The sequence below is a fragment of the Lampris incognitus genome, chromosome 4 (genome assembly GCF_029633865.1).
Source record: "Lampris incognitus isolate fLamInc1 chromosome 4, fLamInc1.hap2, whole genome shotgun sequence".
Lineage (NCBI taxonomy): Eukaryota > Metazoa > Chordata > Actinopteri > Lampriformes > Lampridae > Lampris > Lampris incognitus.
Window position 1 is genome coordinate 17,309,446 of NC_079214.1, and position 72,089 is coordinate 17,381,534.

The following is a 72,089-nucleotide window of genomic DNA, read 5'->3' on the forward strand; positions in this document are numbered from 1 at the left end:
CATTGCCTGCTGTTTTATTCATGTTCTACCTCTTAAGGTCCAGTGGAGTACCGTTCTCGCTGACCTTGTCAATACAGGCTTATTCACCTTTGCTCTGTGACTTAAATGAATGATTTATTTCGAACATGTAAATAAGCAGCATATAACAAACGGAGGAAGCCACTGCCAATAATCTGAAGTGATCAACAAATCCACACATCAAACTCAGTGAACAAATCTATGTATGCATCAGATTATTTGTTACATGTTAGAAAAGGAGTAGGAGGAAGTATACACTTATATTTTCCTACCCCTTCTTACCTACTCTTATGTTAATTCAGCTACTGTTCAATGCAAGGTGTGGACAATAGAAGAGAAAAAAACACGAGAGAAAGGAAGAAAAAAAGAACAAAACACCTCTTAATGCCATTTATTTATTTGAATATGGACAGTGCATATTAATGAACACTGGTATCGCAGATACACGTGTAAACATGCCGGATTGTAGCAATACTGCAAATTTACATCCATTGTCCCTAGGCAGGTCAAAGCAAAAAATAAAAACAGATGTGGTACACCACAACACAATACAATAACACTAAAATACACAACAATACAATACAATACAACATTATACACCCCCACAAAGCCATACACCACAATACAATACAACACAACATAATATCATGAAACACATAACACACAATGTACCAAGAATAAACAGATCTCGGTGACATAGAAAGAAAAAAAATGTAATAAGAAATGTGACTGGTATATTTCACTGGTATTACAGAATAGCTCCCTGTAAGATATGACAACTCTTGATTTAGGCTATGGTTTAGTTTTTCTATAAAAAAAAACTTAGTTTGTGGTAACATGAAATATCAGACAAAAGCATTGTGAATTATTAAACACCATTTGAAGCTAATTGTACCAAACTCAAGCTCAAACCAAGTAAAATTGATATACAAAGCGAGTTAAAGAGCTGGTGAATCTCAGTTAATACCATAAACTTTATGTAATATTGTCTCCGTGTTATTGCACCACCAGTCATAGGGAAATAAAGTAAATAAGGCCTGTCCATGCTTGCAGCACTAATTGTGGGAATACCCAGTCCAAATATTCATCACTCAGAAGCAAGCACAAATTTGCAAGTTAACAAAAAAAAAAAAAAAAAATCATTCTTTAACTACCCCAATTTCTATTTTAGCATAGAAATTAATGGTGCTACAGAGGTGGAGCAATAAACGGCTCTCAAATTGCTGTGTAAACCTTGCAAGAACACATTTGTCACACTAAACCAAACCACACAGTAATTTCCTAGATACTTTCTCTTTACAACAACCCTTCTAGGAAATGTTCAGCAGATCCATACTGGCAGACTTGCAGGACAGCTCAGGCTGCAGTCTGGCTCAGAATCTCAATAAAACTAAAGAAAAAATAAACGAAACTTGTTTTATTGGTCACTTTGTGAACATTTGCACTGCTTTGCTCCAACCATTGACAATACCTTTTATTTTTCAGGCGCAGTTCCAGAGACTTTTCTATCCCTGATTTTGTGCAGCGCCAAGAAACGGCATTCTCAGATGGTGAGCATTTTACTTCACAGTCCAAATAGGCACCCTTGGACCGATGATTAGTTTTTAAACATTGCCTTGTCTTCCTGGAAAATCTGAGGGTTTGAAAACATCTACAGTTGCTTTCTACTACCATCTGGTGGGCACGCAAAGGACATTTTTGCTGTTGCATGCAACCCTCTCTTGAGCCCCTTGTTTTCATTTGCACAGAAAAATGCTGCCCTGTATTGATGATAGGTTAAATGAATATATGTATAGTATTTGAGCAAATTATGCATTAACTGGTGAACATTGTCCAGCCACTGCAACCATAGCGCTGCAGTCAGTATACGCAATTTGAAGAGTGTCGAAGGAGAAATGTGTTCCCGTTTGGTGGAGGTGGTCGTGGGGGGGGGGGGGGGGGGTCATGGCAGTATGATTGGAGATGACAGCATGGCATTGCTGGACCAGTCAGATGCATCTGCCTGTCAAAGGCTTATGCAAAGTGTTGGTCTTTCAATTTTACTTTTAAAGTTTAGTATGCTTCATGAATCCCACCCATCCAACTGAATTCAGAGATTTTCTTTCTCTGCTCTGAAGATGTGTTGAAAGTTCGCCTCAGTCTGTCAAGTCTGATCCTACTTTTGACATCTTTCGAGTCACTTTCTTGATTCTTTCAGCCAAACTCACTTCTAAGTTGTAATACACCAACAGATAGAAATATATAAATACAATAGCTTTTTCAAGATAAATACTTTATCTGCTAAAAAATATTTCCATCTATTCATATCAGTGTCATATACTTGTATTACAAAGTTCAGAAATGTACCATAATTAAAGTTTATGCACTGCATTGATATAAAACTTTCTGCAACATGCAAATTATTATTATTATTTGGTTTAAAAGGTGGATGTGGTATGTTTGCGTCCACTAGCCACATTCAGAGGTACAAATCATACCTGAATATGGAGCAGATAGGCAGGGTAACGACAATACATTTTACTACCCTCCTTTTTACTGTGGTGTCACTGGTAGTCCATTGCTCTAATACTTATGTAACATCATCCCCTGGTGGACATCAAACAGCCTTACCGACATGCAAAGGCCACATCCCAGGTTCCTGTTGAAGAAAGTAATATATTAAAGAAGAAAGCCACTTTATTGTTGTCATTGTACAGTTCCAACAAAATTTGTTCCCTGCATTTAACTCATCCTATTGTATAGGAGCAGTGGGCAGCTGCAGCACCCGGGGACCAACTCCAGTTCTTCTTTCTATTGCCTTGGGCAGGGGCACAGACAGGAGTCTGTGTCCCTGCCCAAACATACATGTCTTTTTGATGGTGGAAGGAAACCAGAGCACCCGAAGGAAACCCACACAGACACGGGGACAACATGCAAACTCCACACAGAAAGGACCTGTGATGACCTGGGGTTCGAACCTGGGACCTTCTTGCTGTGAGGCGACAGTGTTAACCACTGGGCCACCCTGCCGCCCAAAGAAAACAAAAAAAATTTCTGGCTATTTATGAGCAGAATACAGACATCCTATCCTCCTTCTTAACCCAGTATGACTTTATGGCTGTTGAACACAAGCAATTTGCCCAAGTATATATCGACACTAATATTCTATCTATATACTGTATGCTGATATTCGCTCATTATGTTCTTGGCAATGAGGAAATATCAGTGGCAAAATCTTCTTGGAAACATATGATCCAATGATCCTAAATAATTCAACATATTGTTAAGTTAGTGACCTTTTACACCTTTAACCTTATGTCTTGTAGTTATGTAGCAGAAGGTAAATAACCCAGTAAGAGCTCCACTTACTTTTTAATCGAGTACAGAAAATTGGTCTTCATTCACTATCAGCCAAATAGCTTCAGGGATTGTCTCTTGATGGCATGATCAATCCTGAAGACTAATGGGTAACATTTTATTTGAGGGGGTCGGAAAATACCTAGTAATAAGATGGTAATTATCACGTAATTTCTTAGAAATAAGGTTGAAATTACCTTGTAATTTCCTAGTAATAAAGTGGTAGTTTTTACAGGTAATTTTACAGTTAACCCTAACCCAAATTACAAGGTAATTTCAACCTTATTTCTAAGAAATTACGTGATAATTACATCTTATACTAGGAAATTACTAGGTAATTTCCGACCCCCCTCCAACCCCCTAAAATAAAGTGTAACTGACTAATGTTTATTTTAGAGCAAGTTGTCTGCTCTTAAGGTAAACATTTACCTCTTAAAATTACATCCCATAAGGTTGGAAATAATCAACTGGCAGTGGATTTGGTTGAAAATAATATTTTAATCTTTCCAGATCTTGGGGCAGCGTGGGATACTGTAGTCCATTTGACCTTCTGAATTCTTGGGTTGACATTAAAGACACCATTAAATAGGTGCCCCTCAAGACTGTGTTCTGAGCCCCCTCCTTTTCTCCCTCTTTACCCACGACTGCCTGCCAACTCACCCTTCAAATGTAATAGTTAAGTTTGCGGATGACACCACAGTCATTGGCCATATCACCAACAATGACAAGACGACCGACAAGATTCAGCACCTCACATCATGGTACACTACCAACAATCTTGTTCTCAATGTGCAGAAAACGAAGGAGCTGATTATGGACTTCAGGAGGTCTAGAAACTGCAGCCACTCCCCCATACACATCAGTGGGGTGGAGGTAGAGTGTGTCTCCAGCTTTAAATTCCTTGGAGTCCACAAAGGGATCTCAGCATCAGCAGAGATCCCACCCACCCCAACCATGGACTGTTCTCCCCCCTGCGCTCTGGGATGCGCTACAGGAGCCTCAGAACCCACACTGCCAGGCTCAAAAACAGCTTCTTTCCCCAAGCTGTTGCCCACCTGAACCTGGCTACCCACTGAATGTGTGGATATTTTTAAATATTTTGTACTCTTGCTCTTTTTTAACTTATTTTTAGCTTTTGGTCTTCATGTGTGTATATCTTATACTATGTTTGCTGTGTTTGTCTATGTCTGTCTTTCACTGTTTGGCGAAGCCGCAGCCCTTATTTCATTTTTAACATGTGCCTGCACATTGTTTTTAATGACAATACATTGAATTGAATTGAATATAGGGCTTTCTTGTAAAATCCTTTCTAATATAGAGGGAAACTCCTTTTCATCTTCAGTAGACATTACCTGTGGAGTTAAATGAATTTGATGTCTTATTACCTTCTATGCTCCATCTTGGAAACATTTGCCATGGACATTTGTGTCTCCAGTCACTTTCACTACAACCAGAAAGTTCACATTTAAAGACTGCATTGCTGGCTAGTATTGTCATAACCTTTCAAATTCAGTGACGACAACATGTGGCAGAATCTATTTGAATTTGGTTCTATTTTTTTACATAATTTGAAAATTGTGATGCAGAATACATACCATATATTTATCAGCTTCCATAAGAACAGGAGCAGTTGGTGCTTTTCCATTCACAAGAGCTGTGTAGACCTGCTTTGTTTATTAAAGAGCCATCTATAGAATTAATTATTTTTTCATATTCAGCAATCGAGAAAAGTCATGCTTTCAATTTGTCTTTTTTGGGCCACCAATATGTCGTTACTTAAATCACAAGGCTCTCCTCTATGGGTAGCTTCCATAGAATGCAGCAAATGAGAAATTACAGCTGAGTCTGCAATAAATTAATGATAGTAACGTTATAAGGAGAATATCTAAGAGTTCTGCGGTAAGGCTAACTACCCAGCAATGGTTAATAGCATCAGAAATGTAGAGAACCGAATGAAAAGCATCACCATTTACACTGGAGAGTCATTATAAGAGAGAATATTATGCAAGGTGCCACATTTTGTGCTCATTACAAAAAAAAACAAAACAAAACAGAAGTTTAAGTTTTGGGGATATCACCTAAACAATTACCACCAACATTCTTGTGAGGGAATAATAAAGTATTTGAGTATCTCAGTAAGTATATGTTGGAGTCATTACTGCTGCCAGTTCTTTTATTGTTAGATGTATTACAGACAATAGTGAGAGGAGAAAATCTATGTGTGCTGAGAAATGTGGAACATCATTTAAAAGGATAAACATATTGTAGCAAATGTAGTAAAAATCCAATTATCCTTCCTTGGACTGGCTTGAAATAGAATCACCAAAACCATAGCCTGTATTAACTGCCATCAATGGTGATTCGTGAGGTTTGATTATCGTAGGTAAATTCCAAAGATTTACGTTGGAATAAAGTTCCAACTTTTCCTCTCTATATGACTCTCAGGAGAAGCAAATATTTAGATATATATACAATGTAACCCGAAGACTGGCCTTTAATGTCTTCACAAGAGCTCAAATGAAAGGATAGTGTAGCGGGCCGTGTATGGACTCGGGCAGATAAAGGCGAGGTGCAGCCAAAGAGAGAATCGTTGTGACTCGATAATTTCGCTTGGAATATGGAAACGTCCACATTCCATCAGCCACCTCGCTTTGGCCAGACGGAGGTCACAAAGTTGCAATGACATTAGAAAGAGGAGGCCTCGTGTGACCAAATGCTAAGGTGAATTCCTATAATGAACTTTTTTTTTTTAAAATCACATCTGAAAAAAGAAACCGTTGCCTTTGTCGGCCTAAATTCAAAAGTCGTGCCACCTTGAAACAGGTAAAGATGTAACGGTTTACTTACAGATCAAATAAAACAAACTTGTCTTCTTTTTTTTTCTTTTCTGTTTTACAAAAAATCAATTGTACACGCGCTGAATGCTGGGACTCTGTGGGAAAGGGGAGATGGTCGTACGCCATCTTTAAACCCCGTACGAAGCCACAGTTCAACACCGGGATGAACGACAGCAATTAACGTCGGCATATAAGTTCTGATTGTGGGAATCGGACCACCATTTCCCTGTGAAATCAGTAAGGAACTGTCCGATGAGATCGCGAGGGTGCGGTTGAGGAACGCCGTGAGAGCCCTGAAACGCTGTTGACATCACAGGCTAGACAACAACAATAGAGCGAAAGACAACAACCGCCGACTGCTAGCTCACTAGCGCGGTGGTATCGGATGCGAGTGCTGCCTGCTAGCTGTTTTACCATGCCAGGCAGCCGCTCCGCCGGTAAATCTGCCGGGTCGCCCCGAATTTGACTAGACGGCGTTGTTAAAACGCTAAATAGGTGTCCGGCGACAGGCAGGAGGACAACTCTTCCCGCCTTCGTCACTCCGTTTTCGTCTGTTTTACGCCGAAATCGCGCTTGTGGCTTTGGCTAACCTAGCTAAAAGCTAAGTCCCGACTTCTCCCCTTCCCCAGTGGCCCGGCCGGAGATGCACGGAAGATGTCGGTGTCGGGGCTGAAGGCCGAACTGAAGTTTTTGGAATCCATATTTGATCCGAACCACGAACGTTTCAGGATAATTGACTGGAAGCCCGACGAGCTGAGTTGCCAGTTTAACGTGACCGGGGAAAAGCTGTTGATTATTCACTGCAACATTACGGTAAGAGAAGGGTCTGAGTTTGCGATTATAGGCACTGCTTTTTTTCCCTTTTTTTCCCCCCTTAAGCTGAAGTTAACGAGCTAATTTTGCTAGCCAGTCGCATGTAGGACGGGTTTTTGCGTAGTTTCATCAGCCAGCACTTGGCACCCACGAAGCCTTGGCGGGTGGATCAGGCGAGCCAATATTAGAGCTGACAGCAACTGGAAATGTCGTCTTACTCTCAAATACCGTCCTTAAATAAACCTGCGTTATTTTACAGCGTGTCGAACTCCGTGATATACACGGGACGACGGAAACGCGTTGGCGTGATCATCCTGTGGGGGGAATATTGACTGTCACGAAATGTACTGTGCTTTCTTTAGGAATCCTATCCTTCTACGCCGCCAATTTGGTTCGTGGACTCTGACGACCCAAGCTTGGCACAAGTTTTGGAGCGCTTAGAGGATGTGAGGAAAGGCAGCACACTGGTACGTATTTAGGCCTTCATACTTTTGGATCTGATCGAAAAGGACTGAAAACAGTAGAGCCGAATCGCAGCGGTCTGCCAGTAACGTTATCCTTTTCTACGCAAATAACCGTCAAAATATTAAAGGATCCACATTTTTCACTTACGCACGGATCTTAGGATTTCACGTATGGCTGTGGAATCTAAGATTGGCAGCTCTTAACAGTCGTTAGCTCTTCGCTGAGCAAACCTGTTGATGACCCGTATCTACCTACAGCGCCTTTTGCAGAAGTTATTCAACCCCCTCGACAGTCATCACCAATTTCTGGATTATAAAAGATACTCGCATTTGTTCCTTAACAATGTTATTTTTGTGAACCCATAAGCGCTAACGGCATGTTCGTTCCCAAAGCAAAAATAAGCTGTGATTGGCTGACTTTTTTTTTGTAAATAAATTAAAAGCTAAAATAGTGCTTGCATAAGTATTCAACCCCCACATATATACTTGGTAGAGTGCCCTTTTGCTGCAATAGCAGCCATGATTCTCTTGGGGTAAGTATGTACAAGCTTTGCACATTCTTCTGGAGTAATTTTCGCCCATTCTTCTTGGCAGAATTTGTACAGGTCTTGTAGGATGGTGCCTCTGGACTGCGGTTTTCAGTCTGTGCCACAGATTTTCAATGGGATTGAGGTGCGGACTTTGACGTGGCCACTCAAAAACGTTAACCTTTTTGTTGCTGAGCCATGCCATTGTTGCTTTAGCCTTGTGCTTAGGATCATTGTCCTGCTGGGAGGTGAACCTTCTCCCAAGCTTCAGTTTTATGGCAGACTGCAACAGGTTTTGTTCCAACATTTCCCTGTATTTAGCGCCATCCATTTGAACAAGGTTCCCAGTGCCTGTAGATGAAAAGCAACCCCATAGCATTATGCTGCCCTTGCCATGCGTTAATGTGGGGAGGTTGTTTTTTAGGGCATGAGCAGTGTTAGGTTTGCACCACACAACGCTTTGTGTTTTGGCCAAAAAGCTCAACTTTCATCTCATCTAGCCACAAAACCTTTACCCACATCCTAACTGGGTCTCTCTCATGCTTGGTAGCAAACGCCAAGCGTGCTTTAATATGCATAGTTGAGCAACAGCTTCTTTCTTGCCACCCTCCCATACAGGCCAGATTTATGGAGTGCCCGTGATATGGTTGACTCATGCACACTTACTCCAGTTTCAGCCACTGACCTCTGGCACTCCTTCAAAGTGATTGCAGGATCATCTGTGGCTTTCCTCACCAGCCCACATCTTGCTTGGACACTTACTTAGCTTTGAGGGACGGTCTGTCCTACAAAGCATCTGGGTGGTGTGATACAGCTTCCACTTTCTGACAGTGGCGCAAACAGTGTTCTGTGGGACATCCAAACACTTGGATATTGTTTTGTATCCCTTTCCCACCTTCTGTATTTTAATCATTTGTCTCTTACTTCAGTATTATGCTCCTTTGTCTTTATTTTCTGATGGAGTTCACACCCAGCTAATGAACTTTACACAGAGTGCTTTTTGTACCCACAATTGAGACAGGTGCACACTAATTATGTCCAATTGTGTTAACCTGAGTTTGTTTTAGGAATAATTTGTCATTTGTGTAAACTTTGAGCTTTCAGAGCACAAGGGGTTGAATACTTATGCAAGCACTATATTTTAGTTTTTAATTTATTAATAAAAAGTCAGCGAAATGTAACTTATTTTGGCTTTGGGAACACGCTGTTAGAGCTTATGGGTTCACAAAAATAATTGAGTATCTTTTATAATCCAGAAATTAGTGAAGACTGTAAAGGGGCTTGAATACTTTTGCAAGGCATTGTATATTCATTGTTAAATGCTTATGTAGTCCTTTTGTTTACCCAGCATATGGAAGCATATTTGGGTCATGTGCCGGTCAGTTTACATTTCTTAAATGAGTTTTATGACACAAATGGATTGAAGGGAAAGAGTGGAGCTAAGTAGGCCAACTGGGGTAACCAAGTTTTAATGACTTGTCAACCAATATGCTCTACAGCAGGAAGACTACACCGTATAGCAATATAATGCTGGTTTGCTGAGTGTGGTGTCATTGAAAGAAGGCAGATAATGGTAGGCAGATAATGGTGGTAAATCATCTTTTGGCTGACCATTTAAGTATCAGAGTTTGCTTTAACACACTGATGGAAAGCAGTCTATTTTAATCGGCCTTTTTAAATCAAATATTAGTGATTTTAAGTGTTTATTTTTAATTTTGTTCCTTCACTTTGGTACGATTGTAAATGGAGGATTAGTTAAAGTGTTTGCTGCTACACTACAGTTAAATCAACTGTAGTTTAGCTGTAGTGTTGTTTTTACACTTGGTGTTCTCTTCCCAGGATTTACATATCTAGAATTTACTGCAGTTAGCATGTCCTCTGGTCATTCAAACATCAGTAGATAGATTGCATGTGGCAGTATTGTCAAGCATCTCTGACCCAGCCATACTTACTGTAAGGGAACTCGGGTGACGTGTCCAGTTGGCAGGGACAATAATCTGGGTTTTCAACAGGTCTACTGGCCTTGCCATGTGAGTATTGAGACAACTTCTGACTTCTAAATGTCTCTAAACTACAAGCAGCTTCTTTTACAAACCAACATGTCAGCTGCCCTATCCATACTGCATGGTCTGTTGAAAAGTCACAATACATTCTCATTAAACAAGTTTTGTCAATTTGTGTGCTTGAGGATTTTTTTTGGTACTTTTCCATAGTACCGTGGACTAATTTCACTAGCTCTTGGCTGTGACAAAGAGTAAACGATTGTCACTGTTGTTTGCTAGAAGAAAGGCAAACTTTGAATTTCAAGGCATAGATAAAATCAACCAACCCCTTTTGCCAGGCTTTCTGATTGTTGCACAGATGTTTCAGGTTTGGCCTATATTTTAGTTGCACCAAATTAGCAGAAGTATAGCATCCTGCTAAATGAGTACAACAGCTAGAAAAGCGCTGTAAAAAATTCAACTTGATTGATTGATTGATTGAACTAATGCCTATGTAGTTTTTTTTTTTTGTGTGCAAACAACATTAATTTTTTGTATGTATGCATGATACATTAGCATTAATGTTTTTGAATTCCAGCTGTTATGAGTCACTCAAGGGTTGACAGACACTATATTTATTTTTTTTGTACACCAGAATGCTTACACTAAAGTCATATGTGAGTAGCCCAATTAGTGTAAATATGATCAGGCACAAAAACAATTTCTGCTGTATTGTTTCACAAAATCTTGAATGTCAGAATAGGCCTGCCCTCAATCCCATATTAAGGCCATGTTCACACCATCTCCTTTTTTTTGTTTTTTGAAAAAGTGCTATGTCAACTATATTTTGTGCTGATAACTTACAAAAGCAGGTCATGTGACGTATACTTTGTGTCCAGAATGACCAGCAGCAATAGTTGGCACTATCAGCAGACAGTATGACACTCAGTCCACAGATACTCCCTCAGCATGGCTAATGTGCTCTAATAATGAGTCCATTATCAGAGTTTTTTGGTGTTCGATTGCAAATACTGCCAAGCTGTTTTTACTAGTGCTTTCTCCATGTAATTTATGATTGTTGTTGTCTTAAACTGTTAGCTGCTTAAAATAGCATGACACTGTTTTTCCTCTGTTTTGATTGGTGAGCTCTCAAAGTGGTTGTTGTCATCTCCATCTGTATTGCACCCATGTTGAGGCCACTCTATTAATATTTGTGTAAAATATGCACTGGTAAGTTTGGGGAAAAACAGAACAGTGTGAACATGGCCTCAGTGTTTAGCTCTGCACTTATGTTGTTCACTGCAGCAAAAAATGAGACCTTGACAACACTCAACAAAAGCGTGCACTTCACTTTTCATGCCTGCAACAGTGCATCTGTCACCTGTCTTGTCTTGTGTTATTCCTGTGCTACAGTTCTTGCCATCTTTTTTTATTTTTTGAGCATTTTATTTTTGTTTTTCAAATGGTATACAAACCACATAGCCGCATATTGACAATACAAAAATGCTCACTGTATGTTAGACGTCTCAAAATTAAATTAACAGACAATAAAATAAAGATGTAACAATTAAAATTTTAACCACCAACAGTAAGTAAAACAATAGAGGGAAAAAAAAAGACAGGTTAGCTTTATCTAAGGACAGCATTACCTAAGGACAGGATGTTGTGTTGCTGTAAAGCGCACTGGGGCAAATTTGTGATATTGGGCTATACAAATAAAATTGACTTGACTTGACTTCAACCACAATAGAATACTGTCTTTTGCAACACTAGTTTGGTGAAAATAGAGAGACTATTCAGATGATCATTCAATCATGTGAGATGGGAGCTTCTCCATGTAGTTGATAAAATTTTGCTATATTTTCCTCTTAGTGAATATGTTATCTTTTCCAGAGGTATGCAATTGTTCACTTCTGAGAGCTATAATCCAACTGGCAACGGGAGATCTGTCTTCCATTTCATTGCAATACATTTTTTGGCAATGGCCGGTAGGCTTTCTGTAAACTTGATGGAATGACGATGTGTAAGATTAGAAAAAGATTGAGTTGCTCAAAAAGCATATCTCGGGATCTATTGGGAAAGCAACTCCATGAATTGTGGATAAAGCATCACAAATCCCTGCCAAAAACCTTGTAGTTTATTTCACTGCCAAGTGGAATGAAGCAAAGTGCCCCCTACTAGACCACACTTAAAACAAAGGGATGAGAGATTGGGGTTAAACCCATGTAGCTTGGACGGGGTGAGAAAAAAATGATGTAAAAAATTGAGCTGAATTAACCGATATCTTGAATTTAGAGTACACATAACACCTTTGCTACATAAGTCCCTCTACAGTTCTGGATCAATCTCTGTACCTACCCCCCCCCCCAAGTCTAGATCTTTCTGGTTCAGGAATTGACAGAAAAAGTAACAGCGTCATAAACCTTAGAGATGGTTCTAACCATTGGTTGACTGTCATGAAAAAGAAGTTCAGTGGGTGACATCTTGGGTAGTTTCCACTGTCCTTGAGAGTTAAACCTTATAAAATTTCTAAACAAGTATGTAAAAAAAAAATCCAGTTCTTGCTATCTTAAATGATCTAACTAACATTTCCTATTGGCATTCTCTATTCCAGCTTTTGCAACAGTTGAAGAAGCTCATTTGTGACCTCTGCCGGCTCTACAACCTTCCCCAACACCCTGATGTGGAGATGCTGGACCAGCCCCTGCCTGCTGGCCCCATAGGACAAGACCGCAAGGCAAGGCATCCTAATGTGTTCTCATCAAATACTTAGTGTTATTGTGGTGCAGCCATAACACAGGGCAGTTTTTTACTGTTTGCCTTGGATGTCAGTCTTTAGGAAAACCAGACCCATATTTACAGGAACTGCAAGACACCTCATAGAAGAGTTGAATTATTCACACCAAGCACTTCTCTGAGCAAATAGGCTTTTCTTTGGTCAGTGAAAGGTACTCTGAGCTCAGTGCATGTGTTTTAGGCTCAACTTCTTTTGTGATTTTAGCATGGAACTACAGATGAGGTCACATCTGAGGAAGAAGAGGAAGAAGAAATGGGAGAGGTATGTATTCAGCCCTGTTGTAATACATATGAACTACTGTTCTCAGTGTCTTGGGCAGCATGGTGGCCCAGTGGTTAGCACTGTTGCCTCACAGCAAGAAGGTCCAGGGTTCGAACCCCAGGCCGTCCCAGGTCCTTTCTGTGTGGAGTTTGCATGTTCTCCCCGTGTCTGCGTGGGTTTCCCCCAGGCACTCCGGTTTCCTCCCACTATCAAAGAGATGTATGTTAGGGTTGATACTCTTGTCTGTGCCCTGACCAAGCCAATAGGAAGAAATACCTGGAGATGGTCCCCGGGTGTTGCACGGCAGCTGCCCACTGCTCCTAGCTACACAGCTAGGGTGGGTTAAATGCAGAGTGAATTTCATTGTATGTATATACAAATGACAAAGTGTATTCTTATACTAGGCACCTGCTGGGATATTTTCCTTTTATCTCAGTTGAATATATATATTAAAAAAAGCATTGTTAAACTGTTTTGATTGCATGCGGTGATACTTTGGGACTATCTCTAGTTTGATGAGGGTGTCATTCCTCCAAGAGTATTTATCTTTTATATGTGACCATAATCCCTTCCTTTTATCACTGTCAACCACCATTGATCTTGGTTGCTGTCCATCCATTTAGTCAATTTAGAATAATGCTAGATCAAAAAAACATGAACATCAAACATGAACGTTTCTGGAGTAAAAGATTGTGTTACATTTGTTGTCAAGGTTCTGTAGTTATGACGCTTTGGCTCACGACTAGCTGGTTGTATATTCAGTTCATAATGGAATTATACCTCGTCCTGCTGTTGCACTCTTTGTAATCTGCATGTAGTGGGGTTTGGATAAATTTGTAAAAATGCAAAATGTAATACAACAGGACATAGAGGACCTAGACCACTATGAAATGAAAGAGGAGGAGCCCTTAGATGGGAAGAAGTCAGAAGATGATGGAATTGAGAAGGAGAACCTGGCCATCCTGGAGAAGATCCGCAAGAACCAGAGGCAGGACCACTTGAATGTAAGTGCTCATTCGGTAAGGTGAACTTTCATACATTTTTGGGGTTGGGGAAGCATGTGGTTATATTGGTCTAAGTTAATATTTTACATATTCCTTAATGTTTTGCATTCTTGCTTGAAATGTGTATCTAGAAAATAAGCATAACCAACCCAACTATTTCATCCTAGGTTCTCGGCTTTGCAAGGTGGAATTTTGGAAAAGTTTTGAGAAGAGATATATTAAAATCAGTGATAAGAAATTTATTAGATAAGATTACCTAACAGCAAGGGAATGTGTCCTGATTCAGCCTTTCCTTCTCAGATTCTGAGTGTGTCCTCTTCAAGCAGTGTAGATTTGTGAAAAGATTTTTGTCCTAGGATGGTCCCCTGTCAGCTCGTCATTTGTTTAGTGGCCTGACTGGGCCTCTCTTGGTGTCTGAAATCTGTCAAAATTAATTGAGTCTAACAATTGAACTATCCATAGGAAACAGTTTAGGCGAATCAGAGCATTTTCTCAAACAGCGTAGAAAAATAAATGTTGAAGTGTAGTGGCATACAACCTATACTTTGTTGCTGGCCTATGCTTTTGGAGATGATAGGCTTGCATTCACTGTGAAAAGCATCTGCTGTGCTTTGTGTCTGTATTGTTTTTTTTTTTTTCAGGGAGCGGTATCTGGTTCAGTGCAAGCCTCTGACCGCCTAATGAAGGAGCTTAGAGAGATCTACAGGTCTCAGAGTTACAAGACAGGTAGGTACTCTGCTCGAAGAGTCTACTGCAGGGTTCCCCAATTAGTTTTCCCCAAGGGCCAAATCATGTCATGCATGCCAAGCCAAGGGCCAAAATGTCCAGGGTTTTTTTCCCCATTGCGCTAGCAAAAGTTGTTTTATGTGCAGATGTTGTTGTTGCTACTACTACTATTACTACTACTACTACTACTATTATTATTATTATTATAATTATTAGTGGTAGTAATAATTTAGGCCTGGGATTCTCAAAGCTTTTGTTGAGGGTCACACAAGAAAAGAAAAAAAGCACTCTTGAAACTAAATAAGTCCAAAACCAACCATTTAATTATGGACAAAAATAAATGGATGTTAATTCACCAATCAGTGAGAGAAGTGAGAGCGACGGGATGAGGCAATCCTTCTGATGTCAGGCCGGTATTCTGTTGTGGCAAGCCTGAGGCACTGGCCAAGATGTGCATTGGAGAGTCTGTTTCCTGGTTCTTGATCGAGATCATTTAAGAAAACAATGACTCAAATATGTACTTGGCGGGGAAAATTGTGAGTAGGAGCATTGCAATAGTTCATGTTTTTGACTCGAGCTTGGGGAACCACTCATGTTTTTGAATTGAGCTTGGGGAACCACATTGATCCAAAAGTCAATCATCCCAATGTCCATGTGTTGTGCTTTGAGCAAATCAGATTTTCCCATCTCAAAGACCTCTATCTGAAGAGTTGCCTCATCTATGGAAGGTACCAGCCTTTTTGGCCTCTGCAGTCCACTGGCCGTCAGCCAAAATGGAGAACAGCTGTTTTGGGAAGAGGGGGATGTCACCTGAGAGTTTAGGGGAGCTTTCAAATCATTCCTTGAAGTTTTCTGCCATGCTTGTCATGAAATCCTTCATCGCTGGATCTTGCCACATGTCCCATGTGGGAGGATCACAAAAAAATACCATATGCCATCATCATATTGTTACTTAAAAAGTGCTGATATTCTTAGGCTTTTTGGCTTCGCATTCCAGATAAAATGACACCAGGTCATTGCGCAGGTTGCATGCCCTCTCCAACACACGGCCTTTGCTCAGCCAGCAAACATCATTATGCAGCAAAAGGTTCTAGTGTTCTGCTGACATTTCCTCCAGCAATGGTCTGAAAAGGCGATGTTTCAGACTAGAACTCTAGTAAATTTACCAGTCTTGTCACAGTATCCACCACCTCTTTCATTTCCTCGCACAGTTTAGCGCACAACACTGATTTGTGAATAATGCAATGAAATTATAAGTGTGCTGAGTTAACAGCGGCAAGCTTGATTACCAATCCCTTGCAACGGACACAATTTTGCTCATATGTAAGCCATTCTTCTCAAAGAACTGTGTTAATTCATTAAAGATGATTTCCCCAGTTTTGTGCCCAAGCAGAAGAAGCAAAAAAAAAGAAAAAAGAAAAAAAAGTAGCCCTTCCTGAAAGGTCTTCCCATCACAAAAATCTTGCGAACACAGATAGCTCTTCTATATTGGTTCAGAACATATGGCTTCTGCTTTCTTCAAATCGGTGAGTAGATTGGAAAAATACTCCTCCACTAAAAGTTCTACTCTTCTTGTTGCTGTGTTAGTCGACAATGACACCTGCTTTAATAGCTCCACAACCGTTTTCTTGTTTTTCTCATCATGCCTTAAAACTTTGCCAGCCATATCAATGATATACTTTTTAATAAACACTGCATCAGTGAATGACTTTTTAGCTTTAGCAAGGTTCCATGAAACATGCAATGATGCAGGTGATGGGTAGGGTATGGTGTCAAGGAGAGAAATGTGGAAGGACAGATGGTGGTGGATTTTGCGAAAAAGATGGCAATGGCTGTGGTGAATACATATTTCAAGAAGAGGGAGAAACACGGTGAGGTACAAGAGTGGAGGAAAGTGCACACAGGTGGACTATATTTTATGTTGAAGACACGATCTGAAAGGGATTGGAGACTGCAAGGTAGTGACGGGGAGAATGTAGCTAGGCAGCATCAGATGGTGGTCTGTAGGATGACTTTGGAGACCAAGAAGAGGAAGTGAGTGAAGGCACAGCCAAGGATCAAATGGTGGAAGTTGAAGAAGGAAGACTGCTGTGTGGAGTTCAGGGAGGAGTTAAGACAGGCACTGGGTGGTAGTGAAGAGTTGCCAGATGGCTGGGCAAGGACTGCAGAAATAGTGAAGGAGACAGCTAGGAAGGTACTTTTTGCGTCATCAGGACAGAGGAAGGAAGACGAGTAGACTTGGTGGTGGAATGAGGAAATTCAGCAAAGTATACGGAGGAAGAGGTTGGCAAAGAAGAAGTGGGATAGTCGAGAGATGAGGAAAGTAGACAAGAACAAGGAGATGCAGCGAAAGCAAAGAGAGGTGGCAAAGGAAAAGGCATATGGTGAATTGTATGAGAGGTGATACACTAAGGAAGGAGAAAAGGACTTGCACTGATTGGCTAGACAGAGAGACCAAGCTGGGAAGGATGTGCAGCAGGTTGGGGTGATCAAGGATAGAGATGGAAATGTGCTGACAAGTGAGGAGAGTGTGCTAAGAAGGTGGAAGGAGTACTTTGAGGGGCTGATGAATGAAGAAAATGAGAGGGCGAGAAGGTTGGATGATGTGGGGATAGTGAATCAGGAAGTGCGGTGCATCAGCAAGGAGGAAGTGAGGGCAGCTATGAAGAGGATGAAGAGTGGAAAGTCAGTTGGTCCTGATGACATACCTGTGGAGGCATGGAGGTGTTTAGGAGAGATGGCAGTGGAGTTTTTAACTAGATTGTTTAACACAATCTTGGAAAGTGAGAGGATGCCTGAAGAGTGGAGAAGAAGCATACTGGTACCGATTTTCAAGAATAGGGGGATGTGCAGAACTGCAGCAACTACAGAGGTATAAAGTTGATTAGCCACAGCATGAAGATATGGGAAAGAATAATAGAAGCTAGGTTAAGAGGAGAGGTGACGACTAACGAGCAGCAGTATGGTTTCATGCCACGAAAGGGCAATACAGATGCGATGTTTGCTTTGAGAATGTTGATTTAGAATTAGAGAAAAGGCCAGAAGGCGTTAGATTGTGTCTTTGTGGATTTAGAGAAAGCATATGACAGGGTGCCGAGAGAGGAGGTGTGATATTGTATGAGGAAGTCGGGAGTTGCAGAGAAGTATGTAGGGGTGTTGCTGGATATGTATGAGGGAAGTGTGACAGTGGTGAGGTGTGCTGTTGGAATGACAGATGGGTTCAAAGTGGAGGTGGGATTACATCAAGGATCGGCTCTGAGCCCTTTCTTGTTTGCAATGGTGATGGACAGGTTGATGGATGAGATCAGGCAGGAGTCTCCCTGGACTATGATGTTTGCGGATGACATTGTGATCTTTAGTGAGAGTAGGGTGCAGGTTGAGGAGAGCCTGGAGGGTCGGAGGTATGCACTGGAGAGAAGAGGAATGAAAGTGTGTCGGAGCAAGACAGAATACATATGCGTAAAGGAGAGGGAGGACAGTGGAATGGTGAGGATGCAAGTAGAGGTGAAAAAGGCGTATGAGTTTAAATACTTGGGGTCAACTGTCCAAAGTAACGGGGAGTGCAGTAGAGAGGTGAAAAAGAGAGTGCAGGCAGGTTGGAGTGGGTGGAGAAGTGTGTCAGGAGTGATTTGCGACAGAAGGTTACCAGCAAGAGTTGAAGGGAAGGTTTACAAGATGGTTGCATGACCACCTACGTTATATGGTTTGGAGACAGTGGCACTGACGAAAAGACAGGAGGCGGAGCTGAAGGTGGCAAAGTTGAAGATGCTAAGATTTTCACTAGGAATGACGAAGGAGGACAGGATGAGGAACGATTATATTAGAGGGACAGCTCAGGTTGGATGGTTTAGAGATAAAGCAAGACAGGCAAGATTGAGATGGCTTGTACATGTGTGGAGAAGAGATGCTGGGTATATTGGGAGAAGGATGCTGAATACGGAGCTGCCAGGGAAGAGAAAAAGAGGAAGGCCAAAGAGGAGGTTTATGGATGTGGTGAGGGAGGACATGCAGGTGGCCGGTGTGACAGAGGAAGACGCAGAGGACAGGAAGAAATGAAAACTGATGATCCGTTGTGGCGACCCCTAATGGGAGTAGCCGAAAGTAGTAGTAATGTTTGCGGTGATCTGATTTTGTAGGGTCGTTGGCATTAAAACTGGCAGCATACATAGTGTTGAAGTGCGGCTTGATATTATCGACTTTGCAGACAGCTACAGTCTGCATGCATATCAAGCATGTCAGTTTAGCATTGGCGTGGTCCGTTAAAATAAAACAACTGATCAGTCCAGTCAGATTTGAACTGACGGTTTTCCTGGTTGACTGTGCTTTTTCATGCAGGCCATGTTCTTGGTTTGGGACAGTTATTGGTTATCTGTGACTTAGCTGGTGAGTGGCTCTCTCTAGTCAAGGACTGTAGAGAGCACGGAGTATGTTTTACATCTGTATACATGCGCTCTATGGCATAGATCAAGTGTGGGGTGAGGTCAAAATAAAATAGAGCTGGTCGGGCGTCCCTATAGACACAATTGGCTGTATCTGCGGGTGGGAGGCCAGATGTGGGTATGTGTTCTGGTCGCTGCACTAGCGCCTCTTCTGGTCAGTTGCGGTGCCTGTTTGGGGCGGGGGAGGGGGGAATGGCGTGATCCTCTCACACGCTACGTTCCCCTGGTGAAACTCCTCACTATCAGGTGAAAAGAAGCAGCTGGCAAATCCATATGTATTGTAGGAAGCATGTGGTAGTCTGCAGCCCTTCCCGGATCAGCAGTGGACCAGCGACCGGGACGGCTCAGAGTGGGGTAATTGGCCAGGTGTAATTGGGGAGAAAAATCCAAAAAGAAATAAAATAAAGTAGAGCAGCACGCACTTTATTTCACATGTTGCATGCTTTATTTCACTTATTATGACAGGTGTGTTAGTGCCAATGGGTCAGCACGGGCCAGACATTTGGCTCTTGCTGGCCGGACCTGGTGCACAGCCCACTTACAAGGGTTCAGGGGTCTACTGTAAAGCAGCCATGAGTAAAAACCGCTTTTGTAATATATGTGTTTGTCTTCACTGCACCGTCTACCAGAGTTGTAATGTTCACAATTGCCAAAAGATAAGGCTATGTCCATTTTAAAGATGATTCAGAGTATCTTACTGTGATTGACCACTTTGTTGTCTCTTGCTGAATTGATGATTATAACCCACCCATTTGGTAATTTGAGAAGGTTAAAATGACAATTTCAAAAGCTTCTGATTGCATTCTCTTTTGGCATACATGTCCCAGGAGTCATCCACCACAGCACTGGAACACAGAGCATTTGGTCCACGTAGCATCTCTGGCAGACCATCTGCTGCTGGCTGCTGTTACCACCTTTGCAACGTTTGGAATTTTTGGCGGGAATGTCGCCACAAACACACATTCATATTGCTCTGTATTACTGCAAATGCAAGAGCTTTCATCAGTGACTGACAGGCTGAATCGTCATTGTCCCCCCATTCAGTGAACGATAGTATTTAACAAATATTTATATAAGTGAGAATTTTCAATTGCCACTCTAAATTAAGCACTTCACAAATATTTGCAAGTGATCCAGATCCGCTTTTGTAATCAGAATAAGCATGTAATGAAACACCAGATTGATGTGCTGTTTCTCCAGGAGCCTCTTTTTCACCCATCTTTGAAAAAATGGTTTTAGGTTACTGGTGCAGAATTGCTTGTCTGTGCCTATATGAATTAAAATACTTGTACGAGTTATATAGAGTAGTAGGGAATATGAATATTTTTATATGGTACCTCTTCATGGCCCATCTATGAATTCTTAATGTAATTTAACAGGCCCTCACATATCTTTTTAAACATATACATCTTTCTTTCTATAGGCATCTACTCAGTGGAGCTTGTCAATGACAGCCTCTATGAATGGCACGTCAAGCTGAGGACGTAAGTAGGCGTTGCTTCAGTGATGCAAGATAGTTGCTTTGTTTCCTTTTTTTTCCTGTATGTAGTTTATATGAATAAGCTGATGGCACAATTGTGTAAATCCGACAGGGTGGACCCAGATAGCCCCTTACACAGTGATTTACAAGTCCTAAAGGAAAAAGAGGGAATGGATTACATTCTGCTAAACTTTTCATATAAAGTGAGTAAACCCTGCACCTTTCATACAAATAACAGACTATTTTGAGTCTGTCATGCCAATAGTTTTCTAAATTTTGCGATCATCTTTTCATAGGATAATTTCCCCTTTGATCCACCGTTTGTACGGGTAGTTTCGCCTGTGCTTTCTGGAGGGTGAGTTCATTTGGAATATGACACCATTGACATTTTTTGATAACACTGTTGATAAAAGTCTACAGCCGGGAACACACCAGACATTTTAAAGGCCTATCGTAACCCTGATTTGTCCGTACCAACTGATTTTTAAGGTCATGGAGAGTGCACCAGTCTTCACAAAATAGGGCTTGTTCACCATGGACAGTTGGTACAAGTTACCTTGTAGTGTGTGGAGGTTAAGGATTCAAATCGCATAACTCCCAATCATGCCTTTAACCAAATTGAGCTGTCATAATAATGTTTAACAATCTTGTACATGTATGCTTGTCTATGACTGTAATCCGCAAACCTCAGTCATTAAATGTGTGATGCGGAGTCTTTCCCCTGTCTATTAGGGCTTTAAGTGTGTTCCCGTCTGAGTCAGACTTTTCCTCCTTTGCTTTTGCTCTAGTTATGTTCTTGGAGGTGGTGCCCTGTGCATGGAGCTTCTAACAAAACAGGTATGTCTTCTTATCTGTTAATTTGAATGTCAGCTTGCTCTGTACCAACACCACAATTAGCAATACATCCATGGACAATGACATGCCTTTGGAATTTTAAACGACAGCATTTGGTTTTACATTGCAGGGTTGGAGTAGTGCCTATTCCATAGAGTCTGTTATCATGCAGATCAATGCCACTTTAGTCAAAGGAAAAGCCAGAGTGCAGTTTGGAGCCAATAAGGTAAGTGGAAAGACATTGTTCATTTCAAATCAACAAATTTCTTGTGGTAACTTAACCTGCTCAATGAATGATGATGATGACAATGATAATGGTTCTCCAACAAGAGAGAGACCTGAGTGTCTGGCCCTCAAAGCTGGCCTGCAGCACTTTATATGTGAACCAGTTAGTCCTTCAGTAAGTACTGGATATATAGTACGTCGCATTCTTCCCCAGAGAACAGTCAGAGATGCATATCTGTTCATGCTTCAGTTGCATGTCACTTTCCAAAGATTGTTCTCTCAGTGGTGTCTTGTTTGTTTTTGGCTACCCATAGAATTTGAAATACACCAAACAATCAGTTAGTTACAAAACCACCCAGGGAAGCTTGTTCTTCCAGGCTAGCCTTTTGCTGCCAAAGGAAATCTTGGTAAGTGGACTGCATTTTATATAGTGCGTTTCTAACTGAAACAGCCACTCAAAGCGCCTTACTTAATTAATTATGTAATTAATTAATTCCACAAATTCACACGCTCGCACACATACTGATGGTGGTGTCAGCCAAGCAACATAACAACCAGCTCTTAGGGAACAGTTAGGATTTGGGTGTCTTACTCAGGGACACCTCAACATTTTTGCCAATAGGAGCCGAGAAAAGAAACCAGCAACCCTCCAGTTTACAAATTCATGTAGCAGACGCTTTTTATCCAGTTACCAAACGACCTGCTCTACCTCCTGAGAGACTGCCACCCCATAGTCCCATTTTGAGGTCTTTTTTGTTTACATAAATATGATATGTATTTTAATATCTCTCAATGACATGCTCTTCATTTCTGCCTCCACCAAATTTGTTTGTTGGTTAACAATAAAGTTTGCCAGAACAAGGTTTATCATTAAACATACACATTTTTTTTTGGTCTACATTTTAAACACCACCTTGACCTGAAAACCAGAGCTATTCTATTCCGTCTAACATAATGAGTGTCCTTCACTAAAGCCACTGACATGTTTGTTGTTCATTTTGGGAACCAAAGGCAAACTACAAACACTGCTTTTCAGACTTTCCACATTATTCGTAAAGCAACAAGGAGACTTTAGGTATATTTTTATCCCTAGAAGCTGCCTGTGCAATTTTTTTTCTTTTTTTGAGTTGATGGTAATCGCCCTGAAAATTGCACCACTTAAGAAGTTTTCTCTCATAATCACAGCAGTGGTACCTCTTTGTAGAACTGGAACATGTTTCTGAAATGCTTGTTTTCCAGGCCTGTTAAGTAGATTGGTAGTTTCCCATTGCATACTTACATGTATGCAAGTTTTCATTCTAGCACAATCTTATCTAGAGAAGGGTAAATTTAAGCTAGTGACCTGCTGTTGTGTTAATTCAGCAGGCTTTGTCATTGCTTGAATAGTTGCATTATAGCTATTTAGACATCTGAATATGACATCATTGTGGGTCAGAGGGTGACCGTTACAGTTCGATCAGAGGTTCCATCTTTTATTTTCCCCTTCTCACTGGACAAAATTATACTTGAACTTTTCATAGCCTGTTTTCGATGATGTTTACTCTTCTTTATTGTCATGGTGAAGATAGCACATTTTAAAGGTTTTATGTCTGGTCTCTTCTTCAGAACCAGTACAATCTTGCCAGAGCACAGCAGTCCTACAAGTCCCTGGTTCAGATCCATGAAAAGAACGGTGAGTGTTCTTGTCTCAGGGAGTATTTCTCATCTTTTTTTGCTGAAACAGAATTCCTGCCAATGCATCAGCGCTTAGGAAGATGGATGCTAGCACATTTGCTGCTGTAATAAATACAAGCGTTTACGTCCACATAATCCTAGCCCTGTGCTTTTGTTTAGGGTAATTGGTTATGAATTACATTAACCAGACGTTGATAAGGTAGTCACTGAACAGCATGCTTGTGTTGTAAGCCCACATCACAGCCATAACATATGCATGTTTACAGGATATATATGGCATTTTGGTTTATGTTACAGATGTAACTCCATTCATTTGGCTTAATTGCTGCAGTGGTAAAGGCCACGCGGCGATTGAGCCAAATGAAAGGGAGACTTTGGGAGAGCGTCTTTATCCAGCACTAGCTGCAGTGCGCACCATAAACCACCAGGTGACAAATGTGAGCAGTCCGTACTGCAGTTTCTCTCTCTCTCTCTCTCTCTCTCTCTCTCTCTCTCTCTCTCTCTCTCTCGTGTGTACGCGTGCGAGAATGAGATTGCCATAAGATGCCAGTCTGTAATTGCATTTCTGTGATCGCAAAGTACACATCAAATCCATAAAAATAACTGTTTGGTGTTCTCTTGAGTGGGGTTTGCAAACACATTTAAGACCTAAAGTCTAAATGATTTATATTCTGTTTACACATTAATTGCAGTAATCCGTGGAAAATAAATCAGATCCATGTTTTTGGACAAGTGGCTCTAAAAACCCGCTAAGAGTGGTTGCCAGGTTCGCTATTACCTGCGGTTTTTACATTACGTGACCATGCCGCTTCTACTAGGACAGTGACCACACTGCTACAACATGCTAATAGGCGAGCTATATGTAGAAAAACAGGAGGAAGATCTGGTAAACTGGTGCTATTGACAACTTTCCTTCTTAAGGAATGTCCTCACTTATAACCTAGTAACTTGATCTTTCATCATACCCCAAGTCCCCAGAACAACCTAATGAAATGAAGGTGCTTTTGCTTGGGTCAGGATGAGAAAGGCAGTTTAAACACTACAATATGCATCACTTAACCAGTTGCTTAGCCACCAAAGTAAACTAATGCGTGACAGTCATTTCGAAATAATCTGACAGCCTTTTGTTCTGAGAAAAAGAAGTCGTTTAAAACGATGTCAAAAAGTTTGTATTTTCTGCTATCAGAATCAGAATACTTTCTTCATCCCCGAGGGGAAATTGGGTATCTGTTTAATTTGGGATTAATGGGGAATGAGAGGGACAAAGAAAGTGCCTGGACCAAGATGACGTATATTTTGTATGTGCCAAAGGTTTTTGTTTTTGTTTTGGCTATTTTTTTTCAAACTTTTTATATACATTTAAAAAATGGACAAGATGTGTGACGAGATGCCCGTGATGCCTATTCAACAGCCTAATAACGGTCAGTCCGGGTGATTTACTACTGTAGGTCGCCTGATCTGAACCTGATTGAGCTCGTCTAGCATGCCCTGAAGGACTGTGGTGTGAAGCTAAGCCACACAACATGGAGGAAATTGTATTTTTATAGCGCAGTTTTAACATGAGAGACAATGGCACATCACGTGGTGGTGAGGTGAATAAGGTGAATTATTTTTCGTTCATCCGGTGTTCCTCTAGTTCTCCTGTGCTGAGGGTCAGCAGTGAATGATTTGCTGGCTTGCGAAACATGATCGACTTCTCGTTTACTTTCAAGACTCATGTTCGAATACATAATGTTTTGGTTTTGACACTTTCACTGCAAGGGCTTAATTTGTGCCGGCAGGATCCGGCACAAATTAAGCATTTGAATATCTGGAGCTCGTAAACGTGGAACAGGAATCACAGTTCCCTAATTGGCTGGTTTGCATTTTTGTAGCTTTTACAGCAATATCATTTCCATGTGGAAGTCGACATCTCAATCTTTGGTTGTCGCTGCTCAGGTGGGGTTCATTAGAGGAGGGGCTTTAACTGTTCCTCCTCTCCTCTGTGACTTTGGTTTATGGGCTACACAACAAAAAATCAGAAAAAGATGATTATTATCCAGAAAATTCAAGCAACATGACCTATTATTATTCCCATGCAGGAGTGCATTGAGCAGAGTGTGCAAAATTGTCTTTATGCATGCTCAATAGTCCAGGTAAAGACAGCAGAAAGTTGAATCAGTTCATCCGGACACAACGGTACTTAGGAAGGGTCGATTGAGTCAAATGAATGGCATGACCTCTGTACCATAACTCCGTTACAGCTTGCCTTTTACTTAAATGGTTAAATGGCTCACATTCCGTATTGTTTAAATCTGAGTTGTAAGATCTCCGCAACTGGGTGACCGTACCCCTAAAGCAGCACTGTTCTTTATCATTGCTCGGTTGAAAGTAGGCAATATGACCCTTTCACCCTAATCACGTAGCTCTGCAACAAGCGTCGCCTTGCCATCAGCATTGCGCAAATCTGACGATCTACCTGCTCTACGAGGCACGCCCTATGACCATCATGTTTTGACCACAAACTATTTTCAGCAGATCGAATGGAGTTTGGTAACTTGTTCCACCACTGGGGAACTACAGATGGGAAGAGTGTAGCTAGTGACTTAGGACCCCATTGTGACGGAAGTGCCAGGTGCCTTTCATTGGCAGAGCGTAGTGAGCGGGAATGAGTGTAGACCTGAAAGAAGGAGTTCAGGTAGGTGGGAGCCGTTTTAGTTGCTGTTCTGTAAGCGAGCATCAAGGTTTTGAATTTGATGCAAACAGCGACTGGGAGCCAGTGGAGGGATATGAACAGCGGGGTGACGTGCTGTTTGGAGTTGGTTGAAGACCAAATGCGCTGCCACGTTCTGGGTCATTTGCAGAGGTTTGAAAGTGCATGCAGGGAGACCTGCCAGTAAGGAGTTGCAGTAGTCAATGCGTGATATAACAAGAGTCTGTACCAGGAGTTGTGCTGCATGCTCAGAAAGGAAGGGTCTAGTTTTCCTGATGTTGTACAGGGCAAATCAGCATGACCGAGTAGTCAAGGCCATGTGAACCTTAAAGGTTAGTTGGTCATCAATCATGACACCCAGGTTTAGGGCAGACTGTGTGGGCATGAGTTGGGTTGATCCGAGCTGGATATTGATCTGATGTTTGTAAGGGTGGACTGGCTGGGATGACAAGGAGCTCAGTCTTGGATAGGTTAAGCTGGAGGTGGCGTTCTTTCATCCATGCAGAGATCTCAGCAAGGTGTGATGATAGCCGTGCCAAGACTGTGAGGTCATCTGGCGGGAATGATAGGAAGAGCTGGGTATTGTCATATAAAGATAATAGAACTTCAAAAAAAAAAACGCTTTTTATTTTAAATTGCTCATAGCCTGTCTTTTTAAGTGAGTCAGTACACCAGAAAACAACCAGTATCAACTTTATTTTTCATTATTTCAACAAACTGTATGAAGGGGAATAGAGATCGTGTGCCTCAGCCATTAGGAATTGAACCTTGGCAATTTTTATAGCTTGGACACAACATGAATGCAATGCAGGCAGCGGAGCACCTTTCGTTGCTTTGAAAGGAAGCATTCCTCTGATGGCTGACGCCCCATGGCAATGCCCGACTGCTGTAATAGAGGCACTGGAAAGAAGAACTGGAGTTGGTCCTCCAGGCACTGCAGCCGCCCACTGCTCCCATACAGTAGGATGGGCTAAATGCAGGGAACACTTTAGTTGTAACAATAAAATTTGTTGTAAGAATACAGTGAAAAAATAAAGTGGCTTAGAGCTCAAGAATAAGGAAAACATTGGCTTAAAGTTTTCTTTTATTTTGTTTGGGGGGGGGGTTGTTGGTATGGTTTTTACCAGCAGTTGGTTCTTGGCGGGGTTTTTTTTTCTTAACCCCAAAATTGATTTAAACTGTCAAGTAGAAAAAGAACATTTTTGGATTATTACAAATTTTATGTAGTCCCTTAGGATTACTATATAAGTGGGCCCCACCCCAGCCAGCTTCAAACAATGTTCATAATTTTGCTTTTCATGAATAGTATTCATCCCACTGACAGTGTTCAAGTCCTCTTCACGTGAAGCATGCCAAGTCCTGTAATACTTAGATTCACCAGCTATTTGTTGTAACTGTCAACAGGTTAAGTCGTCAAATGCCAAAGTTCCAAATAAGACTAAAATTGAAGGGTTTAAATTAATATTACTGTAATATCACCTTTTTGTGTATACACTGTACCAGTTAACCAAAATAGTGTGGGTAATATACAAATCACCATTAAACTGCAAGGCTAAACCGAGTCATATTCATTTCATCACAATAAACAAATCAGACTTGAGGAAAGCCTGTCTGATAGTGGAGTAATCTCTCAAAAATGCTTAACCTGTAAATGTCATTTAAAAGGGCGCCCATCATTCCCATCAATTTCCTTTCCATGTCACAATATGGCATATTACAAAGAAGAAATATCTTCCCTGGAAAATGAAACAACTTAAAATAACTCGACAACTAAATCATGTGGAAGCTGTCGGTTGGTTTGCCTGAAATTACTCAAAATGAATTATTTGTTTTGAATTATTTTAAGTTTTATGAAGCTCAAGGGTGTTGGTGTGCATGTGAATGTACTCATTTTTGGTACCCACCACCTATATTATTAGCCTATTATTTATATCAGAAGGTAAATTTCACATGGCTGTAGATTTGGTACTCTGTGTTTACTATTTGGCCGTTATATAATATTGTTTTCTTTTTTCCCCCCCCAGGTTGGTACACACCCCCTAAAGAGGACGGTTAGGCTAGGACCATTGCCATTCCTGCTCTGGGACCACACGTTAAGGATTATTTTTCTTTTCCTTGTGATGTTTTTGTTTTTTGTTTCGGTATTGTTCAAACCATTTTTTCTTCCTCTCTCAAAGTGGAGTTGTTCTCATGGGAGTTTGAACCCGTAACCAAATTTTTCCACATTCTGTAAATCACCCTGTGAGACACATACATACACACACACACACACACACACACACACACACACACACACACCATCATCATTCATCGGCGGTCACTCTTGGTCGAGTACGACTGTCCTCCTTCTAGGTCCTTGTGGGTATCCTTGTGGGAGGACATCTGTGCAAGACAGCTTTTTACATAGAGTGGCTGATGCGCCTGCAGCCACCACACGGTCCTTGCCAGCGGGTGGCCAGAGTCCACTGGCATGGAGAACCAAAACAATTGGGGACCACACTCTGTTGTAGCCGCAGCCTTCATCCGCCTTCACTGGCATTGTCTTCCGCCAGTTCTGCGGTTGACGTTTTTGTTGGCTTGCGCTTCATCCGGAACCTCCCTCTTGACCTATCCGCCTTGGGTGACCCTACCGGGAGCCAAGCTCCGGACGGCATAGCTCTTGGGATCAGTAGTACATGAAAGCTTCTCCACCACGACAAGGTGGCGATCCAGGAGAAGATAGAGACACACACACACACACACACACACACACACACACAAAACCAGCATTCGTAACTGCTGCTCTGCTGCTTGGTACAGGATATTTATCTCTCTTTTGCATCTGTTGTCAGATACATACTAGTTTTTCAGTTGCGACGTCATCCCATACTCCTCCGGGAGGGAAGAAATCCGTGGATTTGGCAAACCCTTCGATTTTTGACGCCAAACATGCCGAGGTTACTAGATTGTGACTTTGGTCAATGGCAAGGCATGGCTTAAGCTTCCAGCAGCAGCACTTTGATGCTCAGTTGCCAGAGACTTCCTCTCCAGCTGAAAACTGGAATGGAAAATGGCACATGACATTCCTCTCGTGTAACACAGTGATGGCTGGGACCAACATTTAGATGTTGGTGGTGGTAGGAACGCTGTCCTACTCTCCATGGATGGCTTCTGTTATATTTGTGCTCATGTGATATCTTTTTAATGCCAAGATTCCCTTCTCCGGAATATCGTGTTCCCGAGGCTCGCTTGCTTACAAACAAAACTCTTATCTTCAAAAGCCCGAAGCCCTGAGGTGGGGAGGAAGCCAAAGAGACTTCTGTGGCCAGGGTGGGACAGTCCTAATGAAGAATGGCATCCTGTTGTACTCCCAAGATGGAAGCAACTTTCATTGCCACAACCACCTCTAACTAGGCCACTCCCTACAGGCTATAGTGCTCATTGTTAGGCTGGCCGCACACTGAAACATAGCAAGGGTAAGCAGGGGCATGTTGGAAATGTATCACACTGTAATGTAATTGATTTTGACTCCACATGTAAACATGTAAATTTGTATCTCTGCAAATCAATTTAATTGTTTTTAATGTAACCTTGTCTGGGTCTTTGTTTGGGCAGAGACCACATTACTATATACCCTTGACTATTAAAAGGAGGGGCACTGCAACTTCTAAAGACTCAATTATAAGGAAAAAAAATGCTTCATGGTTACTCTTGCAGAATTCAAAATAAGGAACACCTTAAACCATGTTCTTATGTAAGCTTAATGACTACTACTGTTATGTGTTTCTGTTTATTGAGATTTAATTCTTAGATAAGTTATCGGCAACAATGTCGATATCGCTCCTCATATTCAATGCCACCTCTTAATTATAATGGCTGTAACAGTAATTGCATAGACACAGCTGTTTCCGGCATTCCAGGCATTTTGGCTATTTGTAGCTAATCACCTAAACTTGATGAACTTCAGTAAGGCTATGCAGTGAAAGATGGTCAACTTGGTGGTTCAACGTTTTGAGGAAAATAAATCTCAGCAGTGTGGTGCCGGTGCAGTAACTCGCTTAGTCCTTGTAGCTGGTTGACATTCTGACCACTTTGCTAATCCTGCGCTTATAATGGTCTGGAAAAAAAAAAGTGACCTTTTTTCCCTCTGACTCTTCCCTGACCAAAATTCAAATTCACAGCAATAGCCATGACTATCTACTGGCTTCTTTGAGAAATTTAACTTTAGTCCTGTCCGTGTCCAGAATTTGTCCAGATTTGCCAAGGGGGGACCCAGCTCTTCCTGTTGCCACCTCACTCTCGGTTACTATTCATAACCACTCTCAGTGCTGTCATGTCCCTCAGCATGCTGAGTCCTACATGTAATGTGAATATATGCAGAAAACAGTGTCAAGCATTCCCCTTAATGCTTTCACAATTATGTTGTGGGTGTTTGTTTTGTGGGTATTCACATTGTTTAAACATTTTCTGAAGAAAAAAAACCAGCAGTGAAAGCTCAGTTAATTCCTGTCAATCCTCATTTCTGAGTTGAGTATTGGATTTTCTCACTCTAACCTCAGTCACAACACAATTATCCTCAAAAAGAAGGTAGAAATAAGCATTTTATGTACAGCTTGGTCCACATCACAAACCCGTTGTACCAAACCATTTGTTTTGAGCCCCAGGGCGTCATAGTGCCGGTCAAGCAATTGACAAGACTTTCATCTGGTCTTTGGTGCATGGATCTTAACCTGAGGACCACTGGCATGGTTTTGAGGTATTTTGCTGCCACTGGTGTCATAATGTTCATGTTGTTCTGTTGAGCCCTCCCCTGTGTGTTCTCTAGAGAAGCAAACTCAGGAATAATAACTGCACACTTGACTGCACTAAGGATTGCATCAAAATATCAAGAAATTCAAAATTAAATGTATCTGTTGGGGGTGGAGTAATAACTGCACACTTGACTGCACTAAGGATTGCATCAAAAATATCAAGAAATTCAAAATTAACTATCTTTTGGGGGTGCAGTTAAGACAAAATAGTCACTTAGATGAGTGATGAAATGTTTCTCCCACTAAACGTCATGTCCAGATGAACTGATTCAACTCTGGGAAAATAGTCCCATATTTTGCCAATTTCAGCTTGCTTTGCTGTTGGATGGCACTCAAGAGTTTATTTCGCTTTTGTGAATATCTTTCAGGGTCATAAAACATCAGTTGATTGATTTGTGCTGTTTAGCAAGTTTGTGGAGTGATAAAAGTGTGCTGGGTTTGTCCCCTAACCCTGAAGTTTTTTTTTTGCTTGGTCTTTGGGTGAATTTGGAATACTTTTTGCCTCGTCTCTTTAATACTACTGTCTATTGTGTATCAATGCATCAGTTAGTGGTTCCAAAGCTACACCAGGCAGCAGTGGGGTTGAGTGGGGTTCATAATAAGGCTAGACTTCTCTATTGTTATTGGATTTCTTAATTCGCATAGCGAGTTACCCACATGGTGCTACGCATACGATATGGCACAGAACGCATTTCTCCCTCAGTTATTTACTGAGCCACGGGAGTGAACATCCAGGAAACATGGGCAACAGTAATTTCTGTTTTTATCACTTTTAGAGACACCACAGGCCCCAACACAGTAGCACTTGTACCATCAGAATTGGTGTAAACCGACATCATTAAACCTGCCACTAAGAATAATGCCATATGGTGGATACTTGTCTTTTGTGCAGTGAATAGCCGGTTCTTTTTAACCAGCATGGTTGTATGACTAATGTGTCTTTGGGTTTGGCAAACAGCATATTGGTCTGAGATCTGAACTAGCCTGATTCTGGGTTCCTTGTTTTATTTTGTGGGGGCCAGGTTATAAAGTTATGCACTGTTGGCATGCTTTGGTTTGGTTTCATTTTTTCCATTGCAAGGGTGATTTTGACCATGTACAGTAATTTGTAAACTTGCATCAAGTTTATGAATAAATAATTTTATGGAATATCTCTGCTTTTTTTATAAGTCTGCTTAACTAATCACTTATTTGCGTTTTAGTTTGTCAATCATTGTAGCAGAATGCACGAGCCTTCCGGACGTCAGTGCTCCCGAGTTTTTACAATCCAAAACTTTTGTCCATTTACCACAGTTGCTTGCTAGCAGGTTCGACTTTTCCCCCATTCTTACTGTTAAGTGAGCAATGCTAACAGGGTGTCTGAGGAGCGTAGTGGTCTATTCTGTTGCCTACCAACACGGGGATCCCGGTTCGAATCCCTGTGTTGCCTCCGGCATGGTCGGGTGTCCCTACAGACGCCAATTGACCGTGTCTCCAGGTGGGAAGCCAGATTTGGGTATGTGTCCTGGTCGCTGCACTAGCGCCTTCTCTGGTCAGTCGGGGCGCCTGTTCAGGGGGGAGGGGGAACAGGGGGGAATAGCGTGATCCTCCCATGCGCTACATCCTCCTGGCCAAACTCGTCACTGTCAGGGTGAAAAGATGAAGCAGCTGGCGACTCCACATATATCGGAGGAGGCATGTGGTAGTCTTCAGCCCTCCCCTGATCAGCAGAGGGGATGGAGCAGCGACCGGGAAGGCTTGGGAGAGTGGGGTAATTGGTCGGATACAATTGGGGAGAAAGGGGGGGGGGATAACATTGCTAACGAATTAACTGCCAAATTAGCTGGCAGACTGGGTCAACTTAATAGTCCCAGTCAAAATTCATAAACATTTGTGGTTGGTGATTATTTACTGGTTGTTCCGAGATCCCACGACGTGAAGGTACAGAGGGGGCGGTACCTGTCGCCTGATTGGTTGTGGTTAAAGTTAGGTAGTGGTTCACCCGCTACGTCTCATCCGTAAATAAGGTGACAGGTACCGCCCCTTTGTACCTTCAGTTCTTCCAATCTAGGAACAACCTTATTTACTACCCTGCTCAAGTTGACTTCAACTGTAGTTCTGTACCTTGCACATCTGTTACAAAGGAGTCAATGCAGTGCATCCAGACTACTGCTGGTGAGCCACTGTACTCTTCCTATACTGTCCAGCAGATGGTGGCCTTTACAAAGTGTTTTGCGGTTTCAATACATTTTAAGACACCGCAATCCACATATATGCCTTGTTTTTCCATCACAGAATTGACAATGGAAGCGCTTATGACCCAAGTGTATCACAGGACCCAAGGTAATTCACATCACTCCATCTGCTGTTTATAATTAAAACACAAGATCTAAAAAAGGGGAGTACCAACATATGGATAAATTACAACCCAATATTGTATATCCTTGTATGGAATGCCTGACACGAATTTCTGTATTTAAAGCATTTCCTGATGTGTTTGTCCACTATTTACACATGCTTCATTGGCTTCCAAAAATTATGAATATGAAGAACGACTGGCTCCATGAACCCTGTGTGGGTGCAAGGAGTCACCACTAGATGGTAATGGAACATTTGTGTTACTTTGGCAGATACATTTTTAATTAAGCAGTGACAATTACACACAGTACAGCAGGTTGTGCTACACTGTACCTTATCATTCTCTATTTCATGCTTTATTGCCGCATTCATATTTTCCTCCTGCAGCCTCTCTGGCTTATTTCCCTCAAGTTTGAATGTCAGCGAGGCCATCTGTTTCAGTGGAAGGAGGCCTATCGATTGGAGTATGGTTGGATATAGTCAGCCCATTTTGCCTCATCACTGTGTTTGAATCAGAAATTGTTGTGGTGAGTTGGCAGGCTATGTGCACTCAGATGATTGAGGTGCATGATGAATTGCCAAATCAATCCCCATCACTTTTTATGGGAAGCAAGGAAGCTTTAGCAGAAAACCTCATCCTCTTTTTCATCAGTCATATCTAAATAGACCCTGCCCTCTGTAAACTCTTTGGTTGATTCTCTCATTGTAGATGAGACCGGGACAAACCAAGGAAAACGCACGTGATTTTTAGTGATTCTGCATTTATTTATTTTTAGCACAGCCTTCAATTCCTATTTATTTCCAACTTGGACTTTTCGTGACTTTTTTGGATTTATTTTTCCCTGATTGAACATTCGACCAATAAAATGAATTGTTCATCTTATCAAGCCAACGTAAAACAGGAAAACCGGGGCCGTCCGGGGAGCGTAGCAGTCTATTCCGTTGCCTACCAGCATGGGGATCGAATCCCCGCGTTACCTCTGGCTTGGTTGGGCGTCCCTACAAACACAATTGGCTGTGTCTGCGGGTGGGAAGCCGGATGTGGGTATGTGTCCTAGTCGCTGCAGTACTGCCTCCTCTGGTCAGTCAGGGCGCTTGTTCAGGGGGGAGGGGGAACTGGGGGGAATAGCGTGATCCTCCCACGCACTCTGTCGCCCTGGTGAAACTCCTCACTGTCAGGTGAAAAGAAACGGCTGGCGGCAACTCATGTATGGAGAAAGCATGTGGTAGTCTGCAACCCTCCCCAGATCGGCAGAGGGGGTAGAGCAGTGGGGTAATTGGCCGGATATAATTGGGGAGAAAAGGGGGGGGGGATCCACGAAAAACAAAAAACAAAACAGGAAACCCCCTGTTTCAGACTTTACAACATGGATAGCTTTAAACACATTTAATCATACTAGGAAATAACATTTTGATTTTGAATGTAAGCAGACAGTGTACAATATAAGAGCAGAGTGTAGGGAGAGGGGGGAGGGAATGGCATAGAGGGGACGTCAAACTCCAGACGTCCCCAGGCAAAGCTAATTGACTATTATTGCAGCAATTTTTATCCATGTCATTTTTGTTTGTTTAGAAGCTTGGCTGGCTGACCTCTTGACTGGAGAGGAGCAGGAGTCATTATCCAGTCTCTATATCTGTCTGGCCTGCTGCTCTCCGCTGCAGACGGCGCACTCTGGGGAAACCAACAGGGCTCTCGGCCTGGAGGAAAGAGACTGTGTGTCTGTGATTAACTTCGCAGTGCCCAGACTGAGACGACAAGCTGTGGCTGGCTCGCCCTCCTCCGATCCAGTCTTAAACAGAACGCATTGCAGCTCGCATTCAGAATCAGCTGGAGTTGATTGATAGCCCGTGGCTTAACGGTCACGTCTGTCGGCGCTTGAAGTTCACCGCTTCGCCTTCCGTCGGCAAAATACCCAAGTGCAGATTCACACTGAGCACGTGAAAGAAGTTACTTGAAGCTTTTGCTTTTTCTGAAAACTGCCTCCTTGCTGGCAGGTCAGCAAGGCTGAAAAGGCCATTTATGATTTATTGACTGCATATTAGGGGACCATCTGAATATAAATCATGGAATTCCTCATCAGTAACATAATAAATCTACTTTCATTTAACCTTGTATAATTTAACTTCCAGAATGCCATCGAGTTGTTGAAAAGACAATTTATTCAAATTCACAGGCAGTAATTTCAAGATGACAGGCCTGTGTATCGTAAAGGCAAAGAATGGAACTAACTATAATGGAGTAGTGTTTGATTGACAGCTCCACCATAACACAAATTTATGTAGTCATGGCAGTTTAGAGCCCTTTGCAGAAAACATGCAGTTAAGATCCACTCCGCATTTTAAACATTTAGCTAACAGTCTTCTCCAGAGTCACTTATGAGCACCCCTGCAGAATAAGCACACATTGTAAGCAGCCAACAGTTAAGACTACAAGGTTCGGAGCCCCACATTATGACAACAGGTGGGACAAAATATTCATGTTATCTGAGAAGGTATGCTTGGTGAGTGCCAGAGTAGTTCAGAGAAAAAGGGGATCTTATGTTACAAATACCAACGTCAACATACTGTATGTAAATGGACTGCGTTTATCAGAATCAGAATCATGTTAATTGGCCATGTAAGTTTGCACATAAATGGAATTTGACTCCGGTTTCGTGGCTCTCTGTGTACTTAACATAGATTAACAACACTGCAACACAACAATCTTCAGATATATACACAAGGATTGACATATACAGGCGAAACAAGAGGTGATAAAGTGCAATGTTGTAGAGAAATATTTACTATATAGTGCTGTTCTAGTCTACTGACCGCTCAAAGTTCTTTACAGTGTTATGCCTCACATTCACCCATTCACACACCCATTCATACACTGAAACCGGAGGCTGCCGTGCAAGGCACCAACCTACTCATCAGGAGCAGATAGGGGTTCAGTGTCATGCTCAAGGACACCTCAACACACTCTCCGGAGGAGCCGGGGATCGAACTAGCGACCTTCCAACCCGTTCTACATCCTGAGCCATTGCCGCCACCAACATATATGTGCTACTATTTCAATAATGTGAAATGATCCGTTCAACCATTGCTTTGCTTCCTCACAATAAAAAAAGAGTTCCCATCCGGTGAGCACTAGCCTGCACATACCATATGGGGCTGCATTTAGCATTTATTAGTTTCAAAACAGCCTGTGGAACTGGGAAGGAGCTCACATCCTCATTGACATACATACTCATGGCTGGGTGTCTGTCCCTATGGTGCTGATAAACAAACGAGAAATCGACAGCGGGGCTCTAAAAGTGAAAATGTGTTCAGCGAGGCTTGAAATAAAAACAGAGCTCATGAAAAACACTTCACAATTTCAGGTACAATGTAAAAATGAACAACCGTGTTCATCCACTTTCGAGGCCTCAGATGACTCATGCCAGTTTCCCCCCCCTCCATGAATGGCTTGTGACTCTAGTGATTAATGCCTTTACGAGCGTCACTCCTATTGAACACAAGCAGAATAAGGCCATGTGTGCCCACTGGAGACCCCTTTCAAATAACAACTGCTCGCGCTTGGGGCTTAGCTAATGCTTTGTGGAAGGTGCTGAATGCTGGGAGGAGATGCTCTGTAGTTTTTGCCGCATAACGAGATGAGTTTCACGACAAAGGAAACATACCCCATGCTTTCTCTTTATTCACATCGCGAGAATACGCGCGGAAAATGTCAAACAGTTTTCTGTTATCGACACTGATCACCGATTCATTTTTGCGTTTTTGTTTTCCCTCCCCTCACTTATTTATTTATTTGTTTTTTGAACTTCCCCTCAATTGTATCCGGCCAATTACCCCACTCTTCTGAGCTGTCCCGGTCGCTGCTCCACCCCCTCTGCCGATCCAGGGAGGGCTGCAGACTACCACATGCCTCCTCCGATACATGTGGAGTCGCCAGCTGCTTCTTTTCACCTGACAGTGAGGCGTTTCGCCAGGGGGATGTAGCACGTGGGAGGATCACGCTATTCCCCCCCAGTTCCCTCCCCCCTGAACATTCGCCCTGACTGACCAGAGGAGGCGCTAGTGCGGCGACCACGACACACACCCACATCCGGCTTCCCACCCGCAGAGACGGCCAATTGTGTCTGTAGGGACACCCGACCAAACCGGAGGTAACATGGGAATTCACACCCGTGATCCCCGTGTTGGTAGGCAACGGAATAGACCGCCACGCCACCTGGACGGCCCCTCCCCTCCTTATTTCAAGGAAGAGTTGTTATTGTCCTATTGTTGTCATCATATTGTTTGGAAGAAATCGAATTGACATTAATGAGCTTTGCGCTTCAGCAGAAGTTGTTTCGTCTTTGAATAGAGGCGGAGTGCTCACTGCGTCAGATCTTTGCAAAAATGGTACAAAACTAAAGCAAGCATTTAACAGGTCTCCGATAGACACATGGCTCAAGTCCACCAAAAGCAAATTCATCCAAGTCCTTACTTGATTTGACTTGAGATTTGCATCTTCCAACATCCGAATCCGTTTCCCTCAACCGTGCTGGTCAGTGTCCAGGAGATCCAGCAGATAGAGCTTCGTAAAACCAGATGCCTTTTCAGGCAGCAGGTGCTTCCTGATACTAATAGACAGCCAACGCTTCTCCCGGCCTTGTTAGAGTAAATGGAGAACACAGAAGCGGGGCAGCAGTAATGACGGCCGGCTCCGAGAGACAGGACCGGCTCCAGGCCGCTGAGGGACCGCACCCACCGTGACACCCGATGACCTGATGCTGGAGGGAAGCATCTGGAAAGGAAAGCAATACAGCAGGTGTTATCCTCACTGAGCGGGCCCCGTTACAATGGAGTCACAAAACACTCTGGTTTCTGTTGGACCAAACTCGCACGCTGTTGAATGAAGACCTTGTCATCTCTAAAAGCGTTTTCCAGTCATTTTCAGGCATTCAGAAATGCAGACCTCTTCTCACATAGACAGCATGGCGTGGTTATCTGCTATAAGATCCTCTTATACAGAGGTCACGGGCACTGGGATCATAAAAGTGGCTCAAGCCAACAAAGAATCATTTGACTTTTTGACTCAATCCACACTATATTGAGATTTGATCAGGGATTTTTGATAAGATTTTCGACAGTAGCGCCGATATAAGCCTAGACTAATAAATCCCTTTCGGTACATGAAATAAAGATAGTTAAACAAAAGGCAAGAGCTGGATGATGGAATAGGGAAAACTTTTCCTGACTTGGTGGTGAATGGTAATGCAGAGTATCATCATTTTCAGGCATAGGAATGCGAATGACTATTGAATAAAATATGTGGTGTGTGTGTGTGTTTGTGTGTGTATACTATCCAGGCTCTAGGGCGAGAAAAGGATTGGATTTGAGAGAAACAATAGACCCCACCTCTATGGCTTAGCCCAGGTTATTTATTAAGTATCTAGCTACACCCTGTGAGGTGGTCGGTTATCATCTAGCAACAGAAACGTGCACGTGTGTGTGCACGTGAGAAGCTCAAAGTGTACATTTTCGACATTTCAAGAGGAGGTTTTTTCTGAACAGATTCGGAGGTGCCCTCGGGGGCTCCGATCTCTACATGTATCAATCAACACTGTAACCCGCCGTGTGCTGCAGATCTGTGGACCGGGAGGGTTGTGTTGAAAATACACCCGATGATATTCCACCTATTCGTCCAAAAAAATGGCGTGCCGAGCAATGTGTTGTGGAGTCTGGCCCCGCGGAAAGCCTCAGCAAATTTCTGCCGTCAAGGTTGTCCTCGGAAGGGAATGTCTCAATACACACCGCCAGTGACAGATTTACCCCTCAAGGACTTGGGACATATATCCCAGGAGGATAGAGAGGGCATATGGCCGAGACACAACACGGAATTTCAAATGAATCGCACAACCCGATGAACACTTTCTCCGTCCCTCACTCCTGCACACACACACACCCACAGAGAGAGAGACACCGAGGGGGAGATGGAGATCGAGATGTGCTGGTTCCTCTGCTACCTCCATTGCTTGAGATATTGGGATAAAAATCATTCAAAGGTTGAGTTTTTATTAAATGTTTCGATTTCATGTTTTAATGTTAGAACCTGTCAAAGGTAGAAAAATGCTGTTTGCCTTGCAAACCGCTTTGGGGCGTAATTTTGGAAAGGTGTAGAAATAAAGTAAATTGACAAACAATAAGCCGGTAAACCAGAGTGTCAGTGTCTTGGCACAAAAAAAAAAATCCAAACTCATCAATTTTGTTTTCTCTTTTCCTTACATAGTCTACAACTTGGGCCTCACAATGCATTCAAAATGCACAAAATGTGGTCCCGTTTTTACTTTTCTGGATTTCTGCATTGCCACATTTTGATGGTTCAACTTGACGGTTCGACAAAAATAGAAAAAAACAACGCAACACTATTAATGCCAGTAAGGAGTTTAAAGGCTCTAAATTTAGACAATTTACTTTTGACATCATTGTAATTCCACGTTGGAAATAGTATCTGGTCTCATTTTATTACGAGTAACCAAGATCGGCATAGGGGTAGGTTAGTGTTTGGGATGCTACTGCGAGGCTGACCTTCACACACATGTTTTTCAGATTGCTTTTCAAAAAAAATTTCACTTCAAATGTATTCATGGTTTTGCCTTTCAGGCTGCCGCAGCCCCTCAATCACGAGTCGAGCTGCATATATTACAATGAAAGACCGGCCCAGAAATCCAATTCTGCTCAGTTTGAAGTCAATGTAAATATTAATGATGCATCAATCTGCATTTCACACTGGATTCCACAGCCTTCATAGCGTTTTCCTCTCTGACTAGTTAACTCTTTCAGCCAGGACACCTGGTAAATCACTTCTCTATCGCTCAACATGGACAGCTGGGCCAGTCATTTACTCTGTGTCGTTTAGCGCTGAAGAAAAGTCTGCAGATCAAATGGTCGCTCAACTAAATTCCATACCTTTTGACTCATTTGGCTCTATTCATAGTTCATTTGCCATTTTCTGGGCTTTGCACGTGCATGCTGCTTGCAAAGCATTGTGATTTCAGTGTAACGAGTTCATTTCTAAAGCGCATCATGCATCAGTTGTATTGAATATACACAGTCAGTAATGCAATCAGTGTGTATCTCTAGAAAGTTATCACGGGAAGTTCGTCACTCAACACTTCAAATGTATAGTCGAGGCTCAGCGTTTTCGGTTTTTACTTTTCAAAGCCATCCAGCATGCCGAATTTCGCCACAAGAGGACACCGTTACATAACCTCACACGAACAGGAACAACTTTTGGATCCGTGGAAACATAAAATCCGGGTGAAAATCAGTTTAAAAATCTGGGCATTTTTCGGTGAAAATCGAAAACGTTGAGCCTTGTACAGTATACCGTGTCAGAGACATAATACGTAATCAACAAGACCTCACATTACCCCTTACGCAGTGACATGACACCAATACTTCCGTCATTTTGAGCAGTCGAGTTGGTTTTGCATTCTTCAAATTGTCACTGTTTTTCTTTACACAAACTGATGACACCCAGAGATAACTGATTACAACTGACCGATAGATGCCAGTAGCAAATGCCTTGTTACCCTTCTTTGTTCGTCTTGTAGGGAGGTCTTGTTCACCTTGGCTGATGTCTGCCTGTCCTCCCTGTACTGAGAAATTGCTAGCGGCTCAGTTCACTGTGAGGATATGCCTCCCTGCACAGGCTTATTCTTCAGACCCGGCTAAATGGATTTCCATTAGAGGGCCTATGACTCATTCCAGATGCTTACTCAATACGGTGTGAGCATTGTTGCAGAAAGTCCCCCTGCAGTCAGAACAAAAGGGACAATGAAAGCAAGCGTTCTTATATGAGACGCTGATATGTGCGAGTTCATGACAATCGTAGCAATAATACTGGTTAGTAATGCCAACCGCACCTATTACATCACTGCACATATTCACATGAGCAGATGTTCTCTGAGGTGGCTTTTATGAAATGCTTGTTGCACTGCAACAAGCATTTCATGCATGAGCACTGTGTAAAAAAAATTCAAAGTAGTACACCCAACGTAGGCAACTTTGTGCCGTCGGGATCTCACTGATGTGCTTTATCCAAAGAGGAGCCGCTAGGCAGATAAATGTTGTGTTGCGATTGGCTGGAAGGAAAACCTGCATACTCGTGGAACCGTGGCACATGATTGCCTTTGTTGTAAACATACAAGTGAATAAAAAAAGACCCAAAGAGAGCAAGCGAGAACGCTGATTAGCCTCTGGGCTCCAACGATAATCATGAAAGCAGCTGATAAAGCGGGGCCAGATGAGCTTCATGGGAACTATCAAGTGGAGCTCGTGTGTGTCTTTGGCCCGCTGCATTGGTCGGCTGAAACCGCCCGTTGCATAAACATCTGCTTGTTGTACGGGAGCGAAGGGAAAAGCGTGAATCCTGCGCTCCTTCACTAAATAAATCTTCACCGCCGTGTCTGGACCCGGACTAAACCTGCGCAGGGTGATCAATAGAAAAAGCAATGATCTCAGTGAAACGGACGATCCGTCTTACCGTGATCCCTAATGCACCAAACTACAGAGCAGACGGATGAAACTGAATTATTTTCTGATCATTGATTTTTAGCCGCCTGAAGAAACAGCACTCTTCTTAACTCATTAGGAGCTCTGTGGGATCTTAATGAAATCAGCCCCGTCAAGAGAGATAAGCAGAAACAAAGAGCTTTTTGTGAACTGTTTAACGGCTGAATTGGTACCCATCCTTTAATGTAAGCAGTTCAATGTGTCTTGTCTTCCCTCAAGATTGACCGATTTGTGGCTTTTTGAAATAATTATTTGAATATTGGGGTTTCATCAGTTTGACAAGACTCTCATGTTTCTGACCATCTATATTTTGGGTATCGCAACCTATGTTACTGAAGAGTTTTCCTTATAAAAGGGATTATATAACTGTCACCGTCATCGTATTACTAAAAAAATAAAAATAAAGGTCTGTTTTTAAACCCATCAGATATGTGTAAATTAAAGTTTACCCATCATATAAAGACAGCTCATGTCCAAACTACTACCAGGAACTACGTTTCAGAATGGATTAAAAAAACAAAACAAATACCACTTGGTAAACAAAGCCAGTGGTGTGGTTAGTGCACTTCAATACTTTCAGGCCTCTGTGCAACGTTGCCCTATCTGTCCTTTATACTTGAAAAGCATCCAGTCAATGTTCATCCTTTCCTCACCGTCAGCGTGTGTCCACTGCCTGTGACGGATGCCCCCCCACAATGAAACACATCCAGGGTGGAGGATGCGCTCCCATGATGGCTCCATCAGGTGCAGATATGCTGGAGGGATGGGGAAGTTTAAAGAGGGGAGGGGGAGGGGGGTCTGAGGGAGGGACAGAGGGATGATGGACCTCCTGGGGCCCGGCTAAAATGCTCCCCTCACCCTAATCTTCGGCTCTATTTTGAGAAGTGGGAGAAGGGACGTCTCGGGCAAATGGGAGCCAGTGACAGATGATCAGACATGAGGGCCCTCATAGAGCTGATGAATGGGGTTTCTAGATTGGCTTAATGGCCTCAGTGACAATACCAGATAAAAGACAGAAGGGCAAAAAAAAAAAAAGAAGAAGGAAAGATTCTCCATTACTAGGGGTACAATTAAATTAACAGGATGGGCCTGTTGCCATGAATTGATAGCGGAGTTGGTTTTGGCTTCATCGGAGGAGGTGCTAGTGTTAGTTATCATACTGCACATGAGAAGAAGCCATCTACATTCCCAGGGACACAGAAAAACACTTTAACGTCTGTACGAAAAGTATTAGTATCTTTAATTTGACTATCATCGATGATCGTTATAAGAGTATAATCAATAAGTAAGCAACTAGTACTAGTACAGTTACTGTACTTGCGTCGTACACCTTTTCACTAGCGATGTTTCTAGTGCTTCACAAAGTCTGGGATTTAGAAATGCTTTTATTTGAGTGTTTTTACAAAGATGGGAATCGATACCAAGGAGAGAGTGCAGCCCATCTTAAGTTTACTTCCCCTCGTTGATAGTAATGAAACTATTAGAAAGAGTTTCCGTCTCCTATCAGCAGAATAAGAGGTTGCACCACTGACTTGATAGCAGTTACAGGGAACAGACAAAGGTAAGCAAAGAAAAAAATGTTTTTGGTCCACAGAGATTAAATTCCCTTTTTTTTTTTTTAAGAGTGGGTCGTTGTCTGGCTGTGTAAGAGGCAGGAGGTAAGAGAGATAAGGCTGTACATGCTCACCACGGATATATATCTTATCAACCTGTAGTCCGCCTCCTGAACTCTGAGGGGCCAGCTGGTGTGTTATGTAACGTTAGCCTGCAAACGCTACCCGCAGATTAACTACAAGGCTGTTTTTTGTCCCATCACACGTTTTTTTTTAGATCCCCCCTCCCCCCTTTTTCTCCCCAGTTGTATCCGGCCAATTACTCCACTCTTCCAAGCCATCCCGGTCGCTGCTCCGCCCCCTCTGCTGATCCGGGGGAGGGCTGCAGACTACCACATGCCTCCTCCGATACATGTGGAGTCACCAGCCGCTTCTTTTCACCTGACAGTGAGGAGTTTCGCCAGGGGGACGTAGCGCGCGAGAGGATCACGCCATTCCCTCCAGCCCCCCCCCCGAACAGGCGCCCCGACCGACCAGAGGAGGCGCTAGTGCAGCAACTAGGACACATATCCACATCTGGCTTCCCACCTGCAGACACAGCCAATTGTGTCTGTAGGGACGCCCGACCAAGCCAGAGGTAACGCGGGGATTCAAACCGGGATCCCCGTGTTGGTAGGCAACGGAATAGACCGCTACGCTCCTTGGACACCCCGTTAGCAATGTTCACTTAACAGTAAGAATGGCGGGAAAGTCAAACCTGCTAGCAATGGAATAGACCCCCCTGGCAGGCAATGGAATAGACAGCCACGCCACCCGGACACCCCTCCTCCATCACACTATTAACTGGTATGGAAAAGCAAAACAGCAGTGAGACTAACCATTCAACAAGTCCCTTCTCACAAGCAGAAAGCAGGCCCTGCATGTGCATGTCACACCACACACACATGTACAGTTGATTTTTGTGTTCTTTGTCTTCTATTTTTCTGCAGTCAGTGTTATCATAACTTCACTGGCCTGCAGTGAAATTATGCAGTGGGCCACCAACACAGGGATGCACACACATACATTACACTGTGTTCCCTGTAGCCAATTTAGATGGGGAATCTCCACACTGTTTTACTAGAACGTGAAGTACGTTGCCATTACACGGTTTTCCGGCAACCTGGCGAAGGCAACTCGTTTTCACATACATATGAATTATGCCTCCTAAACAGACATCATTTTGAGCCTTCCGGCCAGATAGGAGATGAGGCTGGGCCAGATTCACACAGCCGAGTCTCATAAATCTCCCGGTTCATTCGGTTCACAAAGGGGGTCCTCTCTGGCCGGTGAAAGCAGTCAATAGACCAGTGCTACCCAGACAAGGGCAATTCCATTAAGAGGGTCCTCCACCTCAGGCCTCTCAAAGAAGGCTTATCAGAAGGCCAGCACAGAGGGGAGTGCTGCAGCCATCCATCGTTAACTGTGAGAGGTGGGAGAATGAACACTGCAGGCAATCTCTCCTTCACCTTTCTCTCCCCCCTTTTCTTCTCCTCAGCAAAAAGAGAAACACCTCCAGCTCCTCCGAAACACAGCTGCCGGTCTTACTTATGCATGTGTTGGTTGTGCAGGGCTAAGTCTCTGTATGCATAGACCAGGACTTTGTTTATTGACTGCAGCAGATTGATGTATATTGAGATGAATGTAGATGTATAGGCAGAAGGATGGATACATTTATAGACAGCCAGACACAGGTGGACAGACAGATAGACAGATAGATAGACAGTTTAGGAAAATCAGACTTATAGAAGTGGCTGCAACTGCCTGAAAAGTCTGAGCACATCTGCACTCTAGGTACAGCAATCCTACACTTCTTGCACAATAAATGAATGAATGAATGATGATTTATTTCCAACGTCCTCTTTCTGCATATTTGTCACACTGAATGGTTTCATGGTTTCTTGCTGCATAATCCAATTACACTTCAGCTTCAGATCACGGACTGATGACCGGACATTCTCCTTCAGAATTTTCTAGTAGGGACCACGTCGACGTTATGGGTGGGCCTTGGGGGGGGGGGGTGCAGTGACCTTCCCTGTGCCCCCTCAGCTGAATTCTCTCCCTGACAAAATAGTAGATACTGAAATACAGCTATAGGTAAAATTAAGCCATACAATTTAGTAATGGAAGACTTAACACTGTAATGTAAAATAAGCACACAACAGTGATAGTTTGCATTTAGGAAACCATTTCTTATTAAAAAACAGTAACTCCCTGCCTAGCCGACTAAAAACAACTACCACATCCACATTGTACGACCAGCCAGTCAATTATATAAGGTTGGACTTATAGTTATGTAGACGCGTTATGTGGACGGCACCACTGTGGATATTTTCCTGGCGGTAAACAAAGCTAAAACGTACCCCCCAGCTGTTGTAGTGGTGAGTTCATAAATCCATGTACGCACCTTGATAAATGTCTCTCCTGCTTTGTACACCGTGCTATTTAAGACTGGTGTAGTTTGCACTCTTGTAATTGTGGCTACGTTTCTATTTGAGCATGCATATAAGGTTGTATAATTACAGTGCATCCGGAAAGTATTCACACCCCTTCACTTTCCCCACATTGTGTTATGTTACAGCCTTATTCCAAAATGGATTAAATTCCTTTTTTTTCTCATCAATCTACATACAATACCCCATAATGACAAAGCAAACAAGGTTTCGTAGAAATTTTTGCAAATTTATTAAAAATAAAAAACTGAAATATTGCATGTACATAAGTATTCACACCCTTTACTCAGTACTTGGTTGAGGCACCCTTGGCAGCGATTACAGCCTCAAGTCTTCTTGGGTATGAAGCTACAAGCTTGGCACACCTATATTTGGGGTATTTCTCCCATTCTTCTCTGCAGATCCTCTCGAGCTCTGTAAGGTTAGATGGGGAGCATCGCTGCACAGCTATTTTCAGGTCTTTCCAGAGATGTTCAATGGGGTCCACGTCTGGGCTCTGGCTGGGCCACTCAAGGACATTCACAGACTTGTCCCGAAGCCACTCCTTCGTTGTCTTGGCTGTGTGCTTAGGGTCGTTGTCGTGTTGAAAGGTAAACCTTCGCCCCAGTCTGAGGTCCTGAGCGCTCTGGAGCAGGTTTTCATCAAGGATCTCTCTGTACTTTGCTCCACTTATCTTTCCCTCGATCCTGACTAGTCTCCCAGTTCCTGGCGCTGAAGAAAATCCCCACAGCATGATGCTGCCACCACCATGCTTCACTGTAGGGATGGTATTAGCAAGGTGATGAGAGGTGCCTGGTTTCCTCCAGACGTGATGTTTGGCATTCAGGCCAAAGAGTTCAATCTTGGTTTCATCAGACCAGAGAATCTTGTTTCTCATGGTCTGAGAGTCCTTTAGGTGCTTTCTGGCAAACTCCAAGCGGGCTGTCATGTGCCTTTTACTGAGCAGAGGCTTCTGTCTGGCCACTCTACCATAAAGGCCTGATTGGTGGAGTGCTGCAGAGATGGTTGTCCTTCTGGAAGGTTCTCCCATCTCCACAGAGGAACGTTGGAGCTCTGTCAGTGTGACCATCGGGTTCTTGGTCACCTCCCCGACCAAGGCCCTTCTCCCCCAATTGCTCAGTTTGGCTGGGCGGCCAGCTCTAGGAAGAGTCCTAGTGGATCCAAACTTCTTCCATTTACGAATGATGGAGACCACTGTGCTCTTCGGGACCTTCAAAGCTGTAGAAATTTTTTTGTACCCTTCCCCAGATCTGTGCCTCGATACAATCCTGTCTCGGAGGTCCAAAAACAATTCCTTTGACTTCATGGCTTGATTTCTGCTCTGACACGCACTGTCAACAGTGGGACCTTATATAGACAGGTGTGTGCCTTTCCAAATCATTTACTACGGGTGGACTCCAATCAAGATGTAGAAACATCTCAAGGATGATCAGTGGAACAGGATGAACCTGAGCTCAATTTTGAGTGTCATAGCAAAGGTTGTGAATACTTATGTACATACAATATTTCAGTTTTTTATTTTTAATAAATTTGCAAAAATTTCTACAAAACCTTTTTCACTTTGCTATTATGGTGTATTGTATGTAGATTGACGAGAAAAAAAAGGAATTTAATCCATTTTGGAATAAGGCTGTAACATAACACAATGTGGGGAACGTGAAGGGGTGTGAATACTTTCCAGATGCACTGTATGTATACCGGTTCTTGATGTGGCCTAAAGGATGTTTATCCTTTAATTTGTTGTGTAACCTGTGAAGGTGGTGGTCCAATGTATAGGTTTATTTGTTATGTAGAATTGCATCTTGCAAGTACTGTATCAAATGCAAAATATTTTCACGGATGTCCTCCTGAACATCTTGGTTTATAACTCCTCGTTTTGTGGACATTGTGCGTGCTCGCCTGTGTGCATACATGACAGACGGCAACATTAAATGCAACACGCAAACACCTACTGCATAGTAAAACATCCTGGAGGCAACGCCAATATGATCGTACACCATAATACAGTACCCATCACACTTTTGTTCGACACTTTGCAAAAATGGAATTGAAACACCACAGGCCCAAATAAAATGACAAAACCACACAAGATGCAGGACGCAGGTGCTTAGCACACATGCCACACATTGCCTATAGTATAGGCCTATCCCCCATCATGCAGGTCAATCTCATAACAGTCACGAAATTGTCCGGACCCATGGCGCAGTGTGGATTGATACATTTAATAAAAAGAAAGTGTTTAATCCATCCATTATCCAAGCCACTTATCCCAACCGGGGTCGCAGGGATGCTGGAGCCTATCTCAGCAGTCATCGGGCGGCAGGCGGGGAGACACCCTGGACAGGCCACCAGGCCATCACATGCCAGTCAACACACACACACACAGGGGCAATTTAGTATGGCCGATTCACCTGACCTACATGTCTTTGGGCTGTGGGAGGAAACCGGAGCACCCGGAGGAAACCCACACAGACACGGGGAGAACATGCAAACTCCACACAGAGGATGACCCGGGACAACCCTCAAGGTTGGACTACCCCGGGGCTCGAACCCAGTGAACTTCTTGCTGTGAGGCGACAACTCTAACCACTGCAACACCGTTTTGCCTAAAAAAAGTAAAAAAGTAAAAGTATAGTTACTTTATAATGTTTACTCAAGTAGAAGTAAAAGAACTCATAAAATAACTACTTAAGTAAGAAGTGTTGTTGTTAGATTATTATTATAATTCCAAGGAATTTTGAAATGTATATAGTTAATTTAACAAAGACTAAAGAGTGCGCATCTTACTAAAAGTCCATACTTAACTTTTCTACTAAACATCCCTCAGGTCGTCCATGAGTGCGTGACCACAGTTTCGCCCACAGCGGCAGTTGTGCGGCACCATGGGAAAAACAGAATAGACCAGTTGCATCGCAGTTAGCAGGGCCAGTCCTTACAAACTCACAGCTCAAGCATGTAATTCCCCGGCTTCTTACATTATCAGAAGCAACCACAGCGCAACTAGATAGCTAGCCAAATCAGTGAAAAGAAGCTGTTTCAAGTGGCAACATAATAACATAGTGATTTGAGTGCACCACCACACATGGATGGCCACAGCAAGAATAGACGCAGCATTATGTTTATTATAGTGGAGACAAATGTTCGGGAATTGAAATGAGCAAATAAACACAACGCTGGCACATTTTTACTACTATCTTATTAATTTCAGGAACCTTAATGTACAGAAAAAAAACCTGTGACACAAACATGGACGACGTTTCAGAGCTCCCTGTACATTTCTCAAAGTGGGCTTTCAGGGGAGCTCGTGTTCTTTCAGGGGAGCCGAGCTCCCATCAGCCCCCCTGTGATTCGAACGCAGGTTGCTGTCTTGCTAGCCTACATTTTGCGTAAGACCAGCAGTTGAGGCTGTGGGCATGTTTCGATGTTATGTGCTGTAACCTTGGTCTGGTCTGTTTAGAAGTGTAGCGCAAATCATTGGCCGATTCACTGTGAGAATTTTTTATTTTTTTGCTTGAGTGATATAAAAACATTGCTAAAGTGAATTGTTTTTCTGTCTCTTTGTGTTACCTGCATGGCTAGATTTTCTATGTACCAAGTGAAATGTTATTGACAGTATTAACTGGATGTAGTAACAGCAGAATGATTTTTGCATCCATGTATGCGCATGCATGTGACATGTGCAGTAGCGCACCGGAAAATAGAGCTCCTCTGAAAGCCACTGTGTAATTTGAACCCTGGTGACAGTATGTTTGTACAGCTCACTGTCATAGTTTATTTCTTTCATGAAACATGATAATGTTAATTACACAATTAATAAGAGCTATGTGAGGTGAACTAAATGCCCCCCTGTTGATTGCCCATCCGTTTCTTATGCTCTGGTGCCCACCCTGGGCAGGGAGCAGGTTTCATGGTTCCCTCAATGTTGGCAAATCTTCCAGGCCCTGAGGCAGCAAAGCATCCCCTCACCATCGCACCACCACCACCACGTTTGACTGTTGGTATGATGTTTTTATTGAGAAATGCTTAACGCCAGACAGAACGGCATCCATGTCTTCCTAAAAGTTCCACTTTTGACTCATCTGTCCAAAGAACATTATCCCTAAAGAAAATGGGCTTTTTTAGCAAATGTGAGATGAGCACTAATGTTTCTCTTAAACCCCTTTCACACTAGCCAAAAAACCCACTAACATCCGCCTTTGGTCAGTGTAAAAAGGTGGACGTTAGTGGGTTTTTTGGCCAGTTTGAAAGGGGTTTTAGTTAGCCATGGTTTCCGTCTTGCAACTGTCCAATTAATTCTATTTTTGCCCAGTCTCTCTCTTATCGTCAAATCATGAACAATGATCTTAGCTGAGGCTAGAGCACCCTGCAGTTCTTTAGATGTTGTCCTGTTTTTGTTTTGGTTTTTTTTGTGACTTCCTGGATGAGTCATCGGTGCATCCTTTGAGAAAATCTGGTAGGCCGACCACTCCGGGGAAGAATCACCACGGTTCAAGTTTTCTCTATTTAGAGACAATGGCTCTCAACTGTGGTTTGCTGGGGTCCTGGAGCCTCAGAAATGGCTTTCCAGACTGATAGCTCGCTGACTTTTTTTCTCGTCTTTTCTGGAATTTCTTTTGATGGCGGCACAGTGTGCTGCTTGTTGAGACCTAGCAGCCTACTTCACATTGATGGTAAGGTTCTATGGAAGTCATGTTTAGATTCAATAGGACTGCCAGTAATCATGTCAGGGTGTGTCTGCTCTAACTGAATCCGATGATCAATTAGATTTAGTTAATTGGCTGATTAACTGACAGGGCAATTACTTTTTCACACAGGGTCAGTTGGTGTTTTCCTTAAATAAATATAATTATCATTTAAAAACTGAATTTTGTGTTTACTCAGGTTCTCTTCATCTTATTACATCTGAAACAATTAGTGTGACAAATATGCAAAAATAGAGGAAATCAGGAAGGGGGCAAATACTTTTTCATGGCACCGTATACTCATCACTTTAGTGGCTGATGTGGAGCTAAGAGCATCCTCATATCAGGATTGAGGTTTGCAACTAACTACAATGCCACGGATTACCACATCTGCTGCACATTTCAAAGATCAAATTTGCCAGACAGACCTTTCTAGGTATGCATCACCACACAATTAAGTTCATGCACACAAAGATACACACGCATGCACTCTGGCAACTACACATATGTGATGAATGAACAATTATGTATGATTGACATGTCATGTGTCACACCAAGACGGTGTTTAGGGAATATAGATATAAATTGGCCTGCTCTTTAGAATGTGCCATTTTCACACCTTGCTATCTCATTCTGGCATGCATGACTGGAAGCCTTGAACAGAGCTTTAGAGAGTGACAGAGCAGCAGCCATGCATGCGAGGCCTGTCACATCCATGAATCACTCCTCTCGTCACCAAAACCTTTCAAATCACTGGACAATGCACAACCTGTTCATGCTTCGGGTGGGATGTCAAAAGAATAAATAGGCACACTTATTTCCTTGTTGCAGGTGTACTAAGCGATGGCTGGCAGGTATCCTCAAGGGAATCAAGCACGAATGTGTTATTAATTCAGTGTAGTCGTCATTTATCTAGCGTGCAAACTATTATGTTCACGCTCTTCATATTCTGTCATCTCCCTGTCTCTTTTGCTGTTATTTCTGTATACTGCCATCAACCTAAAGCCACCAGAGTCAAGGCTCCACTTGGCAAAGAAACGTCTACATTATTTCGGTTTCCAGTATTGTAAGGTTGTCCATTCACTCATATTCATTTGAATGTAATCTTTACAGTTTGTAATATATCACACAACTGAAGAGGTTATGATATGTTTCAGTGCTGCCCAGTCAAATTCCTTTATAATTGTTGTACTGTACTTAGTGAACATAGTACTCCTTATTCAGATGCCAAGAAAAGGAATTCACGTGCTGAGAATGAGATGCCAGAACCTTCTTTCCTCTACAGCCGATGTCCTGAAATCAGGCAATTCACAGGAGGGTGTGTTTTTGTGCGGAATGCGGTCCAGATTTATGAAATATAATTGTAAGCAGGTCTCGCCTGCTTCTTAATTAGAACTTTGCTTCATGGGGTGGCACCTTTAAAATAATAAAATGAAAAAGTTTCATGCACTGTAATGCTGATAGTTGTACAGATTTATGGAACACTTTGGATATCTTAATTTGCAACGCCAGCTTAAGTTAGGCCAAATTGCATTGGTAATTGGTTTTCCTCCCTGTTGTTTTATACCCATGTTACAGTAGATGGCAAAGCAATATGAGAGCCATGTGTTACCGGGACCAAACGTTAACATAGCAGGCCTCAGATCATTAACTTTGCTAACCAGCCATCATTTCCACAACAGCTAAGACAACTAATACCCGTGTGCAGCTCTTGACAATGAAAGAGCGTTTGAAAGGGTCTATGAGAGAAACCATTGGGTGCATATAACATATAAATGACTATAACTATAACATATAGATGATTGATTTACACATTGTACTTGCCGCTTAAGTGAGAGAAAAACAGGACGGATGGATTAAGACCCCAATCATGTTTAATTTATTCAGTATTGAATAACTTGTCCTGAGTGATTTGCTTAATTAGCTAAAAGCCGGATACAAACGCCAGTCCTTCCTCAGATCCTTACATTTCTTTGGGTTCAGCTTTGTGCAAGCGCTAGTGGTTTAGTGTCAGAGTTAAGTGAACTCCCCAAGAGGTGAACAAACACACACACACACACACACACACACACACACACACACACACACACACACACACACACACACACACACACACACACACACACACACACACACACACACACACAGCAGCTATAGGCTGAAACTGCTTTCAATTTTGACTCTCCATCCCCGTAAGTCTGCTAAGCAAACCTTCCTTGATATGTCTTGATGCTCAATAATCCAGGTAAGAAAATCAAAGAAGGTTGAATCAGTTCATCTGGATACAATGTTTATTGACAGAGACGTTTCATCACTCAACTAAGTGACCTCTTCAGTCTAAACTGACTGCAGGTGACCCACCCTTATAAACAATACAGTTGCATAATGACTGAAACCAATGACCAGTTTCATATGCAAATAAGGGCATGACCATTAACTAGAGTTTCAAAGGCCATGTGTACTGTGAACCAACACATACTGATCAGTACTTAAAGTTTGACTCTCATCATCCACTGGAGCACAAACTAGGAGTCATCAGGATGCTGTACCACCGAGCTGACAACATCCCCACCGACACAGTGGCTGGGGAAGGGGAGAAATCCCACATTAAACAGGCCCTGGTTAAGTGTGGTTATCCATAAGCCAGGAAGACGCCCAAACAGTGCACCAGCCGATCGAAGAGCGGAGAAGGACAACTGCTGCTGCCTAAATGTAAACCAGTGGTGATTCCGTATGTGGCAGGAGTGTCAGAAAAGTTGAGATGCGTTATTTTCAAAATACCACGTCTCAGTTGCTTTCAAACCCCAAAACACGCCGAAGTTGGTCCAGCCCAAGGATCGGGTCCCCCGGCACAAACAAAGCAATATAGTGTACGCTGTTAAGTGCCAGGAGGATTGCCGTGACTTGTACATTGGGGAAACTAAACAGACTTTGGCCAAAAGAATGGAAGAGCTAACACATCAGGCCAAGACTCTGCGGTCTACACCCATCTACAGGCCAGAGGCCACTCTTTCAGGGATGAGGATGTGCACAGCTTTGATAGGGAGGAACGCTGGGAGCCCATCTATGTGAAGAGGGGGCGACCATATCAGGGGGGGCGAAAATATATCTGTCACTATCTTACAGTTCTGTGATTGCAAACATTCCCAAATCCTCTGAATAGTACAAATGGCCATTGAAGCTCCAATTAATGGTCACACCCATATTTGCATATGAAACTGGTAATTGGTTTCGGTCGTTAGGCACTGTATTGTTTATAAGGGTGGGGATACATACAGTCAGTTTAGACTGAAGAGGCCACTTGATGATGATGAAATGTATCTGTCAATAAACACTGTATCCAGATGAACTGATTCAACCTTCTTTGACTTCCTTGATATGACGAAACAAATCCTATGACAGGATGTCACTACTAAAACAGCCTTGGATCATGTTATCTGTCATCTATGACAGAAACTAATGGACAAAAAGAAAGACAGCCACAGCAAAATAAAACCTTTTTTTTCCAAAGTTGTACTGAGATTCATCAGTCGACACATCTGTTCTCCAAAAAAAAAATAAAAAATCATCAAGCTTGCCATACCCAGTTAAACTGATGCCCGCTGGAACCTGTTTTTAAATTTGTCTTTCGATGCCCAGTCTGACGGTAAACCACCTCAACTCTTGTATATAACTAATGCTTTGCTACGTAGGGTGGGTCGTCATGTTGTCCGCTGCTGTTTTGTGTGTATCTCTGCTGTTTTGTGTGTATCTCCGATACGGGGAGTGGGGTGAGATGGAGATCAGCCATCGTGGTCTCTCTATCAGAGGCCTTTTCTAATTATCCACCACTCCCTGCAGATTATGTTAATGGCCGCTTCCATCTTAAGCAGGCTTTCTATATGCAAAGTCTCTTCTAATGGATTTCCTCATTATTTATTGTTAATATATCAATGTGCCACGATGATGAGAAGAGAGGGCTATTGACACTACTGCGCCGCTGCCTTACGAGACACGAAGTGAGACATAGAGGCATCCGCATACTGTTACCAGAGGCGCGGCTGACATAAAAGGTAGGTTGATTATGAATTTGCATTGTAAACGGAAAATAAAAACGGTTTTATATTCTATCTTAATTAAGTCGTAACTCAAAATTCTGGTCTGTTTTACGTCTACATTTTTACATTTTATCATTTAGCAGACGCTTTTATCCAAAGTGGCTTACAAGAGAGTCAGCAATTAGCAGATATATTCGTGTGTGAGAGCACTAAATAGTGATCATATAGCTAAGAGTGCATTTCATGTCAAATGCAATTCATGTAAGTGCGCAGTAAGTTGATCAACAACAGCGACACATGTAATAGCAGACTCGAATTGCAAATTAACCAGACACTGCCGCAAATCAGTACCACAGACATATATATCATAGCCAGGACTGCAAACAACGCGAGTGTGCAATAGACAGATCACAAATAGGGGTGTGAGTAACAACGGAAGGGAAATCATATCGAAAACTCGCTGGACAAAGCCTCAAATGGAGGCCATCTTTGGATTAACGTAGACCTGGAAAGGCCTTTCTATATAGCTTTTCTTTAATGAAATGCGTGTGTCTGCAGCAGTGATGGATCATTCCACTATGTTGGGATCAGGTGGGGGAAAGTGTGGACGCAGAGCTCGGCCCTTTTGAAGGGGCTGTGGACAGAAGCCCCAGAGAGGTACGGCTATTAGATTTGTTTTCAAAAGAATCAAAACTTTTAAGTATCAAACAAAAACATAATAATCTGAAAAAAATATTTTTGAAACAAAAAAAAAAAGGATATCAATCCACCAAGCCTACCTCCACTCTTCCACCCACTTCCCTTTCTGACTGCTTACTAGAAATTAAATCCTGGTTTTCATACCACTTCCTCCAACTTAATAGTGATAAACCGAGGTCCTCTTAGTAGGTACTAAATCTGCTTTGGCTAAACATAGTTTTTCCCTAACTACTGACAATTCTATAGTTCCTCCATCGCCTCAGGTTAAGAATGTGGGTGTCATCTTGGACAGCACATTATCTTTTGAAGCTCACATCAACAATATTACTGAGTGTGTATACTTCCACCTGCACACTATTAACTGTCTTCGCCTGCCACTTACACCTAACAGCACCGCCATACTCATTCACACCCTGGTTACATCCCGTATTGACTACTGCAATTCTATCCTCTTTGGTCTTCCTCTCGTGTGTTCATAAACTTCAATTGGTCCAGAATTCAGCTGCCCGAATCACTACCAGAACTCCTTCCATAGATCATATCACTCCTGTTCTTCAGCAACTCCATTCCCTGTTAAATACCGTATTGACTTCAAGATCCTGCTCCTCACCTTTAAGGCTCTTCATAACCTAGCTGCCTCATATCTTTCTGAACTCTCTTCATATCCACATGCCCTCCTGTACTCTCAAATCCTCTTCTGCTCTCCAACTCGCTACACCATCCGCCCGCTTGACTACCATGGAGTCTAGAGCCTTCAGTCATTCTGCCCCCCGCCTATGGAGCTCTCTCCCACAAGACATTCACAACATCGACTCTCTTTCAACCTTCAAATCCCATCTCAAAACGTACCTTTTCAAACTGGCATATTCAGTCTGATCCACACTTCATTGCGTTTTGTGCAGATGATGATTTTATACTTATCTGTTGTGTTAACTTTTTATTGTCTACCCTGCTTTGTTTTGATTTTATGCTGTCTGATACAGTGCTGCTTTTGTTTTGTTTTTTCTAACTATGTTCTGTAAGGTGTCCCTGAGTGCTCCGAAAGGCGCCCACAAATTAAAACGTTTTATTATTATTATTATTATCAAGAGCAAAACTGAAGTCTTAGTTTTCAGATAAGCAACAAACGTAAGCCAGTGTAAACTGTTTGTCTTTTAGCTGCTTGATGAGAACATGCCCTTCGTTAACATGTTTTCCCCGTTTCTTTTCTTTCTTTCTTTTTCCTGATTAGGACTTTAGCTTTTCTGTCAGCTTTTCGTTTATGTTGCTAGAGTTCTCAGTTTCTGACTAATTGTGCATTCATGTGGTGTTGGAATAATCGGAAAAATTAGTTCCTGACTGGGAAAATTCACGTGAAAGTTTCTTCAAGTGGGAACAACAACTCGGAAAGTTGGCAAAATGTTTGGTATAAGACTTGCCATCTTGTGACATCATATACGCGGAAACATCCATTATCCGAACCGCTTATCCTTCTCTCAGGGTCATGGGAATGCTGGAGCCTATCCCAGCACTCACTGGGCGGCAGGCAGGGAGACCACCCTGGACAGGACACCAGGCTATCACACAGGGCCCACACACACACACACACACACACACACACACACACACACACACACACATTCATACTTAGGGGCAATTTAGTATGGCCGATTCACCTGACCTACATGTCTTTGGACTGTGGGAGGAAACCGGAGCACCCGGAGGAAACCCACGCAGACACAGGGAGAACATGCAAACTCCACACAGAGGATGACCCGGGATGACCCAACAAGGTTGGACTACCCAGGGCTCGAGCCCAGGACCTTCTTGCTGTGAGGAAGAAACATCAGAATCAGAAACACTTTGCCATTTCATTGCACGCACTTGAAATGAAACGAAACACTGTTTCCCCCAGCCCACAGCAGTGCAACAAAAAGACAAAACACATATCCAAAAACTACAAGAACTACAAGAACACGTGTATCCGATGGCCTGGCGGCCTGGCCAAGCTGTCTCCCCACCTGCTGCCCAGTTACTGCTGGGATAGGCTCCAGCATCCCCGCGACCCTGAGGGCAGGATAAGCGGTTTGGATAATGGATGGATGGACGGAACAAAAATCACGGTCCAGGAGAACGAACGCCAGCCAGGATGACTGTCAGAACACTGCTAGCAGACATGGCGGATGAAAGTAAATGTTTCGTTGATGGTTAAGAAACCTTTTTATTAATTCACGTATTGTCCATCATTTTTTCTCGCCTGTAGTAATTTGTAAGGTAAGCCATATGTCCTTAGGTTGTAACGGCGTCGCTGTCCACTTAGAGTGACCTAGATTAGTTAGAAAAGATATTCATTAGTATCATCCCTGATAACAAGTGAGGTAAAGCAATATTTCAGTGGTTTTAGGGAGTGTACTGGTGCAGCAGCCTGTCTAGAGAATAAAATACAACACATCTTCTTTGTAGCGTTCATGTTGTTTCGACATTACAACTTAAATGCTCACGAACACACAGAAGTCGGAAGAACAACTTCCCAACTGGGGAAATGGGACCGTCCCAGGAGCACGCGACAACAACAAACCTCTGACCTAGGCGGGTTTAACAGGGCTACGTCCCTATTGGCTAGTGAGCTTTGGATTTACCGCTCAGTTACCCGGAAGTAGAATCGGGAATATTTATTTGTCGCGTCATTCCATGCACCTGCGCACATGAAACGACATATCATTTCCTCCAGCCCGCAGCAGTGCGACACAAAGACAAAAACACATATCCAAACCACAAGAACACATCTATCCAAACTACAAAAAAATTACAAAAACACATATATCCAACATATCCAAAAATAAAATAAAAACAAAAAAAATCACTGTCCAAGAGCGCGAATGAATGTCGGAACTGCCGGTCTGCATGGGCTAGCAGTTAGCTTAGCCTGCCCCGCTTCCGCGTCCTGTCAGACCGCCCTCGGCGTTTCCTCCTCGGGCACAGCTCCAGGCAGGGCCGTGGTCCCCGGGCCCACAGGACACGGCAGACCAGGCTCCCCTAGCCGATCCAGCGCCAGCAATCCCAGCCACATCAAACGAAGACGAACTTAGATGCAGACGTGGACGAAGACACTGCATGGGCGGTACTGGGTGAGGCCACCGCAAACGTGATTTCGCGCCGCCACCTTCCCACACCGGAAGCGATAATTGAAATATTGAACAGAAATTGAAAACTTGAATAGAAAGTGCAGTACTGCAGTAGCGGCTTGAGTGTACGGTCGCGTTCAAAAATCACAGACTACCTCCTACATGTGTGTACTATCTGCCAGCCTACTATTATATTAGTATGCGAGTAAAAAATACAACGGCTGTTTGGTCATACCATTTCATCATGGCGCTCTCTGCAGTTTAGTGACGACACGCTGTGCACTAACTTCTACCGGTGTGGTGACCCACGGCTTTTTTTCTTTATTTTTTTAAGTGAAACTAAATGATGATTTTAACCACTTTCTGTGAATAATAGTGAAAAGTGCTACTTACATTTGGACCCTTCCGCCGTGCTGCCGGTTGGGTTTTGCGCCTCCCTTCGCCATTGTTGGTCGTTGTCATGAAGTATCAGAATGCATTGTGGGATATGCAGTGTCCAGTGTTTGCGTGTGACATCCTGGTATTGTTCATTTACTATTTGATGCATACTATGGTTTCTGACAGACTAAAAAACACTCGCATGCTATTTTGGTGTACTTAATCGTATGCTAGTATGTGATTTCGGACAGTGAAGGGCCACGCCGTGGGAAGTAGCCTGTTTCCTGTTTCCAGTGGACACGGGCTGTGACTTCTACTCCACTGCATTAATGGTCTGCATTTCCTGTATTTTAATCAATGCTCCCCAAAATCATTTCGCCACGTTTAAATCACGGGGGGGGGGTCATTTTAATTGCACATTACAGCCTTGTAGCCATAAAACAAATTGGAGTGGTGACCAGATAGTCCAAAACAACATTCATGTCTAGATGGTGCAGCGGTGCAACAACAGTGTGATGAGCTGGGACTTGAGTTATAGTCTCGCTAATGCATTTCCCTTTGTCCTCATGAATAATTTCTTACTGTTACATTTGCCAGTTTCTTTGCAGTCAGTATAAGTAAACATCAGCATCACCTCTACTACTTTGTCTATTTGACTTTACAGTAGCAGCCTTTTGTGTCTTGTGTTTAGTTGTCAAGACAGGTGACACACAGTAAGCTACAAAACATGAAGGGCACCAAATGAGACACACAAGGTACATGACAGGGCCACACAGGACTGTACCGTGCCCGTGTGTTTTGTCTGGGCCCCTTCATGTTCTTTAGTTTACCGTGTGTCACCTGCTCTCTGCTGTCTTGACAAATACACAGGAAAAAAACAGAAAGATAATGATTTGGCTGCCAACAGTGAAGTCAAACAGGCCCAATAAAGGGGGACATTTTAAACGTGACTATTAAGTCTGGATTCATTCTGGATAATGTTGATCCTTATAATAACTTGCTGTGTCATCTGGACTCGGTATGTCCAATAATATCCAAACCTGAACTAAGATGAAGGGAATGTCAACCATGTCTGAACAAGTTGCCTGTGGATCAAGATTATATGAAGGTAAAAAAAAAAAGATACAAGAAAAAGACCACACATATATTTCTGGATCCTTCAAGAAATATCACATTTGAAATATCAAATGTGATATTTCATATGAACATTTCAGTAGAGGTAATATTCTCAAGGCATTTCCTGTGAAATATATTTTGAGCCCAACGTTAGCCAAATGGTAACATTGGATGAAGAAGGATGCATTATAAACGTCGCTGTTTGAGTCCCAGCGCAAAAGGATCATACAATCCTATGCTTTTTTTTCTACCCATCTCTTGATTCAGTTAAAACATCCTATTCAGCTTTATCCACCCAACCCTCAGTTGCACATTACAGAAATACTACAATTAACAAATCCTGAGTTTTCTTAGTTGACTTGCTGTCGGGGTCAAAGGCTCCTTTAAGCTCTGACTCCGACCAGTAAGGACTGCAGCGTTACTGCAGACACGGCATCGGTCCCGCTCTCGTCCTCTGGTCAACCTTGACGCTGCCCTCTCAGGTCTGCCCATATCCTCTGAAAGGGGAGCTGCGTTGTGGTGAAGAGGGCACCACTGAGTCGCTCCATCCAGCGGCTCCGTCTTCAATCAAGGAAGAACATGATCCACCGGGCCACTCAGTCCGTCTCCTCACCAGAGCCATGTGGGCCACTGGTGGATGTAGACATGTGAGAAGGAGATGTGATATATACGAAAAGAAGTGTGTGTGTGTGTGTGTGTGTGTTGTGGTAATGGCTTGTGGACAAATTCATGTATTAGCATGTAGTATGTTTAATTGTATGTTTAGAACTGTATGCATGTCTCTTTGCCCGTGTGTGTCTTATATGTGTGTTGTGTGTGTGTGTGTGTTGTGTGTGTGTGTGTGTGTGTGTGTGTGTGTGTGTGTGTGTGTGTGTGTGTGTGTGTGTGTATTGTCTAATCTCTTTGTCTCTCAGCAGTCTACCTGTCTCCCAAGCTCGGTGTGTGCTTTTGTTCTGTGTATGTTTGTGTGTCTGCCAGTCTGTCAGTCTTTCCTCTCCTTGTGTGTGTGCATGTGTGTGTTTGTACGGGTGTGTGTGTGTGTGTGTGTGTGTGTGTGTGTGTGTGTGTGTGTCTGTTTTCTATGTGCAGCTATATATGTATCTGTGTCTGTGTGTTGAATTATGGAGTTTACCTTTAAGGTGTGCTTAATTGATTTCCACTGGCTTCCCTGTGAATTGGCTGGTGTGTGTCTGTTTGTGTGTGTGTGTGTGTGTGTGTGTGTGTGTATACATGCACAGGTGTGTATGTGTGTGCATATATCTGTCAATCTCTCACCTTGTCTGTGAGTGTGGCTGCGTGTGTGTTTGTTTGTTTGGGTGGGTGGGACTATCTGCCTACCCGTCTCCTTGTCTGTGAGTTTGTGTGATGTGTGCGTGTTGTCGGGTATCTTTTTATCTATTTCCTTGTCTGCGTGTGTGTGTGAGAGAGAGATTATGTGCCTGTTTGTCTCCATCTCTGTATGTATGTATAGTGCAGGGAGATAAACACACAAAGGAATGGAGAGGAGGAAGCGTGTTAGCCAAGGACAGCTCTTTAATTGGATAGCATCGATCAGCCATGCATTTCTCCCGTTCTTGAACCTCTCACATCGTTCCGTGCTTCTCTAAATGGACGGAAGTACTTTATCTCCAAACATTACTTTCGTGGGAATTCGAGAAAGCGGTTTTCTTCTTAGATTGCCCACATTGCATTGTTGAAATCCTATTGTGAGGTTTAAATAGCATTCCCAACCTGCAGGGTCATCAAACAGGGTGGGGTGGGGGGGCACGCCAACCTTCAGTCCAAGTAAAAGCATCCGGATGACTTGGCCTCTTCTGCCTCAGTGGGATGCTGCAGAAAGGTGATTGTATGTACACTTATCTCCCGACAGGTTCGATTACAGCCCAAATTCTTCCGCTCACCATTAAGTGTATTTGATTTCCAGCTGTGGGGGAAGTGGCCGGGGGTGGAGATAAAGCAGCTGTGCAGAGGTCCACAGGGCAGCTACGGCGGGCATCACTTACACTGATGTGCCTGGGAGAGAGCAGGAAAAAGTGCAAACGCTCATACAATTAGAGAGGAGACTTTGTCAGACCTCATTTCTGAGAGAGGCTCCTGACTCAGCCCTCGGAGAGCGCTATTAATTCACTCCAGCCAACCCGCCGTGTGAAGATAGGAGGATTACACCGCACCGGATGACGGAGTGACACACTGAGAGGAGCTTTGTAGCGCCTTCACCGCGATTAGGGAAATGTATTCCTGCAGCACGCCTTCGGGTTGCTGTGCTTGTTTGTCGAATCATCTCTGATGTGGAGGTCAAAAGGGCAAACCGTTGAGTTGTGAGCGAAGCGTCGCCGTAAATATGCAGTGACTTAAAGTTACAGTCTTGAAGATTCACATGTGCTTGTTTTTGATGCTCTCTATTGCTGGCGTGTTTAGGACAAACGCTCGTCTCTGAATATCCACACCATGAGCATTTTTTGTAGCGCCTCGTGTTAATGGTTACTGTCAGGAAGTGCTCGCCTGTGAAAAACGGTTTTGCACATAGCGTTTTATGTTTGTAGTGTAGCAGGGTGCAGCAGGGTGAAAATGTGAAGAAAAAGAAGATGAGCAGTGGGGAGGGCAGCACGGTGGTTAGTGCGGCCGCCTCACGGCAAGGAGGTCCTGGGTTCGAGCCCCAGGGTAGTCCAACCTTGGTGGGTCATCCCGGGAGATAAGCGGTTCAGATAATGGATGGATGGATGGATGGATGGATGGATGGATGGATGGATGGAGGTAGTGGGGAGCAAAGTGGTTATGACTAACCAGAGGACATGGCTGATCGAGACCTTCACTAACAGATGCTACAACATCAACAGCTAAACCCCGGGTTCAACCGTATCTAGTAACGCTGGTGAAAGGATCTCTTGCATCTGGATCTGGAACACCATTGCAGTTACCAAGTACCACCACACGTGTCAAAGTTACACGCTGATGATTTCAGGACCGTAACACTTTTGAACACTTTCCTACAAAATAATGAATGCTTAGTTATAACATTCTGTATTGTCCTTTTATTTAAGTTAAGGAGGGGCTTTATGCATGGAGCTTCTCACAAAACAAGTATGAAATTAAATTTGATGGAACTCATTGACAGGTTTAGTTTACTAAAATCATGCAAGAAGTGGAATAATCTAGAACCTGTTATAATGCAGATTAATCTATCGGTTTTGTGCGTCATCAATGAGCGCTCATCCTTAACTCTTCCAAAGGCCGTACTATAGATCGTATATCAAGGTGAATGTGGCCCTGAGGCATCGTAGGTATATGGGTTAGCATAAGAGCTAGCATACGGGTTAGCACGCTTGTGAATCGAAAGGTCAGCAGATTGAGTCAGCAGCTGGGAAATTATGCTCGGAGAAAGGGAACGAGTGCTACGCTTCCTTATTTCATGCATTACCATTAGCAAGCCACCTTACCTTGTGCGGCACGGTGGTCATTAGTAAAAAAAAAAAAGTGGTTTTATTGTATGTGAGACTGTTCGTCGGAAGCAGACCATTGCTGGAGGGTGACATTTTAGCAATAAAAAAAAGGTAATAAAAAGACTAAGCCATGGGAAATGCCCTGTCATCCTTCTTTTAAAATGGGAAGCTCATGACTGATTCATGATTGATTTTTATATATCTGGAGAAATTTGCTCCTGGGCTGACGGATGTCATATGAAAAGATGCCGGCAGAGATTTGGATTCAAGGTAAGATTAGACAAGATAAGGTAAACCTTTATTCCTTCCCAGAGGGAAATTCGGGTGTCAAAGCAGCAACAGCAATGAGAATGAAACACAGGAGAGGTGCGGGTAAGATATTAAGAATAAAAATAACTGAGCTGCTGGCCCTAGATATCTGCACTGGATCTCTGAATGAGTGAATGTGTGAACATGTACAGTCTATCAATAAATAGTCTCGGTCTATCAATAAATATAAATGTACATATGGATGAATATATGAGTCCATGTGCAAGTGCGCCGGGATCCATGCAGGATTCAGTAGTTAAAAGTCAAAAGTAAGTAACAGATGGTGCAGGTCTTAAAGTTCTCATATGGGGTCAAGCCTTGGTTGTGGAGCCTGGTGGCTACTGGCACAAAGGACTGACTGAGGTGCTTTGCAGTGTGCCGAGGAGGGATGAGTTTGTGGCTGAACGTGCTCCTCATCTTTGCCAGCTCATCATGGAGGGGATGGGAGGGGTTCCCCAGGACTGCATGCAGCTTCCTCCTCATCCTCCCCTCTGCAACCACCTCCAGATTGTCCAGTCCAGCGCCAGCAATGGAGCTAGCCTTCCACATCAGCTTGTTCAGTTTTTTGGCATCCCTCGTGTTGATGCTACCCCCCCCCCCACACACACACACACATACCACGGCAAAGGTTTGTAGTTGATTTGTTGTCAACAGGATCAGGTTGTGTCAGGCCCTCTAATTAGTTAGATTTCACATGTCAGATTACATCGGTGAGGCTGCAGCACTACGTGTGATATCTGAGATTAGATAGGGGGAGCGAGAGAGAGAGAGAGAATGGGTACACATACTGATAGAAAAAAAAGAAAGGTACCAGAAGAAAAATGGAGAAAATGGAAGAAAGAAAGAGGGAGTGATTGGAGAAAAAAAAAGACCTCAGATAAAGAGGGGGGAAACAGGCAGAGATATGGAGAGGGGAGGGAGAACAAGAAAGATGAGAGAGCAAGTGATTTGTGAGATTATTAGAAAATGACAATGGCACCGACATCCACACTGGCCCAGAGCTGCTGACACAGGCAGTGACTGGCTTAGCAAGCAGAGTGGTGTGCACAGGACACACACACACACACACACACACACACACTCCCCCTCTCTCTTTCTCTCAGACACACACTTATTCACACACAAACACATACAAACAGACTAGTAGCCCTGTGGTGCTGTCTACCTTTAGGATTTGGTTTCAATTCAGACGTCCTCTTAAGTGTATGTCAGCCTCCACTCTGATGCCTTTAGTGAAGAATCACCTACCCCCCCACCCACCCCCACCCCCCATCTCTCACCGATGCCACTTTATATGCGCGGCAGAGTCGAGGCGGGAAGCTTTTTAGAGACTTCTACAAAGACCGCACTTTTTCTAGCGTCTCACATCCATCCTCAGGTTTTAATTTGCCTGCGTCCCGCTTGTTTTGTTGCGCTCTCAAGTTAGCCGCTGTGCCTCCTTTCTTTTACCACACTACCCTCCCCTCCCCTCCCCTCCCCGCTAACCAGCCATGGGGTGACCTTCCGACCCTGAAATCCCATCAGAAATCACTCATATCCAAGATGTATGACCAGCTCTAGGAATTGCTTGGGAGCAGGAGGCTGGGGGCAGATTTTACAGATCAGCGGTGAGGTGAAGCTGTGCCCAGAATACGTTCAAGCACACCTTGTGCAAGGTTAGGGCTTATACATACAGTTCATGGTATTACGCAGAGTTGACTTTTCAGCATCTCGACGAGCTGAAATCCGTCCAAATATTGCAGACCGATGTGACAGATGTCTCGTGTATGTTTTCCTGTTGTCCCAGACTACATACAATGTGGAGGGATAATCTTAGGATCTTTGCAAAGGATCTGGGGATCCATGTAAAGATGGGCCCCTACTATAACGATATTTAGGGTCTCGGTTGATTCTCCCCAAACTAATTCTTCACAGTAAGACATATTAGCCTCTGCCTCTCTGCTGGCAAGATGCCGTGTTTTACTTGTGTGGACATCCCCTAAGTGTCCATGTGTGTCTCTGAGGCTCAGGGATGTTGTGTCTTTTCTTGAGGTAGAGAGGAGAAGATTCTCAGTGAAGGGCATCTCTGTTGAGGTTTTACATAAATTAAATTCTTCCCTGGATTGATTTAACTCCTTACAAACCCTGACCCCTGACTACACCCCCCTTTCCCTCCGCTCCCTTTTGGGGTTTTTTCTAGTATTCTTAATACTATTTTTGATCTATTTATTCTTAATTATTTGTGTGTTTTATATGATTGAAATATTCATGCATACTATAATTACTGTCAGTGTTGCTATTTTCTGTTTTGTTTTTGTTTTTTGGGTTCCCCGCTCCCCTCTTTTTCTCTGCAATTGTATCCGGCCAATTACCCCACTCTTCCGAGCCGTCCCGGTTGCTGCTCCACCCCCTCTGCTGATCCGGGGAGGGCTGGCGACGCCACATGTCTCCTCCGACACATGTGGAGTCACCAGCCACTTCTTTTCACCTGACAGTGAGGAGTTTCGCCAGGGGGACGTAGTGCGTGGGAGGATCACGCAATCCCACCCAAATAGGCGCCCTAACCGACCAGAGGAGGCGCTAGTGCAACGACCAGGACACATACCCACATACGGCTCCTCATCTGCACTCTGCGGGCCGCAGACACAGCCAGTTGTGTCTGCAGAGACACCTAACCAAGCTGGAGGTAACACGGGGATTCGAACCGGTGAGCCCCATGTTGGTAGGCAATAGAATAGACTGCTACGCTACTCAGATACCCCAGTACTGCTATTTTCTATACGGAGACTATGTTTTGGTGTTCTTGTTGTCGGGGCCCTCTTTGGGGCCCCTGGGGATATTTTTATCATAACAAAATGGGAAATACTTATAATTTTATACTTTTGTATTTATTTTATATCCCTAATAAAAAGAGTAGAAATACAAACAACCCATCAGCTCACTTTCTATCCCTCTCTCTCTCTCCGTCTGTCTGTCTGTCTGTCTGTCTCTCTCTCTTTCTCCGTCTGTCTGTCTGTCTGTCTGTCTCTCTGGCTCTCCTTTCTTGTATGCAAATACACCCTTCCCCAACACACACACACACACACACACACACACACACACATGGCGGTCACTCGGGGTCGAGTATGACTGTCCTCCCTCTAGGTCCTTGTGGGAGGACGCCTGAGCATGACAAGTTTTATGTAGAGAGGCTGCTTCTGCGCCTGCAGCCTCCACACAGTCCTTGGCAGAGGGTGGCCAGAGTCCGAAGGCATGGAGAACCAAGATGACTGGGGACCACCCTCTGTTGCAGCCTTCATCCGCCTTCACTGCCGTTGTGACCTGGAGACGTCTTCCGCCAGTTCCGCCGTTGAGGTCTTTAACGTAATTTTAGCTGACACTGTTGAACATACCCAGTAAGTTCTCAAAGTCAAAGAGGGCCCCGACAACAAGAACACCAAAACATGGTCTCCGTATAGAAAATAGCACTACCCAGTACGTTCTCAAAGCCAAAATCAAGATGACAGCCTGTAAATTAAGCAAGTGTACATCTTTCTAAATCACCAATTAGATGAGACCCAAAAGACAGGAGAAAAAAACTTTCAGCTATGTGTGTGTGTGTGTGTGTGTGTGTGTGTGTGTGTGTGTGTGTGTGTGTGTGTGTGTGTGTGTGTGTGTGTGTGTGTGTGTGTGTGTGTGTGTGTGTGTGTGTGTGTGTTCTGAGCATGAGCAGGTGTGCGTGGGCACGTGTAGCTGGATCTGACCTGCTCCTTCTGTAGACTTGAAGGAGTGGTTGTGGTCTAGACCGATGGCCCTTGTTCAAGTGTGAAAAACATGCAAGCAAACCGTAAGTACGATAAACAGACAAATGCCTAACTGAATAAAAAAGTCTCTTAAAAAGTTCAGCTTGTGTAGAGCGAAGATGCTTGGACTGTTACTGTACACAACACAACTCTGTCGTTTGGCTGGCCACATGTTTGTGTCGGATGTCAAGATGTCAAGATGTCGCTGGTCACTTTGGGTCGTGAATAGGTTTGGTGCTCAGTTGTTTATTCCGCCGTCATGAGCCTGAGCCTACCCTTCATTTAGACTTGAGACCAGAGGAGACAAGGGTTTGGGAGGTCCTCCTAGAGTGCAGAGTGAACCATGACTACTTGGCTGCATACCCAATCCATTAACACCTGGATAAGCCGTGTCTTTATGCATGCTCAATAATCCATCCATCCGTCCATTATCCAAACTGCTTATCCTGCTCTCAGGGTCGCGGGGATGCTGGAGCCGATCCCAGCAGTCATTGGGCGGCAGGCGGGGAGACACCCTGGACAGGCCGCCAGGCCATCAGGTGCTCAATAATCCAGGTAAGGAAATCACAGGAAGTTGAATCAGTTCATCAGGACAAAACATTTATTGAGAGAAGCGTTTCATCACTCATGTAAGTGACGTCTTCGGTCTCAACTGACTGCAGGCATCCCCACCCTTACAAACTATACAGTGGCATAACGACCGAAACCAACTATCAGTTTCATATGCAAATTGCCGTGAGCATTAACCCTATAGGTGGCACGGTGATGCAGTGGTTAACACTGTCACATCACAGCAAGAAGGCCCTGGGTTCAAACCCTGGGGTTGTCCAACCTTGGGGGGTCATCCCAGGTCGTCCTCTATGTGGAGTTTGCATGTTCCCCCGCGTCTGCAGTGGGTTTTCTCCTGGTCCTCCGGTTTCTCACACCATCAAAAACACATGCATGTTAGAGTTAATACTCCTGTCTGTGCCCTTGACCGAGGCATGGCAAGACGAACCGGAGTTGGTCCCCGGGTGCTGCACAGTGGCTGCCCACTGCTCCTAGCTACACAGCTAGGATGGGTTAAATGCAGAGCATAATTTCCCCATGGGGATCAATAAAGTATCTCAAAAAACAAAAAACAAAAAAACCTCCTGTCTGTGCCCCTGACAAGGCAATGGCAAGACGAACCGGAGTTGGTCGCTGGGTGCTGCATGGTGGCTGCCCTCTGCTCTCATACAATAGCATGGGTTAAAATACACAAGACAAATTCATTGTAAGAATACAATTTGTTATAACAATACAATGACAAAATAAAGTGACTTAAAAAAAGGGGGGGAAACACTCCTGACCAATACTTACTCTAAACAACATGGTACAAGGTACAAATCTGTATAGTGCAAGTATTCCTGGTACTTTGTGAAAATTGAAAACTGAATTGCGCCAATTGAAAAGTGGTACAAAGCTATCCTGAAAGGTTAGCAATTTGACGGAGGTCACAATATTTCGCACAATGAATACATATAGCCGATATAGCAGCACAGGGGGAGGGCAGACACATCCATAATAGAGATCGTAGATGTCTCTGAGATTATAGCTAATTAGAAGTCCATAGTTATAGGGAATTATTTTTGATTATTGACTCCACAGCCCTTGAAATCTATAAAAAAAAGCTCTACCAATTTAAAAAAAAGAAAAAAAATCAGTTTGAAAGTAAATTTATTTTAGTTAATCCATGGAAGACTGCTTGCACTGGGCAGCTGCAATATCTTTCTCCATCCCCGTGGATATTTTGAAATAGAGCTCGTCATCGGCTCCCGGAATAGAGGAATACACGAGAGAGGGATTTCATACCGCTCTAAGAAGTGAAGAGAAAGAGGGAAGGCAGCATTGTCCTCTGTGTTTGGTTATCGTCCCATCTGATTCACAGGATTTAACAGGCTTTTTAACCAGATCAAAAACCTGATGCCCCCCCACTGCTACATCAACGGGCCATTTCAGCGAGCCACATCTATGAGATGCTAATGAGAGAGGAGGGCTTCAGAGGAATACGAAAGACTTTGATAAGTCCACATCAACACTTGTAGGCCATTCAAAGACGTTCTTTGAATTTCTTACCTGGATTACTGAGCATGCTTAATTACAGTTATAGCTCGTTATAATTGAAACAATAAAGCATAATGCTTTCATGTCGTGTTAAAGAGGATAGAAAAATTGGAATTATTCTACTTTTTAAAATCAAGTCAGTTTCTCTAGAAATGAGTACGGAAAAGGAGAAAGGTTACAGAGAGATTGTTAAGCCGTGAGAAGAACAACAACTATATTTTTTGTGCAATTTTTTTAAAGATACATTCGGTGAACCTGAGCTGCAGAAAAGCGACATTAAGACACAGCGTAGGACGACCATATATTCCTGAGGAGATGACGCCTGTCTGGAGGGCTGTCCGGCCAAACTCAACCTGGAGAGTCGAAGTGGAGATCGGCTCGTAGAGATGGACCGCCAGATGCACCACACAAGTAAGAAACACCAGGATGTTGTCGTTCTCTCCACCTGGGCTCTGTCTTAGCCCATAATTTTCACAACAACCGGCGCTCGAGTGGTTGGGATGGTGGGATTAATTGCCCTGCTTGCACCATAACAATAACAGTCACACTGAGACTCATTTCACTGAGGAGTAACCAACTCACTATGGCCCCGAGTCTATTGATCGTGGAACTGCATTCTGCTGACACTGGCACATTTTAGAGAGAAAGAGGGAGACAAGTTGGAGACGAGAGGAGTGTGCAGCTGACAGCAACCGTGGCTAACTATGCATCACCATCACACCAACTTTAACTTCCAGTTCATCCTGATTTAATTGTGTTCATTCGGTTATACTGTTTATATATATTACAGTAGCATATTGCTGCCATGTGCAATACATATAGTGGGACTGCGGCACAACATTGGGTGGCACGGTGACGCAGTGGTTAGCACCGTCGCCTCACAGCAAGAAGGTCCTGGGTTCGAACCCCAGGGTTGTCCAACCTCCTTGGGGGTCATCCCAGGTCGTCCTCTGTGTGGAGTTTGCATGTTCTCCCTGTGTCCGCGGTGGGGTTTCTCCGGGTGCTCTGGTTTCCCCCACCATCAAAAAGACATGCATGATAGGGTTAATACTCCTGTCTGTGCCCCTGACCGAGGCATGGCAAGATGAACTGGAGTTGGTCCCCGGGTGCTGCACGGCGGCTGCCCACTGCCCCTAGCTACACAGCTAGGATGGGTTAAATGCAGAGCGTAATTTCCCCATGGGGATCAATAAAGTATCTCCCAAAAAAAAAAGTATACGGTGACATCTGTTCACTTTTAGTTGTGTCCATGCATTTGATGGCTTTTATGTGCCATCTGAGGGCAAAGCTTATTTTGACAGAATAATGTGTTTTTGAGTAGCGCTTTATTTCATCCTAAAGGTCTGAACAGAAGTTGTTTTATTTACATTATAGCCTGGGGAAAATACAGTGTCATTTCAGTAGATGTGTATGAGCGGTCGTGTGCGATTTGGCTCTGAAGGTGATATTTGGCCACTCCGGTTGAATCGAGTGCACATTATCAAACACATGATAGACTAGAGGAGGAGGGCGGGACGGCGGAGAGGAGGACGCTGGAAGGGCCTCTGCTCAACATGCAGAGCAGGTAGCGCCCAACTCTGTTGGCCTGTCATATGTCTCTGAACCCCCGACTCACCCTGCCCACCCAACGTTGCACGCGGAGACGTGGAAAGGGCTGGCAGCCGGCGGAGCCAGTGTAAGCACTGAACTGTTTCATCTAAAGCCTCGGAGAGGGCGCCCCTTTATCTCATGAGCTGTCATGTCAGTCACGGATGTGAACACTGAGAACGACTGTTTTTAATGTTGGATTTCTCATCTCGTTGGGCTCCCTAATCTTATGCAAATAAACGGTCAGAAGATATAAGATAAGGAACAATGTGTTCAAAGCTGCTACAAGGGGTTTTGGGTCTCTCTTGGCTTTGTGTGCCCCTTTGGACCAAACCCAGTAGTGTTGCACATAAGCATTGCAGATGTCTCGAAGATCTGCGTTCGCCCCCTGGTAGCCCGTCCATTTGTCTTGGGGAGAGGAGTGGGAGATGCTGTGGTGTTAATAACAACCAGTCAGATGGGAATTCACTGATAGAAAAAGAAATAACTTGGCGGTTCAAATCCCCGTGTTACCTCCGGCTTGGTCGGGCATCCCTCTGTGTCTGCGGGTGGGAAGCCGGATGTGGGTATGTGTCCCGATCGCTGCATTAGCGCCTCCTCTGGACGGTCGGGGCACCTGTTTGGGGGGAGGGGGTACTGGGGGGAATAGCGTGATCCTCCCACGTGCTACGTCCCCCTAGCGAAACTCCTCACTGTCAGGTGAAAAGAAGCGGCTGGCGACTCCACATGTATCAGAGGAGGCATGTGGTAGTCTGCAGCCCTCCCCGGATCGGCAGAGGGGGTGGAGCAGCAATCGGGACGGCTCGGAAGAGTGGGGTAATTGGCCAAGTACAATTTGGGGAGAAAAAGGGAGAAAGAATCTAAAAAAAGAAAAGAAAAGAAATAATACACAGTACTGCTCTGAACAAAACAGAATAGTAGGAAATTGCTGACTTTTTTGGGATGATTGAAGTTCATAGTTTAGCCACCTTTTTAGTTACCGTAACAAAAACGTACATATACAAATGAAAACTATCCCCGTCATAACAACTGCAAATGCTCAGATATTCAAGCTTGGTTAGTTAAA

At 43.4% G+C, this 72,089-nt stretch overlaps 1 protein-coding gene across 2 annotated transcripts; it reads left to right on the plus strand.

The window, feature by feature from the left end:
- The first annotated feature begins 6,338 nt into the window (after window positions 1-6,338).
- LOC130111496 (ubiquitin-conjugating enzyme E2 Q2-like) lies at window positions 6,339-32,042 on the plus strand. 2 transcript variants are annotated; one of them, XM_056278712.1, is made up of 13 exons: window positions 6,339-7,004; window positions 7,367-7,471; window positions 12,592-12,714; window positions 12,979-13,035; window positions 13,899-14,054; window positions 14,681-14,765; window positions 20,628-20,688; window positions 20,797-20,887; window positions 20,981-21,039; window positions 21,473-21,521; window positions 21,649-21,744; window positions 23,349-23,415; window positions 28,134-32,042. In XM_056278712.1, exons 1-13 carry the CDS (start codon window positions 6,846-6,848, stop codon window positions 28,163-28,165), a joined length of 1,140 nt encoding a protein of 379 aa, XP_056134687.1. In that variant the 5' UTR covers window positions 6,339-6,845; the 3' UTR covers window positions 28,166-32,042. The 2 variants fall into 2 exon arrangements, with proteins under 2 accessions (XP_056134687.1, XP_056134688.1); XM_056278713.1 differs by having other exon boundaries at window positions 13,899-14,039.
- Window positions 32,043-72,089: the final 40,047 nt, after the last annotated feature.

Bases quoted from the DNA above. Each gene is read 5' to 3' on its own strand.
- LOC130111496 (XM_056278712.1), top strand. From the start codon at position 6,846: ATGTCGGTGTCGGGGCTGAAGGCCGAACTGAAGTTTTTGGAATCCATA. The intron at 13,036-13,898 runs GTATGTATTCAG...GTAATACAACAG, and splicing joins AGGAAGAAGAAATGGGAGAG to GACATAGAGGACCTAGACCA. The intron at 20,888-20,980 runs GTGAGTAAACCC...ATCTTTTCATAG, and splicing joins TGCTAAACTTTTCATATAAA to GATAATTTCCCCTTTGATCC.